Source organism: Lytechinus variegatus, chromosome 2 (genome assembly GCF_018143015.1).
Source record: "Lytechinus variegatus isolate NC3 chromosome 2, Lvar_3.0, whole genome shotgun sequence".
Classification (NCBI taxonomy): Eukaryota; Metazoa; Echinodermata; class Echinoidea; order Temnopleuroida; family Toxopneustidae; genus Lytechinus; species Lytechinus variegatus.
The window spans coordinates 62,775,999-62,836,946 of NC_054741.1; the positions used below are offsets into that span (position 1 = coordinate 62,775,999).

General features: G+C 36.2%; 3 protein-coding genes and 1 non-coding gene across 7 annotated transcripts in view; 1 reads left to right on the forward strand and 3 right to left on the reverse strand.

The window, feature by feature from the left end:
* The window catches only part of LOC121408584, a 13,886-nt gene extending 12,038 nt beyond the window's left edge, over positions 1 to 1,848 (reverse strand). For 2 of the 3 annotated variants that reach the window (XM_041600100.1, XM_041600101.1), the window contains exon 1: positions 1,538 to 1,847. Coding sequence is in view for 1 of the 3 variants with exons in the window: in XM_041600099.1 (XP_041456033.1) it covers positions 1,538 to 1,541 (4 nt within the window). In the remaining 2 variants the exon portion in view is untranslated. Of the gene's footprint in view, positions 1 to 1,537 lie in introns of all 3 variants that reach the window. The other variant, XM_041600099.1, reaches the window with a different exon arrangement.
* A 1,010-nt stretch (positions 1,849 to 2,858) lies between these two features.
* On the reverse strand, positions 2,859 to 8,594 carry LOC121408585. Its single transcript, XM_041600102.1, has 4 exons — positions 8,055 to 8,594; positions 7,470 to 7,702; positions 6,527 to 6,693; positions 2,859 to 5,715 (listed from the first exon to the last, which is right to left on the reverse strand). The coding sequence occupies exons 1-4, from the start codon at positions 8,562 to 8,564 to the stop codon at positions 3,341 to 3,343; spliced, it is 3,285 nt and encodes a 1,094-aa protein (XP_041456036.1). The 5' UTR covers positions 8,565 to 8,594; the 3' UTR covers positions 2,859 to 3,340.
* Positions 8,595 to 24,044: 15,450 nt separating this feature from the next.
* On the forward strand, positions 24,045 to 58,425 carry LOC121408587 (GATOR complex protein DEPDC5-like). 2 transcript variants are annotated; one of them, XM_041600103.1, is made up of 29 exons: positions 24,045 to 24,127; positions 27,315 to 27,391; positions 27,944 to 28,031; positions 29,061 to 29,110; positions 29,553 to 29,728; positions 30,123 to 30,321; positions 31,569 to 31,700; positions 32,579 to 32,651; positions 32,957 to 33,063; positions 33,445 to 33,522; positions 35,280 to 35,414; positions 36,032 to 36,093; positions 36,803 to 36,958; positions 37,382 to 37,691; positions 39,149 to 39,304; positions 39,661 to 39,768; positions 40,189 to 40,385; positions 40,705 to 40,797; positions 42,442 to 42,533; positions 46,749 to 46,932; positions 47,438 to 47,662; positions 48,521 to 48,789; positions 49,036 to 49,171; positions 49,900 to 50,002; positions 51,372 to 51,506; positions 51,921 to 52,090; positions 52,603 to 52,793; positions 55,005 to 55,201; positions 57,176 to 58,425. In XM_041600103.1, exons 2-29 carry the CDS (start codon positions 27,358 to 27,360, stop codon positions 57,472 to 57,474), a joined length of 4,155 nt encoding a protein of 1,384 aa, XP_041456037.1. In that variant the 5' UTR covers positions 24,045 to 24,127; positions 27,315 to 27,357; the 3' UTR covers positions 57,475 to 58,425. The 2 variants fall into 2 exon arrangements, with proteins under 2 accessions (XP_041456037.1, XP_041456038.1); XM_041600104.1 differs by lacking the exons at positions 24,045 to 24,127; positions 27,315 to 27,391; positions 27,944 to 28,031; positions 29,061 to 29,110; positions 29,553 to 29,728 and adding an exon at positions 29,764 to 29,877.
* LOC121409808 lies at positions 43,898 to 44,029 on the reverse strand. The gene has a single exon (XR_005969242.1). It is a non-coding gene; the product is annotated as a U4atac minor spliceosomal RNA (small nuclear RNA).
* Positions 58,426 to 60,948: the final 2,523 nt, after the last annotated feature.

Consider the following 60,948-nt stretch of genomic DNA (forward strand, 5'->3'; position numbering starts at 1 on the left):
ATAAATATTAAAAATGAAATCGCCTTTTTAAGTCGCCTTGTCCTTGTATCAAAACACCATGGCCCCGCCTCTGATCAAAAGATTCATAACTGCTAAACTTGACAGTTCATGTTAAAGGGCTACATGTTCAAGTCATGCAAAATTGTGGAAAAGGTGCGGTAAAAATGGCTGAATGAGAGGGCAATTATATTAGATGAAACATGAACCTGTAGTAGGTCCATGGATGAACGGATGAAACTCAAATGTGACGTATGATTTTAATGCCAGTCATGTCAACTATGTATTAAAATCTATTGTGAAGCTGTTGTCATCGGAATGTACACAGCCAAAATTGTGGTGTTAACCGGTGTACATAGAGGACCACACCAGTTATTTTACACCGGTGTTAAATTGGTGGTGTTAGTTTTACACCTATAGGTGTTATTGCAACACCTTTTGTTACATTTACACTTTTCTGGTGTTATGTTTAATCTCTAGGGTGTAATTTTAACACCTCAGGGTGTGGTCCTCTATTAACACCAGTTGGTGTCAGTTTTAACACCGCGTTCTTACAGTGTAGCATTCTGAACCTGTACATCCAGTGTTGACCTTCTATCTAGCTAACATAGATCGCCCTATACCTGGCATTATTTAAATCTTGAGTTTAATTTTCACTTTAGGTGGCTTTCTTTAAAATTTTACATCCCTCATACACAGATACCCGCTTTTGGGGGTAAATATTTTCAGTTACCATGGGCCATCATTAAAAAAAAAATTATTGAATTCATAGGTGACATTTGAAACTGCTGCTAGCATAACGTCACAAATTCAAATCTTCAAAAATTCAAATTTTTCATTTTTAATGAATTTTCGTCAAACATTTTTTTCTACTTTCTGGGGATTTTTCGTATAAAAACACTCATGACTTGCCATTTGAAATTGGATTTCTTCTTCTTCTGTAAAAGTCTGATCACTTCAATATTGAAGATTCCTGAAAACCTGGGGCCCTTTTCACAAAGGACTTTGCCATTTTGGCAACTACCATGGTAACAGGGCTCAGCAGCCGATCAAAGTCAAGGTTACCTTGGTAGTTGCCATAATGGTGAAGTTGTAACAGTTGTAACTCTTTATGAAACGGGCCCCAGGTGTGTGTGCTACAGAGAAGTTTACGTGTCACTATAATTTGCATGGTACAAATAAAAACAGGGATTTATCTAACTACTGCTACTCATGCTGCTGCAGTGTCGAAAGTCATTGCTGATATTCTATGTTGGTCACCATCTGCAATAGGCTCTAAACACTAAGTTAAATCATCACCTGCGCAACTGAAATTTTGCAAATTGGATCTCGTTTCTCATCTCAGTTTATACATGAAGTATTGCACTGGTCTGTGGTGAACATTTTGATTTCGGAGATCTCCTGAGCGTAGTGACAAAAGTATTCATACCTTTCATTAACCCAAGGTAAACATTAAATGGGACAAATAATCCGAAGGACAACGTAACACAATATATTTACTCACGTACACACTTCACAACAATGACTATAGATAACTTACTCATTCTTGACGCATACGACAAACGACGATGTTCCTCTCTGTGCAAATTCCAGAGAATGGTTCTTCTCTTCTATTCTCTTTTGGCGGTATATACATTCGAGGTTTTCTTGTCCAGTTTCAATTCCTTGAATTTACCGACATGATCACGATCACTTAAACGTACACTCAAGTGTGAACGTCTGGGTCGTAGAGAGTCATAAACTGATCTATATAATTGTCATTGATGTAACTGCATGCCTTATTAGTGCAGACCTCACTGAGACGACATGCAATTTATGCCCGGACCTGTTTCGATCTGAGTGTCTCGCTCCAGTAAACCGACTCAATGCTTATTTCCATTCCAATTCATTATTCTTTCTGTTTGCAGTCTATTATTCATCAGCACCAGGTATTCAATGACTGCTGACAGACTTTGAAAGACTTCAGTAAACCGAGGATTTGTTTACATATTTTTTTGTGAGTGTCCTTGTTTTTTGTTGTTCTTTCAAAGTATATTTTTAGCACCTGGAAAAACCATGATAATGACACTTCGTAGGTAATCACTGTTTAACAATCAATGTAAACATCAATGAATTTCGCAGTGGCCAGTACGATGGGAACAATTTCCATTTACATGTATATAAATATATATATATATATATATATATATATATATATATATATATATATATATATATATATATATATATATGAAGAGAACCGGCGTTCAAAGCTGGGGGCCCGGGTTCGATTCCCGGCAGAGACATTTTTTCGGCATTACCAATTTTTCCAAAGGGTAAATAGCTCTGGGAACCTTGATTTAAGCTACGCCTTTGTTCTCTTCATTCATTTCTTTCACACAGTATTTAAATAAAAGAGTTGCCAAAGCTGTAGTACATGTATAACTTCACACACACACACATATATGTATAAAATCTTTAAGCTTTGGCAACTCTTGTATTTAAATATTTTGTGAAATATACATATAATATGAGTGTATGTGTGGGGGGTGTTTTAGGGTGTGTGCGGGTGAAAGAAATTACATGTACGACAGCTTTGACATCCTTGGTATATCATTTCACAATATACATGTATTACATTTTCTTTTTACTATGTGAAAATTGTACATAACAATGTATCCAGACATTATTAGACTAAAACTTGACTCTGTTAACTTAATTTAAATAGTTTTAAGCACAGTGAACAATGAATGAGAATGCAAAAGATGGGAGAGTTGAGACCACATTATAGTATCACATAGCGAAATTCATTTATTACTATATGATATTCTAAACAAAGTGATACAAATAAAGTAAAAGTATATAGTATATAAAAGTCTTGAGTCTGTGGTTTAAAGCCATATTCTTATCACTTTGTGACAATTTTCGGAAAGTCTTAATGCTTGCAGAAGCAATTGTAGAGAAGTTTCAGGCAATTATCATCTTTGTACTCATTTATCCCAGCCCACACATACACAAGCCCAAACACACGCACAACCCATCCCCCACACCCAACTGGCACAGGAATCTTAAGGACATACGGCTTAACTGCATGTAACCAGACTAAAACACTTTAATAAAAGGTCGCCTAAGACTGTCTAAAGACCAACTGGACGGATCAACAAAATGAATTTAGAAGACACTCCTTGCACACAATCGGACTCCAAAGATTTGAAGGCCTTATGACCATACCGGTAGGCTTGGAAACGCAAGTTATGAAGGCATTGGGACCATACCGGTAGCTAGCTTATACATTAGGGGATATAGGAGAAATGTACATTCTAGGCACAAAGAATGTATGATCGATAAAAATGCCAAGGATCATTCACACTGGTTTCCTCCACGTTAGCAACCATATACCACAGTTATTGAGAGTTTTGACGCCAATCTCCGCTGCATAGAACTGAAGTGCGTAGGATCCGGGGTGAGGCAGTTTGACACAGCACTGAACCGTGTCTTTCACATTGTTGGCATATTTCGTTGACACGTGGTCCTTGGGAAGCCTGTTTGTTTTCTTATCTTCAAAGAGATGAAAGTTAGCATGAAAGTCTTTAGATCCTGAGAATTCGAGTTGACATTCCCCTGACGAATCGGTCTGGACGGTCGAGCTTTCGAAGTTCTTGACGGTCATTCCCATCTTGAAGAAGTGTTCGGATGGTCCCCACATCCCAGGATGCTCAGGAAACAAAGGTGCATCTGTAGCCTTCTGACAGTCTATCAGCCAGTGACCGGCAAGTGCGTTTGATTGCTTCGATCCATCGAAGATCAATAAAGCATACATACCAGGCTGGTTGAAAAGGAAATGGAGCGTAGTAAGGATTTCCGAAGAAGTCGCTGACCAGCTTGTTTCTGCATTTATGAGACGGGTGGCATCATATTTATCACCATCTTTGTATAACCGGTAGGATAACTTCTTTACAGACCTCATGATGCTATGTCTGATGCAGAGTTTCCCTTCACCTTTTGGAAGTCGGATATGACTGGTTTCCAAGTCTACCAGGGACATTCCTGCTTCGCGAAAAACTTGGTTAGGACCCCATAGTCCGCTACGAGGTGGGTATGGTTCCTTTGCTGATATCTCATGGCAATCGATGAGCCACATTCCTACATATGTAGCTTTGTCCTGTTTTGGAGTCTTCTTAACAAAGAGGCGGAATGCGTACAGACCTGTCTCGTGCAGTCTGAACTGGAAGACAGCGAATTTCTTCTCATCACGCTTAATCACTTCCCCAAACATCTTTCCTTGGTGAATGTCCTTTTCGGTATCTCCACTCTTTAATGAGAATGTCAGAAAAACCTCCTCTGTTAGAGTGACCTCTATTTCGCATTCTCCTTCAATGGTTTCTACCAAAGCCTCTTTGTCGTATTTCAGACCGTGTTTGGAAAACTCTTCTGTAGGACCGCACTTGACAGCTCCTTTCGGAAAGAGTGATTTATAACATGGCCTTTCGCAAACAACCAACCAAGAACCAACATAGCTCATGTCAATTCCCGCATGTAATCTTGCAAATAGTTTCAACTCGTACATGCCAGCTTCAGAAAGACGGAGACTGATAGAAGCAGTTGTAGTAGATTTTCCCTTGGCACTCTGAACAAATGCGTGGCCATTCCTTAGTTCGTTGTCTGAACCACCAACCTTGAGAGCCAAGTTAGTCTCCATATCTTGTGATTTATCGCAGCGTATAACAAAATAACACTCCCCTTCCTTCGCAAGAATTGTAGAGGAATCTGGACCTCTCACCGATAAACCCATTTTGAAGAACTCGTCGTTTGGACCCCATATTCCATTGTGACCTCTCGGAAAAGTAATAGGTGCATCATCGCCACCTTTGAATTCCCTTGTCGATGATATCATATAAGAAGCGGCATGATGGTATTTGTCGTCGGCGTACTTCATTTTCACGATAAAAGTGTACTTACCGGGTCTTGGACAAGAAATGTGGCAGACCAACCTTTGTCCAACTGTCTCTATATAAACGTAATCTTCCAAATTCACGTCAGGGCTGTCAGTGTGTGAAAGATGAGACAACGTAGGCATGATATCACCTACTTGCTTGAAGCTAATTGTTGCACGTCCATCAATAGCATCTACAAACGGCTCTTGATGGGAAATTGCCGAGAACCCTCTCTGGAGACATCGTGGATCGATGCCCCATATATCACCGTTCTCTATGGGTAATGGTGTGCCAGAGTTGTCCCCTTCGGCTAATATCGTGAATGACATAAGTCGAGTTCCATAATACTCTGCAACTATGCTGGAGAAAGTGTGGTTGCCTGGTCCGTGTTCTTGTTGAGGCAAAGTTCCATATGCAGTAAAGATGTACTTTCCTGGTTCCTGAAACTCAACACGACAGTTGAGGACATCATCTTTCCACCAGTGCAGAACGCAGTTCATAACCTCTTCACCATCATGGTTCTGTCGAGTCAACCTGAAGAAAGCATTGAGGGGATACTCACTCTTGATCCTGATTGAAACCTTGTTGTCTTTGGCGTTGATGATACCTTTGTCATGTGAAAGGCACTTAAGTTTGAAAAGAAATGCTGCACGGCCGACCTGGATGCTGTTGCTCCAAGGTTCTAAGTCTGGATGAGAGCCATTTTCGATGGGGAAGTGTGTCGCAGTAAACTGATCAGGATTTGCGAGGAAGAAGCCTTCACCCCATCTACGTTCGAAGATATATGCTCCGTCTCCATCGTGTTCTGTACGAAGAAATGACAAAAGATTGTAATGCAGTGAGACCCGGGAAGAGTTTCCTTAAGGTTTTATAAGCGATTTTCACCGATAGATGATATCAGCTCCAATTTTTTTTTTTGCTCAGTCCAAACTAGTCAGTAAAATCACTGACAATCCTCTTTTTCTCCTAAAACAAGCCCCAACTTATAAAATTTTCTCTCGTGAAATTCCAAATATAACTTGACAGCAAATGTACTAGGGAAATTAACCCTAAAATTTATGAATCTTTGGATAAAATACGAGACAAGAAAATTATTCATTCTTTTAGACACATTCATGGTATTGCATCAATTTGAATATAGATGACAAATGATAAAGTGTTACTTGAACCTGAACTGTATGAAAAGCCAACGTCAAGAAAACATCATGTCCGTTCAAAATATTCAAAATAGTTTCTAAAAAGTAGACCTACTCCTGCACCAGGGTGCTCCTCTTTATTTCCAAAGAAAATTCTAAAATTGAAGAATTGTAACAATGAAGGATTTACATACATGTAGTTGAGATTAACCTAATCAATTTCCATCTTTGTAGATTGGGGGACCGTGTCATGAATGTCGTCAGCACTGACACTTTCTCTGACAGACAGTTACCATAGTAACAGTCAGACGCAAGTATCAGTCTTTCAGCTTAATTAAAACCAAGGATTTCACTGATATTGACAGCAATGTCAATTTAGTCAGTGCTGACATTTTTCATTAAACACCCCCTAAATCCAGAACTTTAATTTTCAAACATATTATGACACACAACACTCAGAAAAATTGTTTTGCTCCTTACTTGAAACCCCAGCTGCCCAAGCGGAATCACAGTAGTACCACTGGTCTTCTATGCGTACCCTGTTCCATGAGTGCCTCCCTTGGTTATAAAGGTAGTCCGTTGCTCCGGGATAGAACCCAATTGATTTAGAAACTCCGAGAATAGTTTCACATCTAATGCCGGCCAACCTATTGAATTTTGCGGTCAATTGAAATAATGATGATGATGATGATTAAGATAAAAATCGGTAGGCAAGATATTTTCATAGCGAAATGCTGTTTTGAACAGATGCACACTTGAGCAACTTAACTATCATGTCCCAAAAATTATTGCTCCAACAATACGATATCATTTTCGTAAATAATCCATAGTCGTTATTTTTATGCGTGTGTTGAGTTGACTTTTTTGTTTACTACCTTTTTTGTGATCTATAAAATCAAAGGGGTAGTGTACTTGTGAAGTAGACTCCTACACATCATTTATCTATTTTTTTGCTCAAAAAGATTAAAATATCACGTGGACAAAGGGCAATAGCCAATACTAGTCAGATTTTTTAGGAAGGGTTATACGTTACGAGTTTTTTTCGGGGGGTGGGGCGATTAAATAACAGGGTAGTATACTTGTAGCATAGACCCCTACACGTCATTTTATTCTAAGCTTCCACTTTTACCCATTTTTCCATCGTTTCTTTTTCTTCCTCCTTGTTTTTATATTTTTCATTAAGTGAAAATCACACGGGCCGCAACCACCTTTTATTATGAATATGTAATTCATCATGAATAATTTCAACAGTAAGAAATTCAAGACAAGCTTAAAGAGACCGTAATAGCTACATTGAATTTTGGTATTGGGCTATCAGTCAAACTTTATATTTATTGTGACATCGGCTCTTAAAAAATACAGTTTTGAACTCAATTTCGAATTTATTTCATCAACGTGTCTAAAAATGAAATTTCTCCGTTACCTGGACATTTCGCTGAGTAGCTGAGAAAATCCTTCACACAAGGCTATCCCAGAACTCAAAACGGCTGCCGGGGACTGATCGGCTCGTATATTGGTGTTCAGGAATGCACTATCGTACGAAATATTCTCTGAGATCCACCGAAATATGATTCTGATCTTTTGAAGTTCTCCTTCAGCTGTCTCCGTAAGCTTCAGTACAAGAGATTTGATGTCGGTCTGTGGTATTTTCGGACCCTATTGACAAGAGAAAAATATTAATATCCAAATTAAATTCATGAATGGAATGTTAGGTTGGATTGAATTTTCAGTAACAAATAGTTTACTCTGGATTTATGTCAACGAAATTATTGACAGCTTAGATTTAAACTAATAATTAAATTATAACCCAGTCGGCAATTGGATTTAATTGTTTTCTGTAAATTAACGACAAATTCGGTAACCGCCTGGGGAAATTTTTATTATTTTTTATTCAGATATCAGAAAATTCAGGCGAATAAAAGTTGTTTGTTTTTATTTAAAAAAATTACAATACTTGATTGATGCTTCTGGCTAAAAATCAACAATAAATAAATCATGATCCTCTTACATTGATTGCAATCTCATCTATTTTTCTCATGAGGTCATAATCAGGAATCAGTGCCTTCTTCCCATTCCAGAAGGTGTCTTCGATGTTACATAATCCGGGTCTGATGGCATTATTCGTCACTCCTTCTTCCAAACCAGTATCTTCAAACTTGATCGTATCATCGAAGAGTGACGCGTTGATATCCCTCCACTGGACGACTGAAATCCTACGCCGTGGCGATACGGGTGGAACTACAAGTCCGCCGTCTTTCTCAAGCGGTTTGGGTACGATCGCAAACGATTGTTGGGTGACGGTAGTGTTTTCGATCTCGATTATCGATCGTCTGCGTTTCCCGTCTCCGACTAACAGATTATCCGGAGATATTTTTACCGTGGTCAGTGATGTCCTGGTGTGTTCCTTCACTGATGTAGGTTGACCATAATCGACATCGTCGACGGTGATGTTTGGTAGGCCAGCGGGGGAAGCACCATCATCATCGTCGGGAATGTTGATGACCGGTATGGAAGCCATGCTTACGATATCTGACAACACAAAACAAAAGAAAATAAATATTAATTTCAGGCAAATAATGTTGATTCTATATACATTCACTTATGTTAGGTTCACGCTGTCGATCTGTCAACTCCAGTAGTGAAAAAGGGCGGAGAAAAGAAGAAAGGTAATGGGAGAAAAGGGAAGAGTATACATATTACACTCTAAAAACAAATCAGAAAATGACTAGTTAGTAGGGTCAGCTGGGTGCAACTGTTATTCTAGTCATATTTGACTATTTTCTAGTCATATTTTACTAGAACAGAGTTATTTCTGACTAGAATATATGTCAGAAATGTGAATATCAGTGATTGCCATATCAGTTGCTCCCAGCTGACTACTGGTCTAGTCAATTTGACTGATTTCTTTTAAGAGTGTAGAGTTTTTTTTATTTCAGTACTATAAAATATTGCATACATTTAAGTCGTCTTGCCCCCCCCCCTTTCAAAGCATATCGACGTCTCTCTTGATCATAGATATATTCAACTCAACTCATCTTTATTTCACAAGCCGATTAAAAAGGCTCTCTAAAAACAACAAAAACACAGTATAAACAGTTTAAAGATAACATAATGTAGAATAGCTAATCACATAATATAGTTCCATAATGCATTGGGATAAAGCAAAATACATGTGAACTTATTATTACAGTGGAAAGAAAAAAACAAAAAAGTGTTCTAAAAATATTGAGAGGCACACCTAAAAAGGCATAGAGGCCTGCAGGCAATGTAGCCTGAACAAAAAAGATAGCTATAGATAAAAGAGAAGAACATGGGTTTGGAGTAATAGGTTGAAAAAAGGGTCAAGTAAAGAGAAGAGTCAAAAGAAGTGGTAAAAGGAAAGAAATGGGAAAGTGAAAGGTAGGAAAAAGGTGAAGAATCAGATGAGCTCCAGAGTAGAAAAGATGAGCAAGAGAGACTGGATAAAAATATGCAAGTATATAATTACAAGAGACATTCCTTAATCCAGACAAAGCCAACACAAATGACTCTGATTTTCGCCTGATGGCTCAACAAAGCTGAAAACAATTTTGATCGGACCCGATGGGATTTGATGAGAATAAAAAGAGGGATATTATCTTTCGCCAGAGATTCCCTTGGTCGGAAATTAATTAAAATAGCATTGACCTGACTGACATAGACGCCACACAATTAGATGATAATTCAATGCTTAAATTCAATGAGAAACTCAATCAAAGAAGGCATATTGACGATGCAACCTTAAACGATGAGGTACATCCTGACTCGAACAAAAAAAAAACAGAAGGGGGGAATATATAGGGTTCATTATTTTTATTTCTCTGCCTTTTTCGAAATGAACTTAAAAGCACTCGGCAAGGCGAACTGCTCTTTGGGGGTAATAAGTATCATCCTGCTTCCCAACATAATGTATGTTCAGAATTTTAAATACGAACACACAAAACATGTTTTGCCGTTTTCCCCGTCATCATGCTTATTATCAGAAAAAAATATATGGAAATGGAAGGTTAAATATATAACTCTACCCTACCCACACGCACGCGCGCGCACACAAGCACGCACATATACCATACCCACACGCAGTTTCACCACCGTTTTTCAACACTGGTAGTGGTTTCCCTATCAATAAAATGCGTTCATGATTACTCTCCCAGGGTTAATGTCAGAAGCAGATTTTCAAGAATTAATAACAACTAGTTACAGCACCTTTAATAGTTTAAAAGAAATTATCAGCCTTATAATTATAAGGCGAGGTCTCATCATTTCTATTTAAAAAAGAGAAGACTGTAATACGCCGCGAGTAATGTAAGCGTAATGTGATTGTCACTGTTCCCTAACAGTCTGTTTTTTTCTTGATAGCGCTTCGAATCCATTACGCCTGAAAGACTGAAACAGAAACTCAAGATCCGATGGAGATGAAGATTTAATCGCTGTACCACTTAAGAAACATAAGTAACTGATGGGTCAGAACCGTCAGATATATGACCATTGACACAACAGATAAATGCCTGTCAATTTCAGAAGCAATGTTATTTGCTGTATACTAGATTTGACACGATGGCCTTTCCAATTCATTTGCGATCATTAAGTGAAATTCTTGCCCTACCAGTGTGTCATCTTCGGTAGATGGAAAGTTTTGAGAAGTTACGGTGCTCTTGATGAGGATATTTCCTGTCGTATTTTTAAGTATGGAACTCAATCTCAGGGGCCTTAATGGGTAATGAAGTTGCCACTGATGTCTTCATTGAGTTTGGATTGAACAAAGAAATGAGTGCTTAATAGGCAATCGTTAGAAAGCCAAAATATCAGAGGTTTCTTTTCAAAAGATGCCACTGGTATTAATGATTGTCTAGATTTAGTAATCGCCACAAGTCAAATAAGCATCATAATTAAGTTAAAATGTTTATTCTGAATCATATTAAGGATTGTATGATGTATAGTGTACATTGTTTTCACATGTTATATAATGATGACGAAGAAATAAGATATGATTTCAAAATAAAAAAAAATGGGGAAATGTCATGATCAGTAACTAAATGTTGCATCCGTTTGATACAGGTAATTCGACATATATTTCAACTAACCTTGTCAATATAGTTGAGAGTCCCTGGACTACGGTAAATAGATAAGTTAAAAGTAATAGAATAACATTGGAGCTGTTTCCTATTTATTGAGAAAATCTGACCTCGGGGCCCCGCCTTACAAAGAGTTGCGATCGATCCGATCAATCGCAACTACGGAAAACCAGCAACGTCGACTTCTAAAATTACATGTTTGTTCAAAATATTTTCTAGAAAAGATGTATATTCGTATATTCACTGTTTCTTGACAACTCAGTATGTTTCCTTTTGTTGTCAAAGGACATTTAGCAAATTTTCATAAGAAAAATTATGACATGGATGGATTTCCACATACTTGAGCTTAATTTGATCAATCGTAACTCTTTGTAAGACGGGGCCCAGTTATCTGACACATCGAAGAAACCGACTCCAGACCGATCAAAGCTATTACATTATTACCAATGACATACCATCGGTAGATTTGCAGTCGATGTCCTTGGTGTGACAGTAGCAGAGGGCAGAGTGTGCTTTTAGGACGAATATTATTTTCCTTCTGTATAGTGTGTCTCGACCATATTGTGTTATCAGTACCAGGGGCCCGTTTCATAAAGTACTTGCAACTGTTGTAACTTTGCCATTATGGCAACTACCATGGCAACCTTGATTCTGATTGGCTGCTGAGCCCTGTTATCATGGTAGTTGCCATAATGGCAAAGTTACATGTATGTACAACAATTGCAAGTCCTTTATGGAACGGGACCCTGCTGATGATAGCTGTTGGAGAATTTACTTTTCTCTTCACGCTTAAAAGGTTGGGCAAAAATGCTCAATTTTTAGCCATCACTGGGCAACATACTGTAGACACAACTCTTGGATAAAATCTAAAAACTAATAATTTGGTAATAAAATTGCTAAATTTGATAATAATTGCCTTGACTATATTATATTTTTTACCAACATACATTACCCAAAACAGTGGACAGTATGTTGCCCAACATTAAAAGTGTATTTAGATAGAACCTAATATTCTCGACTACAAGAGCCTTGTAGTCGAGATTTCAGATTTATCATATCTATTCACTAACTTATTTTCTTTACATTTGGAATGGAAAAATCTCTTCACATAACGCACTTAAAACTATTATCTGTTAAAGACTTTCTTCGTATCAGGATAGACTTTGATAACATAAAAATATCATACTGAGACGGGGTCGACAAGAAGCTGACGCTGATACCAAGACCACATGTTGTGCATTCGTCATGTTCGTCTTTTGATATTTCAGGTTGTTATCAGTCATGTCATAGATTTCATCATTAAATTTCAATCATGAACTTGTTTTTCTTCTTCTACCTCTTCTTCTTCTTCTTCTTTTTCTTCTTCCTACTCCTCTTCCTCTCCCATATCATTCTCATCCAGGGTAAATATCCTAGTCCATGACCTAAAGTACCAACTTCGGGTACCTCGATAATGTTTACTCTTCCAACATGTCCAATAGCTCATCTTGCATGTCTTGGTGATCATGTTCATCATTCACTTTGTGAATGTTGGGACAGGGTCTATGAAGTCTCAGCAGCTGCATCTCGCTTTCAATAGATTAATGTTAATGTTTTATTAATTCATTTTGCAGGAGCCTCCGGAACCAGGGCTGGACTGAAGCCTCATCCTTCCCCACCCTTTTTTTTAAATAAAAGTATACCAAAACGTGAAAATTATCGTCAGATATGGCTATAGTTTATTGTCGATTAATACAGGGTTGTCTCCTTGGATCTATCCCACTATAGCAGAGCTTCTTAACATGATTAACTTTACTACTTTGAGGGCGGAAATCTGCTTATATACATACATGTATATAATATATATGTGTGTGTGTGTGTGTGTGTGTGTGTGTGTGTGTGCATAAAATATTCTTGAAACAACATCCAAACACTCCTAAATGCAGAATATAGTCTCCACGCATTGCATAATTGTCAATTATTATTCCAGGAGATACACTTGTGTAAATACTATCACACTCTCGAATCCTCCCACACCCACTCCCACACTTGTCAACCTTGAATAAAGCATGCTTCACGGTGAGAAGTCAAGTGAAGATACAAGTAATGAGGTCAAACTTAATGTCACCAGTCCCATATACAACGGCGTCAGGGACTTATACATGACAGCACGTGCATTCCTGGAATTAAAGGTCTACGGTATCGGAATATCTCTATACCCACGTTTGACTGGTAGCACGCGCCTGATGGTAATTCATGGTCATTTATGATTCTTCAAGGAATTTGTACTCCCCTATAAATGCATTTATTGTAGGACTTCTAAACTATGCTTCCAAATGACAAAGTGATACCACTTGAGGTAAGTTTTTCTTGTGATGGATATATTTCAAGATCAAGTTCGTCTTGTTTGGTTAACATTGTTTTTTCTATAATAATAAATAGTTAACATTATTTCTATGGATGTTACTCCGAAAATGCATGTATTAATATAATAGAAAAGTTTTTTTCTTAATAGGTAAAGATGAAATGAAATTCGATGTGCAAGTTATAAAATCAAACAAATGAAATAAAATCCAAGATATTCACTTTGAAGTCAAAAGAGTATAATTCCTAAATACTCAGTATTGTAACAGAAAGATCCGTGAAAGACTAAAAATCAACAAAAACGTCATATCATGCATGCATGATCTTTGCCGTGTTGATATCATAAACTTGCTAATATGCTTAATACGTACGACAAAATGATAAATTATTGTAAATATATATAAGGACAAGATATATTCTATTTGTTTTTTAACATGCTTTCCTTATCATCTCTTTTCTTACAATACATTAGTTTCCTTCCCTTAATGTGTTACACTCACACCAACGAAATCAACTTCAAACCACCCGACTGATGCATGGTCTGTCATTGGTAACAACGTAATACCCTATTTTTCTCAATACTCTGACGAGGAACCAATCAAAAATGTTCTTTCAAATTAATCAGTATACCTTTGTGTTACAGGGTCCTGCAGGTACCGTAACTCAGAGGTTAGCGATTAATCGTAAGCTTGATTTTCACGATTGATTGTACATTGCAGTCAAGGCAATTTTTCGTAGAAAAATGTTTTAACGATCATTGCTAAGCTTTGTGTTACCTGCCCCTGGAGGCTGTTCCCCTATGATTGTAGCACTATTTTCTATATGCATCATGAACTCGAATAAACCCTATAGCCAATCCTTGATCATCCCCCATTATGATCTACGACCAACGCGTCCCTTGTAGAAAAGGCCAAGCCATTTCCCCCAAGACATCATTCATCATTGTCTCCATGATGAACTTCTTAGAGAGGTTCAATGGCTAGTCGATTCTTTGGGTCAAAGGTTGTATTCAGGGGGTAGAACTGCCAATGGCCACAGCGATCGAGAGCCCTTACATTGGTTCATACCGACCTTAGATCAATTGTTCTGTTGTATTATTGTTAATGATGATATTGATGCTGCTGATAATGATAATAAAGGATTATGACTTTGCTGATGATGATGGTGATTGATGATGTTGTTGTTGATGATTCATCATTGTCTCCATGTTGAACTTCTAGGAGAGGTTCAATGTCTAGTCGATTACTTGTGACAAAGGTTAATTACATTCAGGGGGTAGAACTGCCAATGGCCACAGCGATCGAGAGCCCTTACATTGGTTCATATCTACCTTAGATGAATATTTTGTTCTGTTGTATTATCTTTAATGATGATATCGATGCTGCTGATAATGATAATAAATGATTTTGACTTTGATGATGATGATGGTGATTGATGATGTTGTTGATGATGATGGTGATGATGATGATGATGATGATGATGATGATGATGATGGTGATGATGATGATGATGGTGATGGTGATGATGATGTTGTTGATGATGATGATGATGATGGTGATGATGATGGTGATGATGGTGATGATGATGATGATGACGATGGTGATGGTAATGATGATGATGATGATGATGATGATGGTGATGACGATAATGGTGATAATAATGAGGTTGAGGATGCCGATGATGGTGATCATTTAACAATTCTTATGAGGTATATAATTTTAACGATCAGGCGCGCCGGAACACTTTCAGTTTTGGGGGGGCAAAATCCCGAAGGGCACAATATATTTGACAGCGTGAGATACCGAAGCGATCGTGCGGGAGAGGGGGTTGTAAGGACTTTGTGTAAAAATAGAGTATAAAAGTTGCGTTTCTAAGAGAATTCAAAAATAAATTTCTTGAGAATTAAACATAGAATTCACTACGAAAGACTATACTCAGAGTTTATGAGAACCTATAAAATCTACGCGCAAAATGTGGTTTTTGTGTCTGATCAATTAAATTACGTAATACGCTAATATTGACTCAAAATACCAGAAATTTTTCAGCATTATCCTTTCAGAAATATTATTTATGTACATTTTCATACACGGACGACGCGAGAGAGCACAATTATCATAATTTTTAAGGAGTGTATTAAGCAGAAGAAGCGTAACAACAGAAACAACATACATTCTAATGAATGTCTTTTCAAATTCAAAATGTCATACTGTTCTGACGTGGCAGACGTCGATAAGCACTTATATCCCCACTTTATGCAAATCATTTCTGAACTCAGCATTGGAGATAGTCAGTCCCTGATTATCCATGCATAGGCAAAACGTTTCATATTCTGTAACTGGAGGAAAAAATAAATATGACCTGCTTAATTATTGTCTAACAATTTTAAACTTTTCTGAAAATTTATAACATTACTCGATTTATGTGTTTCCTTTGGCATGTTTTGTATGGCTGGGAAGCACTTTTGGATGACCCCTTCAAAATCTTCTTTTTTCTTTACATATTTTCTGGGGAAAATGTGACCATAACTAGGAAATGATGAATATCAAATTCCAGGAAATATTCATTAGTAAATAATCATGAATTAACAAACTACGGCAGTTAATATTGTACATTATTTAGAAGAAAACATTTACATTCCAATAACGAATATGGTTGTCGGAACACCAAGTGGAGTTTTCGAAAAAGTGGATAGAGGAAGAAGTGAAATTGATAGGAGGAAGTGGACAGTTGATAGTCGAGTAATTTTTTGTTCAAATGAGCGTAGTCCTGATAGACAGTAAACCAGAAAAAGTCGAAGACTTGAAGAGGCTTGATTAGTTGATAGATGAGTACTCCATTCGCCGACTCAAGCTAGCATCTTCTCATTTATCCAATAAGCAACTACTCAAGCCTCATATAACTCTTTAAACTTTTCGGTTTTACAGCTATTATCCGATTTCATATATATATATGTTGCTCGAGTAACTATAGCGTTCACGCGCGTTAGTGATATCGGGTCCGGGGAGCATTTCATGAAAGGACTTGTCGGACGTTTTATCCGCCAAGTCCTGTTTTATCCGACAGTTGCTATGGTAACAATGCTTCTCAACCAATCAGAATATAGGAGACGAAAGTTGTCAGATCTGACAATTTGTCAGACGAAAATATTGATGAAACACCACCCCGGTCTGAGCGTTTCTGGGCGACCGCGCGTTTGTTAGCCGACACAGCATTGGTGAACCACTTTCAATTTGCCATTCGGTTTTAGTCTGAAATGTATTCATTAAAAGGTTACACGTTATCACACTGTAATAAGATGGAAAAGGCGCTTATCAAAGGTATGTTTCACAGAGGGACATATTCGTCAAAAGACATAAGGCTTACTATGATGTGTAATTGCCCCGTCAGGGGCGAAATTTTTTCATTTTTGACAATGGAAATGACAATTCTTAGGCAGGAAAGTGCCTTCATCGTTTACTTTTGTCCTTAAATAATATGATTTTTTTACTTTTAGGGGGGCACATTGGGGGGGCAAAATCTCGTTTTGCCCCCCCCCCCCAAATTTTCGTTGGGGGGGCAAGTGCCCCCCCTGCCCCCCCCCCCCCCGCTTCCGGCGCCCTTGCAATTCTTATGAGGTATATAATTATAACGATGACGACGACGATGGTGATGATGTTAATGACGATTGTGACCATGATGACGACGAAACGAGCACAATCATAGATATGATGATAATTTTGCTGATGGCAATGATAATATTAATGATCGCGACAATGATGATGATCATGAAAATAACAAGGAGAAAATTACATTTCCGGTGGCCACTTCAGGTAAAGGCCCATTAATGAAGAGCAAAGATGCTTTGATTATTATATTTACTATATGAGATGGGAACATAACGCATTAAGGTTATTAGATCTATTATTATATTAATCTAGTACTCATGCCCCTCCCACACCCCTTCCTAAAGTCATGCAGTTACTGATTCATGTAGACCTATAGACCAATACGTGAACTTTTTCCCCTGGAACAGTGAACGGCCAGACATATCGAGATATACGAGCACCCCTGGAAAGAAAGCTTGGCATATTGACATGCTTGAGGAAAACATAAGCAAACTTCTACAAACAACCGCTGTGATATCAAAACAAACAAAGACCCCTGGATTAAGAAATGAAATATAGATTGGGATGTGAAGGATGGACTCTACCGTTATATTGAATTAACTTCGACGTATACCCGGATGTTTGTATTCAATGGTTTTCAAAGCAGTTGGGTTTCTTCTCAGATACTGTTAAAGAACTTTCAATTTTCCAGGGGTCACCCCCCCCCCTCGGAAATTACCTCTGAAAAAACAAGTAGATCGTCAAGAGTCGCCACTATTATAATCATTCAGTTAAACATAATGAGTAACATTACTTGCGGACAATGCCTGCTCTTCGTTTTAGATTCCAGTCCTTTTTCATTCTTTTCAATTGTCGAAATACCGATCAATAATAACATAGAGGTCAATGATCAAAAACAATATGCATACAAATAAATGATCAGTATAAATTAGATACAAACTGACAAAGAATAGTATTAAAACACAAAATAACAAAACCAACGTTGAGGTACAAGTGGGCGTATATGACTTAAAAAAAGAACCCCCCCCCAAAAAAAAAAAAAAAAAATACGCAGGCCATGCAGACCCTGACAATAAGAACATGAATGCAGATATTTTTTTTTACATTACAAAATATAGAAGTAAGCAAAACGTGGAGAAAACATGAAAATAAAAGACGTTAAATTTCGAGTAAAACACATGCATGTCATTATCTCTGAAAAGCGAGGATATAGTGATACATACAGCGATACCAACATCTTTTGAATGGAGAATTTGGCAAACTTTGTCACAAATAGGTCCGAAGTAAAATAACAAATCTAAATATCCAAAGATCAAGAAGCTATCATATTGTCAGCATAAGTCATACTGTTTTTCTTTCTCAATATTTTTTTTGTAAATTATTAATAAATAAAACTTTATTGTAAACGATGAAAGTGAACTGCTTTATGGTTAGGGATACGAAAAAAAAAATAATGAATAAATTTTGAAAGGTGGGCCTACTCTGTTTACGTACGTAAGCAAAGGAGAGAATAAGTATTTGGATTTATTTATTCGTTCATCTCATTTACGAGAAAGATAAAACTTCTCAGCTGCTGATTGTTTCTCTCCGGGGTAGATCCGGCATAAACCGTCTCCCGCTTAATGGTATCTATATAAACGTGATTTTAATATCCTCATTTCGGCAAAAGATGTAAGCAACGCAATCTTATTTTTTTTTATAGTAACAGGTGCAAACTATCTTATTTTAAAATTTGTTTTCTCCTGCATTGCAGATTATAAGCTATTAAATTTCAAGTGGGCCCATTCATGAATATTGTTCATTTAAAAGGTGTCGGACAGAGAAGGTTCTTGAAGTTCAGCGTCGGAATTTGTAATTTCTTTTTCTTGTTTTTCTGCTTTATTGCCAAAGTGTGTTTTCCCAATTACAAGGCATGTGAGAAAGTAAATTTTTCACAGATATTGCTGATACAATTCAATATTTTTTTTCAATATTCAATCATTTCCGATGGGTCGACAATTCTTCATTTCATCAATAACAAGTCTTCATGAGACAGAACCTGGGGGTGTTTCATAAAGCTGTTCGTAAGTTAAGAGCGACTTTAAGAACGAGTGGTGATCCTTTCTTGTGGAAAATGCGGGGGAAATGGTATATTCATTCTGGTTAAGCGCGTAAGAAAGGTTCACCAGTCGTTCTTAAAGTCGCTCTTAACTTACGAAAAGCTCTATGAAACGGCCCCCAGGAGCCGCACTACATGATTGGTGCATGATGACAACCTCCCCTCATAATTTATTCCAAGTACAGTATATCTAAAGGAAGAAACAGAGAGGAGAAATGGGAAAATAGGAAGCAAATGAAAGAAAGAATAAAAAAGGTATACAAACCATAGAAATATATTTCTAGTTATAAGTATATATCTCCATGATAAAAACAAGTCTTGATCTTGTCACAATCATAATTTTGTAACCCTATATAAGGTCGCCTGAATTACATAGGCGTTGCGTCTAGACTATGAATTATACGTAAAGGAAGACCAAATGACACAATGAAAATAAAGTCTTTAGCAACACCTATACATACATGATATCAAAAGACACCAACCATCGCTTGACCGACTAATAAGCTTCAAAGGCTTTTACCGACTGAGTTGTATCATGTTTCATCTCTTATTTCCAAAGAGGATAAACCTATTGATGTATATGATCATTCAATGTACACACACACCTTGACCGAAAGGCGTAAATCTGCTTACACAAGAGTCCAGACAGGGCTCCATGGTCTTACGTTTTACAATATTCTAACCCGGGTCCCGTAACACAAAGGTTGGAGATTAATCGTACGCTTGATTTTTACGATTGATTGTACATTGTGGTCTATGGAATCAATCGTAGAAAAATGTTCTACGATCATTGCTAAGTTTTGTGTTACGCCGGGCCCCCGGTATTCTAATCACAAATTATGAAAGGGGTGGCCTAGGTATAGCCCCCCCCCCCCTCTTATGATCTTTAAACTGATCAAAATGATTTGGTTTTCTTTATAAGAGGAAGGGAGACGAAGATACCTTTTTATATTTAATTTATATATTATAATTTGTCTACAAAATGCACCATATTTTGTATATATCTTTATATGTTAATTATCATTGATATTTTTGTAATATAATTGTAACGACAATGATTTGTATCATTAATATTTGTTATAATGTATGAAAATGATTTGTATAAATATTTATGTCATTTATGTTAGAAATAAATCTGAATATGAAACATGAACAATACAAACAAAAACTAAGGGGGGAAATGTATTCAAAATAAATCAAAAGCATTTACCTTTTTTGTGAGGGGGATGGGTAGGGAGCATTCAAGTCATACTTCTGTCATTCCGCCCCCTATCAAATAACCCGCAGTCTCCACAATTTCACAATTTCATGAACGCAAAAGTGAATATATGAACAAACTAGGAGTAACGGATATGGGTTGACTAACAGACAAAATTTTTACTGGGCTCTACGTGCAGACAATATAGCATATAATACATGATAGGTTTAGAAGCTCTCTATGCATGCTGTAGACATCAAAGATCACTCTAATTGTTGATATGAAACGTCTTTGGGAATGAATTATTGTCCTCATTATCTAATATCATTGTGGCGGCTACCACGCTGTAAAAAATATTTGGTAAATTTGTTACCACCACGAGGGTAATTTTTATTATGTGTCCAACCAATTTGGGGCAGTATTTTACCGAGTGCGAGAAGCATAGTAAGAGGTTGAAAAATAAGCAGCAACATTATTTTAGAATGGGCAAAATTGTCATCACACTGGATAAATAAAAATGCCCAAAAGAAATGCCCAATAATGGTTGGATACATCATTACCCTAATGGAGCATTTTTATCCAATATTTTTTTAGAGTGAGTGTATTGTCTCACAATGGTATTTTCATAGGGGTGCATGCAGGACTCAAAGGCGATGTCTATTTCTTACGAAAAAAAAATTATTCTCATCATATTCCCCATAATTTTCCCTTTTTATATTTAAAGTAATTGAGAGATCATTGAGTATCTAAAGTCACAATAACCCCTCCCCCGTTTTCTCACTCGCTGCACTTGCTCGTCGAAACCCTATATTCATGAAGATTTATCGCAAAGATCACTCCAATTCCGGCGAAAAAATTTGACCATCAATATTGTACCATAAAATTCATCTTGTTTGTAGAGTGATGAGTCTGGCTGCATCCCCGAATTATACAATAGATATACGCCTTTAAGACCATACAATAATTTGGGACGACTAATGAAAATTATTATATAAAAGAGGATTTTTATTTTGTTAGTAAAGTAAACTTACACTGAGTCTATATGATTATGATTTGGCATGCAATGCATACTCACGCTAGTGTCCAAGTGCCTGGATGCCTTCAATAAAGATGCTATTTCAGTTCTGGTGTAAAGTGACAAGACAGTGAGATGCGATTCACAAACATCCATTCCGCATCACCGCCACCTCAAGCTATGTCACAGGGACTTACCATCCTCCAGCGATCTAACTCTGGACGAGCTAGCTCTTCACAATATTACAGCGTGAGGATTTGTATCCTTAGTCTGATGCGCAGACCTTGCCGGTCGCAATAAGAATCATCGCGTTGATGAATTTGTGGTCTTAATTACTTTAAGATCATTTTTTTTAAAGCGCCATAATTCCTTTCTCAAATTTTGTCTCTCTCTCTCTTTGTGTGTAAATAATTGTAATTTATGATATTTCAAAACGTAATCTCGGAAACAGTTGTAATCTTTAGTGGATCTTAATTAGGCTATATTTATCATGATGTCCAGTTTTTCCATTGAGGACTGAGAAGGCCTATAATAAAGTTACAATAGCATTTATTTTGACAGACTAGTGATATACATAATACTAGATTATAAATTGCCTGCCGTGCTCGTCCGATGCATCAAAATAAATAAATGAATAATAAATAGAGTGACGACTTTAGGGTGTTATCATGGTTATTGTGTGTGACTCGCAGGTATAGGCCTTTCAAAATGTATACAAATGAAAAAAAACAACGAATCGAATGTCACTATTCTTCACGGTGATATTTCAGAGGATGGTTGATACTGAATGAATTTATGTCAGCATTTGTAGACTATGGTAAATCGGGAGATGTGCCTCTGTCTGTCTGTCGATCTCGACTCAATTACAGATATGATTATTATTACTCCATGTAGCAAAGATATAGCTATCAGCTGGTCAGGCGTGCCTGGTAAAAGCGATCGAAGTGATGTTGGTTTAAAGGAGAAGTCACCCCCCCCCCAAAAAAAAAAGAAGAAAAGATGTAATAAAATAATCAAATAAACGAATGTAATACTAAAAGAAAAGAAGAATGAGTGGGTGACACATTATTACCCCCCCCCCGGCCCGTAATATTCATACCGGTCAGGATGTTCAAATTTTGTGAACATTTCACTTTACACATGATTTTTTATAAAACTGTCAGGATCAAGCTTGATTGGATTTATTCTCTTTCTTTAAGTTTGGTTGGGTTGGACTTCCCTATACAGCTATACATTAATTTTTGAAAAATGGAAGTTAGCACATCGATGTAGATTTAGAGAAATTCAAAGAATAATGAAGTTATATTTTCTATTCTGTTTTTAATTTAAGGGTTTGCAAGCAAACATTTCCCACTATATATGCCACAAAATAAAAAAGTTATTGCCATCTTTTAATATTGGGGTGATTTGATATTTCTGTAATGAATGCTGTGTCAGATGCAGCTAAAAATAATTTTCGATTTTTTGTTTATAGAAATGTCCAATTAATATAATTCATTAAAAAAACATTTGGAACTATTATGATTGTTTGAAAAAAAACTCTCTATGTTAATCTTAATATACATGTATGTGGAAAACACTGATTTCGCTCACAATATACTGAAATAATATCTGCTAAACCACAAGTGAATATGCATCCAGGGGCATCCAGGCACCCATGCGCTGACCCATCCCACATATCTCGATCTCACCCCGTCCTCTCTGTCATCCTTTCCCCTTCTCTCTTCTGGATCATAGTGAAGCGAGCCAGTGACAGTATTTCCCATGATAATGAAGAATTCGTGCCTATTGAACAACTCCAGCTGGGCTGAAAATATTTCAACAAAATTGATAATAACGAAGTTATTAGAAGTTATTGAATTCAGAGCCGACCAATTTGCATGGGCGGAAATCTGTCCCAAATAGGTAGGGGGAAGGGCCTTGAAAATTTGACAAGCAAAAAAAAAAAAGTTATCACCAAAAATGTAAGGTCATTTAGTCCAAAATACATGTATTATTGCGATTGTGAAGTGATGTATTTTTTCCATCATAAAAGATCAAAAATATTAGGGGGGACATTTGATATTGTGTCCCCTCTTCTGTTTTGTGTCCCCCTTGTCCCCCTGGGATTTCTGCCAATGCCAATTTGTAAGAAGAAAAAAGTTGTAGGGCCTCATGTATGCTCGCTGTCATAAGTGGGCTGATGATTATTATGTCCAACTTTTCCCTTTTTAAATGCGCAGGGGCGGCTTTTTGAAGAGCTTTATACACGTCCGACTAAAACATCATTGTTGTATCATTTTGAAGAATGAAAATAAATTTGAATTGAATTGAACATCTGCAAGTTTATTTACACCCCCACCCCAGACAATATCCGATGTTATAAAGAAATTCCCTCACGTCTTTTGCATTTCTTGACACCCACCCCACCGGCAGCATGAGTTGTCAACAATGATTAGTCTTTATTGTCATACTTTATTAAAAACAATAAAATAATATCAAGACAAGATCAAGATAAGTGAATTGAAAATAGCATAAAAAATTATTTGATTTCTTATCTTATATAATGCTTTATTGATATATTTGTGAAGAGGAAACAATACTCAATGAGTCAGTGCTAGTAAATTAATTTGACCAGGCCCATCAATCGGGCCTGTTTGGCACGACTAATACTACATGTACATGTATATTATGAAACACTGGGAGAGATTTCGAACAAGAATGCTTTTTTTTTTCGAAGAAGAAATATGGTGAGAAATATAATGTTAAGACTCTGAAAATCGATCATGAATTTCAATGCCTATTTCTCTTATGTCTCATATTTTGTAAACGTAGTATAAATCGACTTATCAACTGAAAATTGGCCATGAACTGATGAAGTTTTGGATTGAAGTGTATCATGTAGTCCCAAACACTGAGATCTGTGCGGGAGTGTATGGCAGTGAGTCCAAACTTCGCGCGTGCCCACTTCGCGGACAGTCATTATCTAAAAAAACTAGCCAATAGCCTTAAAATCTGACATCATCAACGTTAAAACCGACCTAAAATAACCATTTGGTTGAAGTTCCTTTAAGATGAGTTTAGTATTCATGAAATTAATTGAAAATATTGACAAAAGATCAGCAAATTTGTCACCGTAGCGTCGTTAGCGCCCGTTTTGATTAAGAAATCTGATAATATATTCTCAACAAGCATCATGATATCACCATTTTGCAAGCAGAAATCTTCATAAATGTGAGTTAAATGTATACTAACTTATTCTATAGCATTTTACTTTCAATTTGACATAAATATTTCACTTTTTGAGCTTGATTTTTTTGTTTAAATCTCCACAAAAACCTTGGTCTGCGAAGTTAGGTCACACTTTTTCAGAACGGTTTTCCAGCACAGCGCGCATTCGCTGATTGGAATAGAATTTTGAGGTCGTGATGCCGACTTAACCCATTGACCTTCGTTACATTTTTGTCCATGATTTTATAGTTTACAATCTTGCCGTCAATGTGGTAACTATTTCTTGAATTGGTTTTGTAGAAATGATGAATATTTTGTGAACAAACAAATTTAAGCCTCATGAATATTTTTGAAAAGTCTGCAAAGTTTGGACACCCCATCATAGGTATATAGGGGGCCTAGAGGAGAAATTAAAAACAAAAAAGTTCCTTAAAGCAGGCTGCTGCTAGCTGTCTATGACTAGGTTGTTAATTGTTGGAACAAAAACAACATTGATTTAGAATTAATTAGATTCTATAGTCACACTCACACACTTGACACTTCAATAGGAGCAGAATAGTAGACTCTCCTACATCATATTGAATTATTATGGGACTGGCTGAGTGAAGCCTCATAGACTGGAACTTTCTTTTTTAGATACCCTGGCAAGGGTGGGGATAAGTGGGGATGAGTGCAGTAAAGTCAACCATCTAAACTCATATCTAGCCAATCTGTTACATCTAGTAAAGATCTATGTAGAAAAAAAAAATGTTTATGTCAGTCAAAGTGGCTGACCTGTAGTCTTGACCACTCATTCAATGAACAAGGTTGTCTTAACGACAGACAAAATACAGTACTCCTTGGGGTTCAAGTACATGTTTCTAGTTACGGTTCTCTAATCTAGATTTTCCAGCACCAAGATAATAACAATTCAGATGAGTGCAAATTATTATATATCTTATTAATTTAGAGGTTTAGACATTTTATAATACGTACTCTTTTGAAATTCAAGTGATTGCAAAATAAAAATTAGCAATTTTTTTTACTAAACCTCAGTACTGATAAAATTGTTTACTTAATTGTTTACTAGTTATTTTCTCACATTTTTTAAAATCTAAGAACAGTTGAGAAATGACCAAGGTCTCCCATTTATTTAGAGATGACAATATTCTTTTAACTTTTTTTTCATATCTTGGAACCTATGTTTTTGGGGAAACTACATGTACTTGTCAGATCTCAGTGACACAAATGAAAAGATGATCTGCTAATGGATTGAAACTCAGCTCCAAATAAAGGATGATTAATTCCCATTTCAGAACGACCTTGTGATTGTGAAATTATGACATTTAAAAGCTGAAAAACAATCACACTGAAAAAGTGGCACAGTGTTTTGATTAAGAAGAAGACACAACGCCTGGCATGGCTGGACTGGCATGCATAGGCCTATTTCTCAAATATTTCTACTGAAAGCTTTCTTCTTTTTTTTTCTTACACAAACACTTGGTGGTTATTTTATTGGAATCTGTTCAAACTCATAGATAGTTGCCACAACTGGCATAATTTGTGTTTTCATTGAACATTATTATATCTCATTACAGAAATATAAAACTGAGTGAAACTGATGAACAAAAATCTGTGATCAGTTGTTAATGTTTACTTTTAAAGTGACTGTAAATGGCAGAGTTTCACTTCTTTGCATCACAATGAGTTTAATTCTTTTAATACCTCTTCTCTGGCTCATCTGATATTGTTATACAGTGGGTTTACCTTTTCTTTCATCACACTTCCACCAGTCTGCTTGCATGAATATTTATTTTATGGAATACTCATGTAACTGTGAGTTGAATTGCCCTGTGCATTAGCATGAAATATGGCTATATTGTAATTTTTGTGATCCTAGAACATGTATGTATTACATTCATTAATCCATTGCAGCTTATAAAGAGATTGAGACCTTTCCTTTTACATTGGTTGCACATGTCACATGATGTGGTATGAGTCAGTCAGGTGACCTGTCATACAACAATTGGCCATTATTTTGACAGCATATGGTAATTCATATTGGCAGGATACTACTTAACCTTGCACGGCACATGAGTTACAACAGCAGTATCGTGTGGTTAGTAACCAAACTTTCATGTTGGAGACATATGAATCATCACATAGTGTGTGCTTTGTGTAAAACTTTCAATGTCATCAAGATCCACTGTTGGATTATACTGTGTCATCTGACAAAAAAGTATGAGATACATGTATGTTGTAACCTGTACTTTCTCAAGTTTTGATGTCTTCTACAAATACGTAGTACTGGTGTTTGTCGTGTCAATTGGTCTAATCTTAAATGACTGAGGAGGCGGGGAAAAATTTCAATGCAAAAAGTGACCTGCTTTCTCCTGATAGATCTTGATTACCGTTAGACCAAACTTGGAATGTCCGGGGGCACGGCTCATCTTTTCCTTTGGTACTTCCCTTTTGGACCAGAATTCTCTCTCCAATCAACAAATGTGATTGTATGTGTAATTTCAACTCAAATTTTGTTCAACCCAAAAGTCAGATAGTGTGTCATTATTAGGCCTATTTGTTTTATAGAGATTTCCATTAGTCAGTTGATAAGATGTGCAGGATACTAAAGGACACCAAAATCCTGGACTGGTTTGATGTATAAGATTTTGGAAGACAATTTCAAATATAGCTCAGGTTTTCTCTCTCTTTTATTCAATATTACAGATTGTTTGTACTTCCTGATAACCATCCCCACAAGAAGTGGAAAATGAAGTTATACATCCATCAGAAAAGTTTCAGAGGTAAGTTCAGCGCTGCCTTCCGAGCATTGTAGCATTTGACATTACCTGTATTTCTTGGAGTGATTTATCACATTCACATGTCATTGGAATAATTCAGCCTAGGGATTCAAGTCTATCCAAGACCATCAAAAACTCCATGGCCCACGATGATGGATGCCCCGTCAACTGAATTTTATTCCCCTCTCATTTGCAATGGAGATTTGTTGTCCTCATTTTTTATTCTCTCATTTGTGGTGTGAAATACCGGTAGAAAAGTGCCCTATCGGAAAAGTGCCCTTATATATCAAAAAGTGACATTCCCCTAAAAGTATTGACATTTAAGACCTGTTGGTAAATTTTATCCTGCAATTTATAAAGAAAAGTGTGTTTTGCTTGTTCCCGGTTGCAGCTTATGGTTATACTTATCCTTTATTGACTGTCTATTAAATGTAAAAGTATTATATCAGAGAAAAGATTATCATGTTTGAACTGAGTAAAGGTAAAAAAGTGGTTCTGTTCAATAGTTATTTTTCGTTAAATCCTATTTTTCCTCAAAAATCTTTTTAAAACCAGAGGAACATGTGATCATCAATCCCAATGACTTTCCTTCAATCAAGATCGGAGATTTCCTGGAGATATTCCACCCTGACGACAAACAAAGGTATCTAAAACAACTTTCATTATGTGAAAAGAAAAAATTTTCTTTCAGCTCAATATTACAGATACCGGTATGTTACTTTTATCGATACCAATGGGAATATACAGCATTTCACAACATATTTTGTCTGTGATTTTCCCTGACTAGATTTTTTGGTCAATCAGATGAACATGTTACGATTTCAGTAGCTTATTTAAATGAGTCAGTGAATATAACTGACTCATTATTATTCTTGAAATACCTCCATTGTTTAATGTGAACAAGCATCATTATGATCTTATTAAAGAGATATGTACATGATTAAAATAGTGTCTACAGGCAAGTGTCTTTGAAAGGACCATATTTGCTGATTGCTGATTTGTTGTTATGTTATGTCATGCAAGGTAACTTTTCATCATGAATTATACAAAGTGGCATATTTTGGAACTCATTCATACAACCTGTTATATTTTATGTCATCTCTTATGTACATGTATAAAGTGGTCTGAATAATGAATTGAATGATAAAAAGTTGATAATTTTTTACAAATTGGTTCCTCCCGCAAATAGCTTACCATAATAATTATTTTAAGGTCCCAAGTTGTCTTTTTTATTGAAAGTTGAATGCCATGTTCTTTGGTGCTTTTAGGTTTCTTCAGCAGGACACAAAACATACATGTACATGAATGACTTAGAAATTTTCAAAGTCCGGATGAAAACTCTGATAATAACGCTTATTTCTTTACCATCTGATGTACATGTAGATGTCAATGTAAGCTGATCCTACTGTTGCTTCATGATCATACCCTAAACAATACAAAAATGTTTGATTGTCAAGATTTTCTCCTGATGCCTGGTTCCGTATTATCTATTTAATCTCTTCCTGTATTTTGGTAATTGATACAATTGTAATATGTTTTCTGCTCCTCAAAGCATAAACTGTAAAATTTGGCGCATCTCCATACTGTTTTCCATGTTGCAACAAACTTGGGATTCATGATACTATAATTATATTGATAACGATATTCTTTGATATTTTTTTTTTTCTTTCAGTCATCTTTTGGTCCAAGTGCAAACTCTGAGTGTAGAGCTACCTCAAAAAGGTGTGTTGTCACTTATCACAGTCTCTTCATAAAATCTCATTCTGTATATCCAATACTCAACATATTTAGTGAATGACATGATGATTGATGGAGGTTCATTTAGTGTTTATAGATATGCATGATATAGTATTAGAGGTAACTATGATTGTTCTTGATGAGATGTAAAACTCTTCTAAGTTTCCATATCACCGTACAAATCTTATAGATTAACACAATGTTGGATTGATCTTACAATTCTAAGTTAGCATTTAGCAAGCAAAGGTATTCTATATGTGTTTATCTTTCACATTGTTCTTTCTTTCAAATGTATTAACATTTTAAAAACTAGTAACAAGATACATAGTATGTATTCACTGCAGTTTATACAGTTATAATGTATCTTGTGTTCTTTTTTTTCTCTTTCTATTATTTTCTCATCATTTTGTTGTTTTGTGCAATCTAGGTGTGGTGAGTGTGGAGCAGGGTGTGGCCTCCCTCTTCCAGCTCCGAGCCTATCAGACAGTCCAGGTGAGACGGGTAGAGCCAGACAGTCAAGATGTAGCGCTAGACCTGGTGGAATTGGTCTTCAAGGACCAGTATATCAGCAGGAGTGACATGTGGAGACTCAAGAACAGTCTGGTGAGTACACCGTTCCTCAGATAGGATGTTGAATAGAATGTCCCAGTTAGGAGGTCCAGTCTGGAGATATAGCCCTAGACCTGGTGGAATTGGACTTCAAGGACCAGTACATCAGCAGGAGTGACATGTGGAGACTCAAGAACAGTCTGGTGAGTACACTGTTCCTCAGATAGGATGTTGAATAGAATGTCCCAGTACGGAAGTCCAGTCTGGAGATATAGCCTGAGAAGACCTACCCCTGGTGGAGTTGGTCTCCAAGGTCCAGTACATTATTAGCAGGAGTGACGTGCGTGGTGACTAAAAAACGGCCTGGTGGAATATATTTGCGCTACACAGATTATTATCATCATCACCATCATCATTATTTTTACCATCATTATTATTGTTATTTCAGGTGAAATCATGTCTCCACATCCAGCAGAAGGTTGAGAAATGTGGGATAAGAGCTCAAGTCCAGGACCTGTGGTCCAGGGGCGGCACCGTGGCCTGCGGGGTTGTGACAAGAGATACAAGACTAGCCTTCAGATCTGCTACAGCCATGGTCTATCTCTTCATTCAGATGAGTTCAGAGATGTGGGACTTTGATACATGTGGTAAGCATGAATTTCAGTAAATCATTTATGATCCTTCATATAGCGAAGATGCAAGGTCTTGTCTTTCAGAGAGTTCCAAAGGATGAAAGTAAGCTTAAGCTGAGATTCAGTTTACATCTAAAGGCCACCACACACCTTACGACTGTTCGCGATCCGATTTTGGAATAATCGCATTTTGCTCATTTTCTGAAAATGTGAATGGAACATATCATTTTATTTGAGGCTAAAATTAGTTGAAAGAATACTAATATAACCATTTTGAAAGATTACAAGCCTTTATTTTGGAGTGAGGGCCAAATTAGTTTCAAATCGTAGCCAATCGTACGACTGCTATGACGTCATTATGACTAGATAGACATAGTCACAAATTTGAACATAGGTATTCGTACGATGATTTCGAACATTGCACAGTAAGATATTCCAACTCTCAATATTGGCATCAAATTCTACTACGTTTTATTCTAAAAATTGAGTTGCAGATCAATCGTAAGATGTGCGGTCACCATAAAGTTGTGTAATTAACTGTTGTAACTCTTTGTTAAGACGAGATTCAGATCGATGTATCATGACAAAAAGACATGGTATGGAGATAGCCATGTGCTATAATCAAAGAAATTCAACTACCATTTTGTATCTGGGCTTACTGCTACTATTAGTACTACTTCTGTTGCTGCTGCTGCTGTGGCGGTAAATTGCCAATTCGTCTACTGCCAACTCGTCCACTCACCACATGGTCTACTTTCATTTAGTCTAATGCCATTCTGTCCATCAACATTTCATCTAACAAGCATTTGGTCCAATCGTCTTCGTCTAATCACAATTTCGTCTTATAATCATTTGGTCTACTATCCATTTTATTTTCATTCATTTTGCACAATGAACACTTAGTCCAATTAGACCAAATGATAGTAGACGAGTCGGCGATTGGATAAATGGGCATTAGACAAATCTGAAAAAAAAAAACGCTGTGGCTGTTGTTGTTGCTCATGTTGCTGCTGCTACTTCGGATATTGTTGCTGCTGCTACTACTAACTTCATATGATACTACTTCTGCTACTTATTTTTCTCCAACTTCTAAAGGAACCACTGTATTATGTCCTTACATGCCCGTCAGTTTGAAAGAAAACTGGACTGTCATTATTATTCCCTTTTAAGTTGTGTCTTGTATTACAACCCCTACTTATTAATGAGTATTGGGAGATAAATATCATTTTCAGTGTGTTCTCTCTTTTCTCTGTATGTATCAGGTGATTTATACATGGAGAAGGCTGTGAATGGGTTTCTGATAGAACTCTTTACAAGATGGAAAGAGAAGAACAGCAATCATGAGCTGAGTATTGTACTCTTCTCACGGACATACTTTGAAGCAGATTCTTTCGGTAAGTGAATCGACTCTGATAATGTAGTCATACACATTTTGACATTTGAAACATTAAAGGGTCCTGGAGGGTTGGGTTGAGGGAGGAGGAAGCACTGAATAGAGTAAAGTAGAGGGAAAGGGTGAGGGTAATCTCTGTGAGTGGGAGTTAATCCGGTTGACCCCGTATTCAGGGGGTAAACTGGATTTACCTTGATGAATGAGTGGTAACTTTGTGGAAGCTTGGTTAAATTGGTTAGATTCTTGTTTGTGGTTCGTAATTATTCTCAGATGGATAGAGAAAGAATTGAGAGTTTTAAAGGTTTTGTAATGCATGAGTGATGACACTACTTTCACATATACTCAATTCAACTAGATTCAATTTTTTTTTTTTTTGCAATATAAAATACATACATTGTAACAGTATTACAAGAGTCAAAAATTCGCACGATAAAACAGAAGATATATTACAACATAAATCACAATACAGGAAAGGATACATTGACTCAGAAAGTGGGGTTGCAGCCAGAAAGGAAAGAACCTTATGAATTGGCTGACCCATAAAAATCATTAGAAGATATTGTCAAAATATCTTTAACCAAGTAGTGCCCTTCCATGAAATGGTTTTGTGGTACACTTAATGTAGCACTAGACAATGAGGGAAGTCATTAGGAAATCTGTTAACTTGTTCATTTCATTTAATAGAGCATATAATTAATGTTATGGTGCATAAATTTTGGAAATGTTTATTTTTACAGCATAAGACATGGAATATGCTGCACATATATTGTACAAAATTATGAGAAACAAATTATTAGGAGATTTTCTTTAGTGCATGTTCAGTTGATTAGATAATCAATGAATGACATGTTGTTTATTATGTTTGTATTTTTTTTTCAGATAAGTTTCCAGCTGAAATGAGGCCTAGACTTCATGTCCATGAAAATGGTCGCTTCTATGAGGATTATTACAGGTAATATATAAAGCTTTACTGTATGATAGATCAATTTGAAATCACCAAAAGGACCAGAAATCAAAAGTATTTTGCACTGCACACAGAGATGCATGTAGGACTACACACTTATGTTCAGCCCAAACATTTCAAATGATTTTGGTTAGATTCTAAATAGCAATTCTTTACAGTGGACTTATTTTAGCTAAAATCCTGTATAAATAACATGGAAAGAACTTGATAACTTACAATAAATATTTCCTTCTTTACCAGGACCAGAGTGTCCATCTGAGCTCACACTTTGTTTATCTCTTTTGTTTTTACAGGGTATTTGCTCAGAATGAAAGGAGAGATGACTGGTTACAGGTCCTTGCCCCTCTGAAAGCCACCATGCTACGCTATGCTAAAGATATCAAAGACTGGCAAAGACATGGTAAACATCACATCATTACAGAAGTGTTTTCTAAAATAGTCTCGTCTATTTACAACTGTTAGTCATTCATTGATAATCAATTACAAATTGTACCATTTTTATGCACAGGTGAAAGTATATGTAGCCAGTTGATATCTCTGCATAATATGCTGACTTTAGATTAGGTGAAATAAGGGGCTGTTTCACTAATAGGTTAGTGTGACCAAACATCATACAACCTATTGATTAGTATGTAGACTATGCATCTTCTGCACATAATCTGACCTATGAGGTGATGCATTGGGTATTTTAAGTATGATTTTAAGTCATACTTGACTCTTTTTGCAACAGCCTCCATAATGCTATTTCTCAAAGATAGATCTTCTTCATCATTTTTTTCAGCTGGATGTACTATAAAGGGTGAAAACTCCAATGCCTGTCAAGGAAATCTTCTCGAGGCTTTGAATCTCAGCCTTAATGGTAAGAATTTAATAATCACTTTGTCATGTGTGGGGATGATGGTGACGATGATGATGGTAGTGTTGATGACAATGATAATGATAATGGTTGTGGTGGTGATGGGGGAGGTGGTGGTGGTGATGATGATGATGATGATGATGATGAGGATGAGGATGATGATGATGATGAAGGTAGGTAATGGTGGTGGTAGAGGTGATGATGATGATGATGACAATGATAATGATGGATGTAGTGGTGATGATAATGATGATGATGGTGATGATGGTGGTGGTGGTTGTGGTGATGATGATGATCAGGATGATGGTGGTGGTGGTGGTGGTGGTAGTGGTGATGATGATGAGGATGATGATGATGGTGGTGATGATGATGATGATGTAGATGACGATGATGGTGATGACAATGATAATGATGGATGTAGTGGTGATGATGATGATGATGATGGTGATGATGGTGATGGTGATGATGGTGGTGGTGGTTGTGGTGATGATGATGATGATGATGATGGTTGTGGTGATGGTGGTAGTGGTGACGATGATGATGATGAGGATGAGGATGGTGGTTGTGGTTGTGGTGGTGGTGATGATGATGATGATGTAGATGATGATAATGTGGATAATGATGTTGATGGTAAGTGGAGGAGGTTCAAAGGATGTTATTGCAAACTTATCAAAGTATGAAAGTATGAAAAGTAAAGAAACTTGCTTTTTAGTTTTCTTCAATAAAGATTATTGGAATTGCTAGTTCTAGTTCTTGCAAGTTCCAGGCCTGTGAAATCTCCGCTATTTAGCGGAAATCCGCTATTTTCATTTTTAAGACCGATTTCAATTTCCGCTTTTTTCCTGTGTTCCATTTCCGTTTTTCTAAGTCAAAATTCCGCTTTTTTATCCAAAACGGCTGGAAAACAAGTCTAGGTAAATGGATGCGAGCAGAATGTGTGTGTTGTGAATACGGGGCCTTGTATTTTGCCTTCGCGAAGTTTCGAATTTTATATGTAACTGCTGCGGATCACACCGTGCACCGTTGCCGTTGTTGGCATACAAGCGCAAAGCAGCGGCTCAAATCGCGATATTTTGCGACTGGTAAATACGTCTGTAAGGATGATGACGTCATCCAAGATGGCAACTTACGTTGACCAACGAAAGGATCGAAGATGACGATGTTTCGATCATTATTTCAAAGGAATTAGCGGTAACTGCGGTCTAAGGTACGATATTTCTGAATTTGAAACATTTTCTCGTAAATATGGATGTGATTTCTTGTACATAATGTGACATTTTATGTACAAAAAACGATCGGAAAATCGGGTTTCCACTGTTAGATCTAACGTTACTGCTAAAATACGTTGTCTGTACATATTGGCCTCCAAGCCCTTCAGTCTATGTATTGGCTAGTGAGCCAACGCAGTTCAGCGGAACAACCAAAACACAGAGACTGAAGCTTTTGGTCTAATAACACCGTGAATCATGATGGACAAATGCAGCGGCTTGGCGATAGTAAATAGTAAGGTAAATTTTCAGATTTTTCCGCTATTTTTTTGAAACCCCACTCACAGGCCTGAAGTTCATTCTGATGTATCCCCTCATGAATGCAGATTAATCAAAATGACTATATGGACAAGATGTGTTGTTTGTGGCTTTTTATCCTCCATTAAGTACATTTGCTGATTTTGTGAATAATATGTGGAAACAAGAAAAAGGCGTGCAATTATCTATATGCTTGTGTCACTCTACACCTTTTTTCAATTTCACCCTGTCCAGTGTTCGACAACCACTATATGAACCGTAACTTTGACCGGACTGGTCAACTAGTCAACATAATAACACCAGGGGCCGGAGTCTTTGAGGTGGACAGGACACTGTGTAAACTGACCGAACAACGAATGATTGACTACGGTAAGCATCCAACGGTCAGAAAAGGAGATAATTCAAGCTTTCGAATTTCCTCCCCAAGATATCATATATTGCACTAGCACTTATGCTTTGATTGTGAACTTTGAAATGATTGCATTGCTGTCATATTTTTTTAGAATGTATTTTAGCAAGATTTTAACCAAGAACTCTTGGTTTACTTACATGTGTATATTTATTTTATTTGGCACTTTCAGAATCACAAACAAGCCGGTAAATGTATTTAGTTTAAAAAGAAATCATGATTCCAAATATCATGTTAACCTTTACCAGAATAAACATGAAATATAATTAATTACAAAATAGAATCACATAACACTACAAGAGAGGCAAGATTAAAAAAAAATGATCATTCAACGTCATAAGATACACAAGATGACAGCACTAACAAAGCTAGGAAAGAAAAGTATGATAAAAAATGGTAACATATATGTGATTAATATCTGGAGTTGCGTGAGCTTGAGAGAAAGAAATCATTGAGAAGGCATAATAGCAATTTTGAAATCGATGCAGTGCCATTGAATCATTTATATTAATTTTAATGTTAAATCAGCAAGCTTTGTACACCCATGACTCCTTGACTTGTTTTTCTTCAATTTTAGGAATTGGGAGTGATGTTGTCTGCTTGGCGGAACAACCACTTCATCCAGTACCACTCCTTAAGGTAAGATGTTTCCGGTAATCCATTTTTTCAAGTAATTTGGCCTCTTGGAAATAAGGATTATTTTCAGAGGAATCTTGGTAAAGAACATCGGCAAGCTTTTTGTACAGGATAGATCATCTAACTTTGCAGTTTACGAATGATTTCAATGAAAAAATGAAAGGTTACTGGTGTGTATTCTTTCTTGAAATCAGTCTCACAATCATAACTATTTACTATTTGAAATAATGAGAGCAAATTACATTCATCCAGAACTCTGTTGGGTTTCTGTGGTGGGGTACCTGATGATAATACGAGTGACAAAATCTTTTAAATTCAGATTGGTAGATTCAGATTATTCCTTTAATATTGATTATTCTTTTTTTAAAGATACAGTATGTATTTGTGATATATGTGTGTGTTTGCAATGATGGAGGGTCATGGTCTAGTAGTTCTGACTCTCAATTTTAATCAGGGGGTCATGAGTTTGAATCCCAGTCATTGCATCATTTCCTTCAGCCATAAATTTATCTATATTGTGCTGCTCTCAGCCCAGGTGAGGTAAATGTGGACTGGGCGGAAGTGTATTCCTTGAAGTCCAGAAGCGTGCAACAGCTGTTGTGTTGTAAGCCAGGTTTAGTACACTGCCTTTAAGGGATAAGCACTATATACATGTAAGCAAGTGTAATGATTGTATTTGAGAGTATGATTTTGACTTTGTTTCTCTATGCAGTTCCTGGATTCATTAAACAAGAATGCACCTTGCAAAGACAAATATAACATTCCACATTGGTTAAACTACAGCTTCTACCTATCGCCTAGTCAAAAGAGAAGGTACCAGTCTACCCAAACATCTTTCATCTCCAGATTACGACTTCCCGATAGAGTGGTAAGTGCTGTTTAAATGAAAAATCAAGGATTTAAAGTTTCATTGAACAAATATACATGTGAAAGACTGTATTGTAAGTTTGTTAAGCGTGTTCAGATTTAGAAATTCACATTCATAAGATAAATCATTAATATTCATAAAAAAATAAGGCATTAATTCCCTTTAAATACCTGAATATAAATACTTTGTACATGAGCAGGTAGTGTTTTTTTTTAAATAAGTTGAGTATTTGTATGAAGGCCAATTAAACAAGCTGAAGTAAATTATAGAAGATTTTTAAATAATATGTTTGGGGGAGTTTATTCTCCCTTTCACCTTTCGTTGAGTTTTAGAATTACCAAGTGTAGACTAATCACCAATTAAAATTCTAGGACATGACATAATAACCTTTCTGATGTGATACTACCGTCTTCTTCAAAACAGGATGAGGATTCTCCTTGGGCACCGAACAGCTACTCCGCACTCCCCAAAGTCCCATCCTCGGGTCGTTTCCATAGCGACAGCTCAAGGAGCACCCTAAGCAGCGAAGGGTCGTGTGGGGATTTCAGGACGAATGAGAGAGATGATGACGAGGACGAGGATGAGAAGTTCGATCGACATGATAGCAAGCTCTTCCAGCGAGGCAGGAGGAGGATGTCCAAGGTCCACTCTTTGAACAATCCCTTCTGTCCGGACACCCTATCGGTCATCCTCACCGCTGACCGCAGGAGGTGGACGCATGCCTTTCCCCATGGTATGTACATGTAATTAAATATAAATATAAAATATACATTTTTCGAACTTTGGGATATTTGTCCTGCCTTTGTATATGTTAGGTTAGATTCTATTTTATCCAATAACAATGTAGGAGGACTTTACGAAAACAATATATTTTTTAAAATTCTGATGTGAATTGCCATTAGACCCCCATCCCCCTATTTGTTTGTGTACTTTCTTAAGAATCCCGATTCGATAATTTGTACTGCTTGGGTCTTTGGGATGTATAATTTTCATTCCAGACTGAGGCTGAGAAAAGATAGCTTAGTTTGCCTTGGAAGTGATGGCATGTTGTATACTTGTATTGTTTGAAACCAAAAGATGATTATTTGCTTTATATTCCACTTCTTTCCACTTCTACTTCTAACTGCCTCTGCACATACATACAGCTTATTATATGTTAACAACTTTATGGCCATTAGAATGCCCTTTAAAAGCACTTTTTTCTCTAATCTGTAATTTATTCTGTTGTATGCTAATTTATGATTCATTGCAAATAAGTAGAATTTGATATAGATATATATTAATTGTTTATATGTTTGTCTAGAATATTTTGATTTATTACTGCAGAATGCCCGAGAAGTAAGTAAAGTTGATTGTAGAGATGACAGCACAATACTCCTGTTTACCACATTGTATTAACATGGAAGTACATGTTAAAAAGAAGCTGCTGTAAACTGCTTATCTAAAAAAAAAGAGCCAATGGAGTAAATTAGAGAGTCAAAAGGGGCCCCAGCTTTCGATCCTAGCAGAATCTTCTTCGGAGGCAAAAAGACAAACATATAAAGTGGAACAACCATAATGTATAGACCACAGACATTCAACAGCAACACTAGAAACAAGGAGACAAAAGGGGCATTAGTGAGAAGAGATGACCAATCAGGTTAATGAAGGGGATGAAAGAAAAGGAGTAGGCAGACACAAAGGGAAGTTAGTGTAAGTAAGGCCAAAGAAAGACCTCAAGCCAAGAGGGATTAAGATATGAGGCAGGCAACATCAAACAGGATCTGGAACAAAACAGTGATAGAGGGTATGAGGAAGAGATGAATAACAAGAGAATTAGTGAGAGGTGGGTCAAACAGGTAACAAAGAAAGGCATAAAAAACTGGTGCAAGGGGAAAAAAGGGAAAGAATGGGGAACAACTGATAATGTGCAAAAGACATAAGTATGTATGTTAGAGCAATAAACAAACTAAGAGAAGAAAGTAAGTGTAAAAATAAATCTGTAAGTATAAAAGTATATAAATATATCCAAAGAGGAAAAAAAATATATATACAAATGGTGTAATTGATATCATAATCCACTGGGTGTGAGGGGAAAAAACAGAAGACTATACAGTAAAAAAACAAACAAAAAAACCCAGTATATATGGAAGTACATGTTGTATCATATGCCTATCACATAATTTTCTTTTCAAAATATATTTTCTTCAGGTCCTAATGGTGAGATGATTCAGCTTCACCATCGTCACCTTGTCAAGGTCCCAAGTGATCAGGATATACTAGACCCCACCCCTACCCACACCCCTAGCGAGGGGGTGAGTGCATCCTCTAGTGGTTCTAGTCTGAATGGTGCCTCCGCAAACCCAAGTGAGTTAAAATAGAGTCAAACTTCTATTGATAGGGCACATAGGGGAAGAAAAGTTGGTAATATGCCACGATGGGTGGAGGGGAGGGAAGGGAGGAGTTGAATTTCATCCTTGTGCGATTTAGTCCCACTTATACTTAAAAATGTAAGTGACATCAAATAGACCTTGTGTAGCCTTTAATCTTTGGATAGGAATTTGTGGATATTTGTCATTTTGAACTATTGTCTACAGTGATCATCTAATCTTTCTGTAGATGTAACGAGAGAAAAGAGAAAAGTTTAGTTTCCAGTTTCTCTTGGTTTTTTATCTATTTTGTAGATGTATTTTGATTTTGTTTTCATTCTGTTTTTTTCATAGGTTCAGATATCCGTCATGGTAGGTGGGTGCAGGTGGATACCAGGCGTCGTAGAGGCTGCGTGTGGGGTATCACGGGGGAGCAAGCTTGGACCCCTTTCTTACAATCAGGTGATTCTTCATTCCATCTTTACACCTATTTCACCCTTGACCATAAACATATTGATATTTCAACATTCAGGCATTGAAATTCTCAGCATTCTGTGGATTTCTCCCTCTTACATGATTTTTATTCTGTGCATAAACCTAAATAAAAAAAATATATATTTTGCGCTGAATTTGTTTGGGGTTCATTTTAAGCATTGCTTGTACTTTATTATTACTTTGTTTTATTAATGCATAACCATGGAGTTTAATTCATGCAATATGACTGAATGGATACGCATATAGAGCAATTTCAAGGAGTGACCAAATTAATTCCTTGTATTGAAATCAACAGCAGTGCTGGTAAATTATAGGCATTTGGGTGATTTTTTTCTTTTATTCTTGTATAAAAATCTACTGCTTCTCTGTTTCCGATATCTTGTCAAGGGATGGATTGGAAGTCGATGACATTCACAGCCTGTTTTCCGATAACGACCGACTTCTATCCCCTGAACCAAGCATTAGATAGTGACTATCAGGAGAGACCGTATACAATCTGCCTTGAAGAGGAGGATGACGAACCGACAAACAACTCAAATGTCAACAAAGTCTTCCAGGAACTCATCTCCCAGAGACTCATACAGGTGTGTCCAGGAATGCCATGTACATCTAATTGCAAACTTTGACCTTTTTGTTTTCTTTACCAATGTTACTTTTTTTGAATGCATCATGTCAAGGAGACCTGTTCCTTGTTTGATGATGAAAGGAGCAGAGGGATGGTGTACGTAGATTTATATTTTTGTTTAAAAAAGAAAAAAAAATCGATATTCTATGTTATATTCCCTTTAATGTTTGTGTGATAATGTGCCCATTTTTATAGCGCAGCTGCTGTATGAAAATGCTGTATCACAGGGTAATTTGACGTTTCACTCTTTAGAATTACTTGTGTCTGATTACTTGCAGGATTTCCAGTTGGTTGTTCTACCTCAGCAAGAACAGGCTGGATTGGCACAGAGAAACAGGAAAGATCAGCCTTTAGTGACTGATCAAAGCAAGGTACATATATACATTCTAAATAAACCTTTGTGCCATATACATAAAGCTTTGGGTTTGATCACGGTGCTGCTTGTTCACCATTGATGGTACACAAGATCAATGCAATCAATCGTAGAAATCAACCCAATGATCAATTGCTAAGCTTTGTGTTACTTGGCCTGGTGAGTGGTGTTGTGGCTAAGTGGATAAGTCTCTAGATTTTGAACTACAAGGTTCAGGGTTCAACTCCCACTGCAGCACTTGCATCCTTTGGCAAGATGTTTATCTACATTTGCCACTCTCCACCCAGGTGTGGTAAATGGGTATTCAGTAGGAAGGAATTCCTTGAATGTTTGAATGTCCAATCAGGTTAATCGTGCTTAAGCCGGGGTAAATTGTGCGCACTACTTAGAAATATTGTATAAAACATAGTTTTAACATACCAACATTGCATATTATTATCATAATGAGTACAAGTGGTCTTGGTACTGGTTTTGGTTCTGGTGTTGCTATTGGAAGCCCAATGGGATTGCTTTCTTTAAATCAGAACACCGGGGGCCCGTTTAATAAAGAACTTGCAACTGTCATAACTTTGCCATGATGGCAACTACCATGGAAACCTTGATTATAATTGGCTGCTGAGCCCTGTTTCCATGGAAGTTGCCATAATGGCAAAGCTACAACACTTGCAAGTTCTTTATGAAACAGGCCCCTCATCCGAGTTTGCAAATATGATTCAAATCACATTTATTGATAGCCCATCAACTCGGGTGGTTCATCTAAGGACGAGCACTTATTATTTAGATTCAATGCTGTGCTGATGTAAAACAAATTGGCCAAACACCTACTCCAAAAGGTCATTAACACTGAAGATTAAATCATCAATTTTCCACTTGAGTATCTGAACATATACAAACGGCCCAAGTCCAATTTTTGGCAAAATTGAGTTAAATATAGCAAATTGTTCTTTATGCAAGGACTCAGCTTGTGTAAAAGTAATAAATCTGAAATCATCTCTGAAATGCCTTGAATAAAGGAGGAAAATCTGGTTTGAGTGTAAGAAAAGCCCAAGTCCAGGACTTGGGCTTTTCTTACATTCATATCATATCGCCCTCCCTCATTACTTCTTATACTTGTACAGAAGTCTACCGTGTATATGAATGTAAGAATGATCCTAGTCCATAAGATTCTAAAAACGACCCAAGTCCACCAGACAAACCCCCGCCCACAAGTAATATGAACATTAATGTTCATAAAATATGTACACTCAAATTTGTTTTATGATGTACTCTATTGTGTTTTAGCCAAATATACTTTAATTCCCAAATTTAAAAAATGTCCAGTTTTTTTTCGATTTTCTCAAAATAACCTCCTATGGACTTGGGCCTTTTTTATATTCATGTACTCAATTATCAGGTCTAAGAGGCCTCTCCATCCTGATATCAGTCAGAAGATGGGGGGGGGGGGAATTATCCCATAGCCCCCTTCTCGCATCTGCCACTTTACATACATGTAGATAAACCTTTATAGATTGTTAGCATATCTGCACTACATGTATGTAACTAAGTGTGAATATCATTCACATAATATTCAATAAAATGTTTAAAAAGGTGTATAAATGTTTCATTCATGATTTGGATATTTCACTTCATTCGTCTTTTTCAGGATATGTGTGTATTGAGCTACGCCAATGCCTTCCACAAGCTAACTCTGAATGCTGATACTAATGATATAGAAGTGGTTCTTTATACTGCCAGGTAGGTGAATCAAAACTTATTATTTATCAGATCATATCAACCGAGCCTTGCCTTGTGGAACACTCCCCCCAGAGAGTGGAGAATGTGTGTGCATAGTGTGTAGGCAACTCAGAATCAGATAGGGGTCATTTTTTTTTACTTATTTGACACTTAAAATAAGGAACACATGTTTTTATGTAACAATGAGATGATAGGTATATGATTACAATATTAAAGGGATGCTCTGGGCTGAGAATATTTATATCTAAATAAATAGAGTAAAATTCACAGAGCAAAATGATGAAAGTTTCATCAAAATCGGATAACAAATAGAAAAAGTTTATTGAATTGTAAATTTTAGCAGTATTTTGTGAAAACATTTATATTCACATTGCATGAATATTCATTAGATGGGCTGATGATGTCACATCCCCACTTTCCCTTTTCTTATGTTATTACATGAAATCATAATTGTTTCATTTTTTTATACATGTGTAAATGATGTGTCTCTATTATGATGAAATATGTTGCAGCAATAATTAACTAATGCACTTTATCAGTTGTCAATCCATTTGTTTTAGTTCTTGGTTGAAAAATCTTGAATAAACCTAATTTCATATTATAAAATACAAAAGAACAAGTGGGGATATAATATCACCCCACCTAATGAATATTCATATAGACATACCTACTAATAAAACTGTTTCATCGGAATAATGCAAATCTTTAAAATTCAATAACTTTGTTATCTGATTTTGATGAAATTTTCAGCACTTTGCTTTGTAAATTTTACTCTTTTTATTGAGATATAAATATCTCAAGCCTGGAGCATCCCTTTAATGTACAGTGCAGCTAATATTATTGTGTGCATGGGAGATACATACATGTACAGCAAAAGGCAGTCAACACAGCCATCTAATTTTTTGTAATTTGAGAAAACTTGGCATAAGCTGAATGTGTCACGCTGAAAAATTGCTACTTGTGTCTGAAATAGTGTTTTTCATCCTATATTATGGTCTTTTTCAGGGTATTTGAGGACAAATATAAGCACTCATACACATGTTTCATCTTTGTTTGAGAAATCTTGAAATCAGCTGCTCACAAAGTGAAACGATCCCTTTAATCTGTGGTGGACATACACAAAAATGCATACATGGGACTGAAGTTTAACAAAATATTGATTTAAGAATTGGAGGGGGGGGAAACTTCAGGATTGTAATGAACTGAAAAAGGATTATAAAATGTTGGACATCCATGTAAATACATTTAACTGAGCTACATGTCACTGTATGGTACACAATTTGGATAATGTTCAATTTATTTGTATTTCCTTGCTTTCTTTGTTACATGGTTTCCATCTCTTTCCCATCTATTCTAAGTGGGAATTTTCCATAAATTGCACCAAACCTATCAGCCGAAACTGCAGGCGGTGACATACGTGTTGGTAATTGGTGTTAGCAAAATCATCCTCACCATACGTTCATTGAATGATCATGCTTCCCCAAGATAAGGACTGTCACCTCTTATGGTGTGGCAAACTAACACTTCTAAAAAAAGTGAATATTGGGTCACAGTTAGTAGATTGACCAAGTCAATGAAGTGGTGTTTGGCATGTATTTATGATTTCATACAATAATTATGTATATAATATTGTCTAGAGATAAAAATTGAAGAAAGTGGGATGAAAAAACTATGAGTAATGTACAAGGGAACACTTTATTTTGACTAAAAACTGTTCTGTGCATATGTAATTAGATGCTCATGAATATTCATGAGTTTTGGAAGTATGATGAGTCTCCTCTTCCTACGCACAAATTCTGTTTGTTTTTTTATGTACCAAAGTAAAATTAATGATTTATTATAATACTGTTTGATTTGTTATAAATGGTAACTACATATACCTTTTCTCTTCAAAGACTATTGATTATGTAAATTAGGTTAATTTTAGTCAGGTACATGTATATTATATTATACTTACACAAACTTGTAACAACAGTTAATGTGATCCCTGCAATGTGCACTATACTCTAATTTACTCAAAAAATGCACTATAGTACCACCCAGCCCTCTAATTTAATAGAACATAATTGTAAAATAATAAGAAATGATGGTTTTCAACATGTAATGAATATGCATACTATTGTTGAATATTCATGAGGCAGTTATATTCTCAGCTAGTCTTATTTTTAAACCCACAGAGGGTTTGGTAAAGGGTTAGTGAAGTTGTGCTTCAGTATCATCTCATATTCCTATCTTAAAAGGTCTATTAATTTAACTTTTTTTCTCAACTGTCAATTTCCGTTAAAAATTTATTATTTCTCTCAAATATTTAGCGCCCTCTCTTGGTGATGTTTATTTTTTGTTTTTTGAAAGTGATCTTGGAGTAATTATCTAGCTAATTTAAGCTGTAAGCAGATATGCAGCAAACATGTATAGTCCCTGCTAATTAATGACTTGTTTATAAAAGTTGTATTTGTGCTAGTCTTGTGTGAAGGCCCATTTGTTGATCCAAGTTTCAATCAGGGTCTGTGCCTGCAGACTAATGCTGCTCAGCAATGTGCACACAGTGTCCAGACCAGTACATGAGTGTATTATGGTAATAGTTGATTATAGATGTATATATAATATTGGATACACTGAGTGGTGCATTAAATTTATTGCATTCATCAGTATAAATGTAATATATCTGATGTACCACAAAAGAAATTTAATATCATTTTTGTCTCACCTGCATAGCAGAGCGAGAGACTATAGGCACCGCTTTTCCGATAGTGCTGGAGGCGTCAACATTGAAATCTTAACCAAAGTTTAAGTTTTTGAAATGACATCATAACTTAAAAAGTATATGGACCTAGTTCATGAAACTTGGACATAAGGGTAATCAAGTATTACTGAACATCCTGACTGAGTTTCAGGTTACATGACTGAGGTCAAAGGTCATTTAGGGTCAATGAACTTAGACTGTGTTGGGGAATCAACATCCAAATCTTAACCGAAGGTTCAGTTTTTGGAATGTCATCTTAACTTATAAATGATATGGACCTAGTTCATGAAACTTGGACATAAGCGTAATGAAGTATGCTATTACTGATCATCATGTGCGAGTTTCAGGTCATATGATCAAAGTCAAATGTAATTAAGGGTCATTGAACTTTGGCCATGTTGGGGTATTTGTTGAATTTCGATGGTAACTTTTAAAATTTATGGAGCTAGTTCATAAAACTTGGACATAACATAAGATTAATATGTATCACAGAACATCCTGTGAAAGTTTCAGGTCACATGACCAAGATCAAAGGTCATACATCAATGAACTTAAGCCATGTTAGGGGTAATAATTTCATTCATAACTTTGAAAGATTATAGATATATATGCAGAGTTAATAAAATGTGGACACAGGGGTAATTAAGTATTATTGCTCATCTTGCACAAGTCTTAGGTCATTTGATCAAGGTAAAATTTCATTAAGGGTCAATGAACGAAGTATTGTATTATTATATGAATGGTGTTTTTTATGAATGATTATTTTATAGTCGTTTTCAAAGTCAGCACTGCTGCCATATTGAATCCCGTAATGCAGGTGAGACTGCCAGAGGCACTCCACTTGTTATACATATAAACCATTTTCCATGACAACAGCAAACCATTCAGTTTAGAAAAAAGTAGAAACGAAAATCATGTAGATTTTTTAAATGTAACTTACATGTACATACACATGTACTACAATTTAGGATAATTGCAAGTTGCATAGCATTCCTTATTGCTTGCATCGTCTATCATGTTGATTTGGGTAATGGCTGGCCTTGTGGAATTGAATATGTTAAAACAATACTGCACTCTTTTTACTCCATTACTACAGGTAATATAAATACTTAGGGCAGGTAACATGCTTATGTTGCATAGTCTGCCGGCACAGACCCTGATTGAAACTTTGATCAACAAGTGTGTCTCCATGCAAAGACTAGCACATATAAAACTTGCTGTTCCTTAGTGAGAGGGCCTTCAGTACACAAGGCAATATAGGCTGCACATTCAGACCTTTATCTCGAGGGAAGGGTTTGCACTGCAAACTAAATGTTGCATGCCAGCAAGCAAACATTTGTGAGAATTATTACCAGGTATTATTGTATTGAAAAATGGGCTTGTTCGTGTAATTTCAAACTTTATTTTACATTGCATATTTACTGTTTACAATAATAAAAAATAATTTGTATTATTAAATATCTTTATCACAGGAAGAGTTCCCCAAGCCCCAAGCTTGCATATACCTACTCCTTATGGCCGCTCCACAAAGATGCCTATGAGATGGCTCATACTAGGATGTACCACAAACCAGTGGAGAATGATCGATGGAATTATAGAGATAGTTACATCTCCTTCGGTGGTATGGCATCCAGAGAAGGATTTGAACTGCAAGAGGTAATAATAATAATAGTCTGTGATTACTGATAATCGCAACAACAATAATCATTATACTTATGAATTATAAGCGCTCTAAAAAAAGAATGCAGCTTCAAAACTGAAAAATTTGAGCTGTGCTCAAAATGTCCCTTTTCTGGTCAGTATGTGAAATACAATTAAGCTCCTTTATTTGTAAAGAGAAAGTCTAGATCGATCACAACCAACACAACAAGCATGTATCTCTCTTGAGGTATCTCCTCAAATTCTTGATTTTGAGTAAGGATAAAGATACAACATTCGAGAAGAGATCTATGGCATTTATGTCGTGTACTTTCCGAGGAAGACATTTCTCATATGGTTTTTCACAAGTAATGTAAATGTATGGTAAATTTGAGGTTGATTTTTCTCGAGAGAAGTTTTACACTGTCTCTTTGTGATATGATTCAGATGATATGCCGACAATCTGTGCAGTAGAGGTAAGTTATATCATGAACCATTATTTTTCGATCATTCCCCTGCACAGTGTGTGAAATTCTGGCGGTCAAGATTTGTCCTCCTCCCCTCGCACTCCTCCACACTCCGGCAGATGTCTGAGAGGGGTTACCAAGGCAACCTAGATGTTTACAGGAGCGAGGAAGCGTTGTCAAAGTATCATCTGCTTGTGGAGGGTTTCCTGAGGTTCTTTGAAGGGCTCAATCGAAGAAGGACTCGTCTCAATGTTCCTCCAGCGAGTGGTTCCAAAAGTCAGGTAGGAGTAAAAAAAAAAACATTTACGACAGGATGACCACTAAGCAATCTTGGTTAAAAAAAATAGAAATAAATATTAGTTTCTATCATTCTGAGCTATTTTGATATTATTAATTTTTTTTGCTTAAAACATTTCACCCCCTAATCTAAGGAGAAATGATGTTCCTATTCAAGTTTGAGCAAAATCATTCCCATTTTTCTCTTGGTTGGGTTGAGGGACTGGATAAGTTACCACTTTGCCTACTGTTACTGGGTGGTCACTCTACAAAGCCTTTTAGAATTACAGAATTCAGTACTCAGTGGATTAACCCATTTCCTTTTGAAACTGTGTGATAACTGTACACATCCTACAGGAATAAAAAAAAAATCAGTGGTCCATGGGTCAGGAGTTGATGCTTCATAGCCTCATCTCTATCAGCCTGAGTTTCCAAATTATCATGCTAAATGTATATCTGATCAAGCAAATTATCCTGATCAGAAGGATCTCTAGATTGTCTGCAATGATTGTGCAATTATTGAGATACATGTATTTTGTGGAATTCATCTCAAGATAAAATTTTTGATGAATGAGCATACTTTTTTTGGTGATTTCACATTCTTGTTTTGGCTCAGAATACATCATTTATGGTAAGGTACCATGCCATCACACACCAGCCAAACATAGAACCCAAAGTGCACATTCTCCATTGGCCAAGGTCATAATCTATGGTCAAGCAAGACGACCCCCACTCTGGCTGATGGAGATTGGTTTCTTAAATCCAAATTAAGATTATTCCTGGTGGGGAATAGAATCTCCACAAGCATACTAGGATTGGTGAAGAACAACTTCATTATTTCTTTTCTCTTGAACCCCCCTCAGAGGATATCTCAAGGTGACCTTGGTCAGAGCGCCACCAGCCCTGGCTACCGGAAGATCACCCAGAGCGGTACCTCCACCCCCACCAGCCACCACTCCTCTCTAACCCTCACCACCGGCTCCCTGCATTCCCTGCTCTCCGGTGTGGTAGCAAGCCGGAAGGAGGACCCGTCCAGCGAGCCAGGGAGCCCTAAGTCTCCAGATAAGAGAGATGGGAAACCTCATCAAGCCAGTTCATTTGCTTCCGTCGTCAAGGCGATGAGAGATCCAAGGTTAGGAGACAAGCATCTAGTTTAGTTATTTTGGGGGGGATTGTCAATGGCAAATGTTTTTAAAAAATGTTTAATAATAAAATTGCATTGTTTCTTGTGTAGGACTCAAGGTTTTTTCCGTGTTACTGTTATTGAAGTTCAATGAGAGATTTTATATCTGAATGAATAAATGAATGAATAAATAAATCATGATGTAATGAATTTTACAAAAGTAACTATAAGAATGAATATATGTTTTGCAATCAGCACTGGTCTTGGCTTCATAGGAGGTGACCACAGAGGGCTCCCTTCTGATTGTTTTACGACAGCGGAGGCGGTGAGCTGGATCAGGAAGACTTTTATTGATCAGCCGAACCATGAACAAGCAGTCACATTCTTGCAGGTAATAATAGCAGATATCCTGTATTTTCTGTGATTTCCTCATGTGGGAAATTGTTGTTTTAAACTAGCTAATAATACATACTCCCTGGCTTTTGCTTAACATCAATTTTGCTTAAACATTTACAGAAGTTGCATTACAAATCAAAGCTGACAGTGATAACAGACTGATGCCACAAGAAGGGTTTATGGAAGGACACTGCTTTTTTAATAAAATTGTTGTTGATTTCATACATACAAATTAATTATTTATTTATTAATTTTTAGCATTTAGAATGTGTACCATACCAAGTGAATTTTTTTGGATTGATTGATAGTGATTTCAAGATAAAAATCTAAATGGCAAAATTTACCATATTCTTTATCAGAAACTATAGATTTAAAGTCTGTTACATGTGTGTTTTCTCTACAATTAATAATCATTTATTGGAGTGAAAATAGTAAAGTGCTATAAACTAACCCTATGCAGCAGACAGTGTTATTTCTTTGTGTTCATGTCAGCAGTTTAATAACATGAACTATCCATGACGGTGAAAAAGCTTTTATGTTATTATATGATCATTTCAATTTCATGATGAGGAGCTGCACATATCGCTTAACCCTTTCCATGATAGAAAATCCCTAGCAAGAGATATATATCTTTTCTCTATTCAGTTTCAACGTTCTGGAATCATTGCTTTTAGTTTCATGATAATGGAATTCCAAATCTATCATCTATCTCTTCCTTTCTAGGAGATGCTTAATGATGGATATATCTACTCAGTGTTCAGTAGCAGAGGAGCCAAGCAGATCATATATGGTTACTACATCTATTCTCTTCATGACAATCAATCAGGTAATATGTATTTTTTTTTTTTTTGGGGGGGGCCAAAAGACTTTTTTTTACAGTGAAGAAATCATGAGCACCTTCATCCTCTCACTGAAATAAATTTTTGAGTGTTTCCCTCATATTCCCAGCGTACAAAATTATCATCAATACTACATCTATTCCCTTCATGATAATCAATCAGGTAATATATTTTTTTGGCCAAAAGACTTTTTTACGGTGAAGAAATCATGAGGACCTTCCTCCTCTCACTGAAATAATTTTTTGAGTGTTTCCCTCATATTCCCAGCGTACAAAATTATCATCAATGCTTCATAATTCAGCATTTTCTGCATCATCAAGCAGAAGAAGGATGGTCATAGTGTTGATGTAGATGCTACAAGTTCTAAAATCGGAATGGAGTTGAAACTTTATTACCAACTAATTTAAAAGACAATATTGTTTGTGTACAAACGAGCAAACTATACATGTACCTTTGGTATGAATTCATAAGGCTACACAATAAGTAAAATGATGCATATTGCAGCATCCTTGGGGATCAAGGAATCTGGGATATTGATATAGACAGATACAGAGAGAAAGGAGGAGAGCAAAAACAAAAAAAAGAAAATGTGTATCAATCTGGAATGACCAACCACATTACCTAAAAAAAAAAATCCTTCTTGAAATAAATTCAATTCAATTAAAAAATGGTTTTATTAAAACATGCCTCGCAGGCAAAGGCTGAATAGAAACATGTTTACAATTAACAATAACAGAATAAAACATGAAATGATATAAATTGAAAACAATAATTAGTACTTCTTTTTATTATACAAGGAAATAAAATATACCACTTAAAATAAACTATCACTCCAGTAAACAATGATTTACAATGTAATTGCTTGCATTGTTTCCTACTGCTCTGCTATACTTTCATATGTACATGTAAAAGGTAAATTGCTTTTCTTTCAGAATCCCAGGGTATTCAATTAAATTCGTATTTATTTTTCACTCATAAAAAGAAATCAACAAAGTTCAAACATATAAACAGCTAAGATAGATGACACAATACAAAATAAAATCCAGTTGACATGAGTGAGGGCAGTGGCAAGAAAGGACAAGCCTTATAAACACCAACCCAAGATACTTAATGAAATAAATTGGAATAATACAATTATGCAATGATACTAAAAAAACATAGATGTTTCCATCGTAGATAACCTAATTCCAACCACATTTCCTCCAGAAATGTTTATACTTGAAATGAATACGAAATATACCACATTGAATAAACTACCCCTCTTGTATTAAAGCAATGTGGTACAGTTTACTTGTATGCATTGTTTCCTAATAAAAGCTCTGTTATACTTACACGATAAACTGTGTTTGTGAACAGAATCCCAGGGTAATTCATCCAAGCCTGTGATTGGTCAGCCGTTGTATGACATACCGCCTCAGCAGGAGTGGTTTCAAGCAGCGTGTACCGTCGCTCAGGACAAACAGGACATACCTGAACGACCCGACGGACCAGGTAAGGTGTATGATGATCACATTATTACACCGTCTATCTAAATATCTATTCCAAGGAATTAATCCTGCCAGTTACCCATTCACCCCCATGTGAGTAAATCTCTTGAAGCAAGACACACCATGACTTTGATTCAAAACCACAAGAACACAGATTATGTGGGAAATTTGCAGACTGTATATGGTCATACCACACCTTATACATATGCTAGCTGAAATATGTATGCTCTAACCATGGGCATAGATTTTTTTATGCATGTCCAAAAACAGAGATGTAGTAGGGAAGACCTTATGAATTTTTTTTTTTTTGGGGGGAGGGGGTGGGTGACCAAAGTAGCATGTAGATCTGCTTATATTTTCTGAAATGATTCTCAAAATTATTTCAAAACATTGTATATTTTTTTTCATTCCGTATTAGGCCTGTGCCTTCTGCCTGTCTATAAGAGCATCGTTCTTGAGATGTGGAACACAGACCTAGACCATATGGAATACTGTCAAGCTAGTTTCCATAGCAACTACCAGCCTGACCACGCCTTTGATATGGAGCTTCAGTGGTTGACATCCACACCAGGATTACTGAATGATCTAGTGAGTGTCGCATGTAGGAATACAGAATTATTTTATGAAGTCGCCATGTAGTTCATTTCATTTCACTTAATTTAGTTCCAATTCTTGTTAAAAAAACAAATACATTCCATACCATTTTTAAAAAAGACACACAAAAAATACATTCCATACCATTTTTAAAAGACAAAAAACAAAAAAATACTTTAAAAAAAAAATACTTACAAAAAAATCCATACCATTATTAGAAAACCAAAAAAAAAACATGTACATTCCATACCATTTTTAAAAGACAAAAAAAACACAAATACATTCCATAACATTTTTATAAAGAAAAGTTTATACATTCCATGCCATTTTAAAAAAGACAAATATAAATACAAAGAATATGGGGTAGCCAGCAGAGGCCATCATCATGTCACAGGCTAGGCTCCTAATAGTTACTTTAATGTCATTTAATATACATTCACCAGGATAACAATTAGAATAAATCATTATTTTTTTTGTACTTTGTCTTTCTCTTATCACAATTTCAGATCATGAACTGGTTACGTAGAGCTCAGAGCTCTGGCTTTCATCTCATCCCATCGCACGTTGATCCATTCTGCTTCTGGGAAGATATCTCGGATCCCCTTTGTAGTCCTGTATTTATCCCTCTTTCCTTACAAGATGGCTCTGACATGGGACCAGATCTACTAGCGAAATTGCAGGAGATTATACTGAAAAGGTAGTACCAACTATTTTCCTTTGGTTTATAATCAGTTGGTATACACATGGACCTATTACAAGTAGACATTCAACAACAGCATTTTATGGCGTTGAATGTCCAGTTGTAATAGGTCCATGGTATACAAGCTGTTGGTTTACAATTTAGAGATAATTGAATACTCCAAGGGCTAAACCCATTTGTTTGACTAAAAATTTGGTCTAATTAATATTTGGCCTACACTACTCCTGTTCTTCTATCCTATTAGTTTAATTTCATTTGGTCTGAAGCCCAGTTGGTCTGATTTCCATTCCATCTAATAATTATTTTGCACTTTGACAGAAGAAATTTGGGGTTACTAACAGTTCATGTAACCATGTATAGACTAATGGGGTGTAGCAAGAAGATTTTGCAATCAGTTAAAAATTTCTGTAAATAAAGTGGTCATAGTCCTTAAAAAGTTGGCAATTTTTATTCTTTTTGATTCAATTTTGTAACCTCTCAAAAGGTCCATAAGTTCACAAAGTTCCTATGGGTTTATATATTGTCCAGATAGAATAAATGGAAATTTGCAGATTTTGCATTTTTACAAGCTGTTTTTAAAATGCTGTATATGAAATACAGTTGAGGCCAAAAGTTTACAGTTTATTTGTTCACTTGCTAGATATCATAAAATTTACTCTTCAGAAATTTATATCTTCAGAAATATAAATATTACCATGACAAATTTGGTATCAAATGACAGAGCTTACCATAAGTAACGGACTATAAACGGACATATTTGAGGTACAAAGAAACAAAAACTAAGTTCAAGATTTTGAAGTGTTCAAAGAGATTACCGGTATGCGGAAATCTGCTGTTCTTAAGAAAGGTCCCGACAATATTGGCCACTTACACACTCACCTCACAGTCACAGTGTACACACACACAGCACTGCCGTTCTTGTACATTGCAAACTGCAAAAGATACGGTACCACTACCAGTACATCTGTGTCTTTCCCGGCGTAGGAGGAAGAAAGTTCACATTTCTTGCATCACAACCTCACAATCACTTTCAGAATTTGTCTAGCATTCCATGTCTTAGCATGAATTTTGGATACGGGATTACAGGAAGGTTCAAGAAACAAAGAAATTGGCATTTATTTCAGTTGTTTTACGGCTTTGTGTCGTCTCTCTCGTGCATGGTGCACGGTGTACATGGTATCTTATGAAAAGCAAACGGAAAGAAATAATAAGCTGCCGCAAAATGGGACTTTGGAGAGGGTTTGAAATGAATAGCGCCAGCTTAAGTCGCACTATAACCACAATACAACGCAAGCTCTCGGCTCTCGCTCAGCTGTGACAAATTATTACCGAGAATACTTGGCGTCTCTTTGAACTTAGCCAGGGAACTTCGATGCTTTGAGTCGAAAATAAAGTCGAAATTAGTGTCACAAAGGTGGGTGCGTTTGTTATGGACAATATTTGATTAATATTGTAATAATCGCTTCCCATTACCCGCGGCTCACACCCCTCATACCCCTCTAAACGACATTGCCCTGGGCGGCTACGCCCAGCCACTCGATATGTTGTCAACTGGCAGACGTCTTACATGTTCGGGAGGGGTTATGCGGGGGGGCTCAGACCCGTCACCATGGGTAAACCGCACCCCCGACTTTTGCTTGTACCCCGCCTAGAAAAAGGTGCGGTTAATGGACCGTTACTTATGGTATTTCTTTCACATGATTGGGATGCTGTTGGGATTAAAGTATATTTCCGGTGGAATTTTCTTTTTGAGAACAAAAAAAGTAATTTGTGCCAAATGTATTCTATTGTTTTATTTTCAAACATCATTTCATAGAAATATATAAATGTCAAATCTATGAAAAAAAAGTGTAATCTGAAATGTTTGTGTTGAGAAGTAACTAGCACAAATATGAAATGATTTTGTCAAGTTTTTATTTTTAATTTGTCTATGATATGAAGATTTTTTTGGGAAAAATAACACCTAAATATTTTTCTGCTACTGATGACAAAGCAATGTGATGAAGGGGCATGACATACTCATTTGTTTGATATCAAATTCGTCATGATAGCACAAATATTTTTATAAGATACAGTGAATTTTAAGATGTTTGGCAAGAGTAAACTTTTCTTTTAATTTCCTGGGTGTATGTACACTTCTAGCCTCAACTGTATATATTAAACAGTCATTGACACACTTTCTTATTTCTTGTTTTATCTTCCCCCAAGATTTGGTTTCCTTGCCAACCACACATCCTGCTTGAGTCCCTTACCGGGCTCTGCATCGAAGGACTCTCCCTACTCAAGCATTCATGTGCAATATGTCCATGTAACAGGGGTGACTTTTGCCCTACCGACCCCTACCCAGGCCGATACCACCTCACCACGCCCCGATAAGCTACCTTGTCTCTGCTCGGCTTGGAAAGGTAGGAGAGTATGCCTCAACTCATTCATGTTAACAAAAAGTTTGATATCCATTTTCATATTTCTTAATATAAGTCAATATAACAATTCTCATAAGTTCAAATAATTTATATGATATATTTCAGTATCATGGATAACAAAATCAGTAATGTAGTCAAGGCCGGTACTTCCAAGTCATGAGGTTGCTGGAGAAATCATTCTAACATAGACTTTGTACACATGACTTGGGCCAGTGCCAAGACAAAGGCCAGCAAAATGTGGCCTTAAAGCCGGCCTTAATTACATCCCTAGACAAAATCTGCTACAATGTAATGATGTTGAAAATATGTATTGGTTTTTGTCTCACCTGCGAAGCAAAGTGAGACTATAGGCGCCGCTTTGGCGACGGCGGCGGCGTCAACATCAAATCTTAACCTGAGGTTAAGTTTTTGAAATGACGTCATAACTTAGAAAGTATATGGACCTAGTTAATAAAACTTGGCCATAAGGTTAATCAAGTATTACTGAACATCCAATTAGAGTTTCATGTCACATGACCAAGGTCAAAGGTCATTTAGGGTCAATGAACTTAGACCATGTTGGAGGAATCAACATCGAAATCTTAACCTGAGGTTAAGTTTTTGAAATGTCATCATAACTTAGAAAATATTTGGACCTAGTTCATGAAACTTGGACATAAGGTTAATCAAGTATCACTGAACATCCTGCATGAGTTTCACGTCACATGACCAAGGTCAAAGGTCATTTAGGGTCAATGAACTTTGGCCGAATTGGGGATATCTGTTGAATTCCCATCATGACTTTGAAAGTTTATGGATCTGATTCATGAAACTTGGACATAATAGTAATCAAGCATCACTGAACATTTTGTGCAAGTTTCAGGTCTCATGATTAAGGTCAAAGGTCATTTAGGGTCAATGAACTTTGGCCAAATCGGGGGTATCTGTTGAATTACCATCATAACTTTGAAAGTTTATTGGTCTAGTTCATTAAACTTGGACATTAGAGTAATCAAGTATCACTGAAAATCCTGTGCGCGTTTCAGGTCACATACCAAGGTCAAAGGTCAATGAACTTTTGCCGAATTGGGTATATCTGTTGAATTACCATCCTAACTTTGAAAGTTTATGGATCTGATTCATGAAACTTGTACATAAGAGTAATCAAGTATCACTGAACATCCTGTTCAAGTTTCAGGTCACATGATCAAGGTCAAAGGTCATGTAAGATCAATGAACTTTAGCCATGTTGGGGTTTTTTGTTGAATAACCATCATATCTCTGTAAGTTTATTGGTCTAGTTCATAAAAAGTGGACATAAGAGTAACCATGTATCACTGAACATCTTGTGCGAGTTAGAGTAGTATTCAAAGTCAGCACTGCTGCTATATTGAACCGCATGATGCAGGTGAGACGGCCAGAGGCATTCCACTTGTTAGTATAAAATATTTATTCAGTATGCCAATATAGGAGCTTGGAAGATTCTTAGGTCACTGGCTATCGAGGCTATAATAACACTTCAGCCCAAATTATGGTAGAGTAATAACATGGAAAAGTTGGGGTCAGATGTTGAAAAAGAATGAGTATTTAATGGAATTGTCCCACAGTGACTTTGACTGTACTTTGATAGTTTTAAAAACAAGAGAGTCAAAAGGGGCCTAAGCTTTCGATCCTAGCAGAATCTTTGTCGGAGGCGAAGATTCTGCTAGGATCGAAAGCTTAGGCCCCTTTTGACTCTCTAATTTACTCCATTGGCTCCTTTTTTTTTTTTAGATAAGCAGTTTTCAGCAGCTTCTTTTTGCCTTTGAGTTTTAAAAACAACTAAGGAAGTTTGTGTAATAATCCTCCTCTTTTGTTTGAAATAAATGTAGTAGTGGGAAATAATAATGACACTGAAAAGCGATGGCTTTCACATGGACTGTGACTGAGTTTGTGAAGTGAAACAAAAATTTAGTTATCCTCCTTTTACTTTGACAGAATCCAGAAACAATAACTCAACCCTTGAGAGAGGGAACCCTCACTGTCATTCAACCAGGAGATCCAGGAAACGAGAGACTCCATCACAGCCTGGTTTCCTGTGGGTCAACAACCATCTCCTGACCAAGAAATGGAAATCAAGTGCTTCAGGGGACGATGCCTTCAGGGAATCACTTCTCATTGACTTTAGAAAGCTTTGTGCTAACGATGAAGGACGTCTTGATGCGCTGGTCAGTATGGTGACTGAAGAGCAGAAAACAGGAGACACAGCTAGCGCAAGGGATCCTGCAGATCTTTAACCACCTCCTTCCCACGATATGGAAATCAAGTGCAACAGGTGACGATGCCTTCAGGGAAGCACTTCTAAATGATTTTAGAAAACCTTGTGATGACGATGAAGGATGTATTGATGCACTGGTCAGTCTGGTCACTGAGGAAGTCTGAGTAGAACTGGCATTCGGATGAAAGTTATTATTTATTAGGCTCCACTGATGAGATAAAACAAGAGACACTACTAAAGCCAGGGATCCTGTGAATAAATAACAATTTTCTTACCAAGAAATGGAACTCAAGTGCTTCAGTAGAGGAATTCTTGAGAGGATGAAGACTCCACTTTGATTAAATCATTTAGATGATGAGTACTCTATGATGAATGAGTCATGAGTATATTACATGGAAAGTACTTGTTACCAAGATAACTTAACACTATGTTGCCAGCGCAGTAATGTTTTTAGATGATCACTATACATGTAGCTGATATTTCCATGTGAAAAACCAAGCATTTATCGTTTCATTGATATCCATTGTATGGATGTGTAGGAAGATCTAAAGAAACATATTATTGTGCGAGACAAGAGGCTGTCAATTGAGCTATGCATAAAACTTATTTATATTTATATTGGAATTATGATCACAATGTGCCTTTGTACTTGTATAAGATTTAACCTGTCCGACCATGTAGCAATCAATATTCCTCCTCAATTTAGCCAATAGTAATACATTTATTGTTTGTTCATTTTATGGGATTAGTAAAAAAAAAACCATGACACCTCACAAATCTTCAATTTAAGGAAAAAAATATGTCATGAACACATAATTATTAAAAATGGCCTGAGAGGGTATGTTCTCCAAAATAATTTGACACCTTATTTACGTGGTATGTGTTAACACTTGGATGACCAGGGGGGTGTTTCACAAAGATTTAAGTATGACCTAGAGTCGCACTTAAATACCAAGTTGCATACGGTATTTCAAAACACATTTTTAGTAATTTACGTTATAATTGCTTAATAAACACTTTTTTGTATCAATTCTCAATTTAATTTTATTGAAAAGGGATTAGCAAATTTGTTTACTAACTAAAAATAATAATAATAATAACGTTTTATGTACCCAGGGTAGCCACTTCAGTTAGGAAACTGCTCTTCCAGCAGGCCCTGCATAACATTGTATGTTATTATTATTACCCTTCTCCAGTCTAAATGCTGAGCACCAAGCAAGAAGGCAGAAGGTCCCATTTTTATAAGTCTTTGGTATGACTCGGCCGAGGGTCGAACCCACAACCTCCTGTTCATGAGGCGGATGCTCTACCACTGAGCCACCATGCCCGGTATACTATTGATGTAGGATTATGACATCATTTGAATTTGGGGTTCATTCCTTGCAGTTCACGCAAATGAAAATTTGCATCACTGCAAAGAATACCAACTGATTATCCAAGCGTAAAGACGTAGCACATAAATATGGTATCAAATTATTTGGGAGAAGATGCTCTTTCCAGCAATACATAAAAGTGTATTTTTTTTTATGACATTTTTTCCTTAATTTGGAGATTTGTGAGGTATCAATTTTTTTACTCACATGGTATATACATGTATGTATTTTGATATATAGCCCTGATTATAGAAGTATGTATGTAATCATTTGTTGTACAACGCCTACCTATTTTTATATGTGCGGGCCTATTGAAGTTGTTGTTAACCACAATAAGATCTGTTCATTGCTAGCTATGACAGATTAAATTGTTTTACTTCATTTATGAACTTCAAGTCACATACCTGAGTTACTAGCTAACATTTACAAGCTATCCAGAAGTTTCCTTTTTTTCACCCCTTTCCAAGACCTTGATTTCTGAAGTATTCATCTTGTTTTTCCTGATTATCACTGTAATAATAATAATATATCAACATTATGTTACTAAGTAGCAAAAGAAGTACTTTCTCGTTCAAAACATTTTAGACTCCCTATACAAATAAACATTATAAGCTTATTTGTTCTGTGCATATATTGATACATTTAATTCTTAAAAAGTCTATTGGAAGGTCATTTTTATTATTACTCCCAACTGATGAGAGACCACACAGTGTTTGCAATTTCACTCTCGCTTGAATTTATCAACCTTCAATATGATAAGCTTCTTTATCATTTATTCATATTGTTTGATATCACAACTTTTTGATAACAATAAATAGGATTAAATGATACAACAACTTGCCATATGTTCATTGGCATGTGTGATCCATAACCACAAAAACCACAAAAAGTTGCACTGTGATTTTCAATTGGAGCCAATTAAGAGTATTTTGGTCAGAATGTTCAAATTTTAGATGTTGGTGTTTTCTGAAAAAGTATACTCTTTCCTATTTACTGTATAAATTTTTGATGTACCAATTGAACCTAAAGTGTATTTTTTGAGTGTTCTTGTTAGACCTATTTTTGTCTCGCCCACAAGAGGAATTAATCCTACTGGGTAGCAAATACTGCCCAAATATTAAAAATGGCTGAGATTTTGCTTTAGGCCCAGAACGGCTTTGAAGAATTCTTTGCCGTCAGGAGTCCATGCATTCAATAATATTCCTCAGCAATAAATCTGTGCAAACTTGTATGGGCGACATCAACAAAAATAACATCGTGCCTCAGCTTTATAAGATAATTCTGATTGAAATTTCAGTGGAAATTAATTGATTAAAAAAAATGGATGGTCTTCCCCTTTTACATTGTAGCAGGTAGTCCTCCTATACTGCATGGTGTTCTGGTTACACAAGAAGGTATTTTTTTTTTAAATAATGCTATTGTTAATTAGATGTCATGTGACTTCAGTTTACATTCAAAGCTTTGTTATTGCATCAATAGCAAAGTTTTAGATTACTTTTACAAGCTACTGAAATACTTGACTACTGAATAATTGTGTGATTTCAAAATTTGTATAACGAATTTAGTATTGGTGATAAGTTCATTGAAACAACCCACAGCTCCCAGACTTCTTTACTGTTTTATAATCGTGCCATGTTTTCTGACAGAAGGCAATAAAAAAAATTTAATGGTAGTTCATGGATTTTCTTTTACAATGTATTTTTTTTTGTATTCAAACATGGTTATATTTGTTAATATTATTGTCCTACGCACAATTCAATAACAGAAGCAGTACTGTGATACGCATAATTTATTATGCTATTGTCTAACTTTATATTCAATAAATCTTGTCTTCTTTATTTTTCAATGTCTGTGAACTTTTTACATCTTGATGCATAGTAATCAGCGTTGATAGAATGTTGTTAGCAGAATCTGAATAATCATTGATGATTAGAGTATGAAATTTACTTTATTTTATTTTTGTATTTGGGATAGTGATAAAAGTGTATTTGTGTTGTACTATGGAATGCTCTTGATTTCTTGTTGAGTGCCTTGATCATTTGTATTTCACCCATTTCTTGATAGCTTTATTTATATTTACCGAAAAGGTAGTTTTGGCTACAAAAATGTTCAAATTTCTT

Excerpts from the sequence above, each read along its gene's own strand:
- LOC121408585 (XM_041600102.1), bottom strand. The coding sequence starts at position 8,564 with ATGGCTTCCATACCGGTCATCAACATTCCCGACGATGATGATGGTGCT. Across the intron at positions 7,703-8,054 it reads TAGATGAGATTGCAATCAAT|GGTCCGAAAATACCACAGAC; the intron begins GTAAGAGGATCA and ends TCTTGTCAATAG. Across the intron at positions 6,694-7,469 it reads CTACTCAGCGAAATGTCCAG|GTTGGCCGGCATTAGATGTG; the intron begins GTAACGGAGAAA and ends AAAATTCAATAG.
- LOC121408587 (XM_041600103.1), top strand. The coding sequence starts at position 27,358 with ATGAAGTTATACATCCATCAGAAAAGTTTCAGAG. Across the intron at positions 27,392-27,943 it reads CCATCAGAAAAGTTTCAGAG|AGGAACATGTGATCATCAAT; the intron begins GTAAGTTCAGCG and ends TTTTAAAACCAG. Across the intron at positions 36,094-36,802 it reads ATCCAGTACCACTCCTTAAG|TTCCTGGATTCATTAAACAA; the intron begins GTAAGATGTTTC and ends TTCTCTATGCAG.